Source organism: Dendrobates tinctorius, unplaced genomic scaffold (genome assembly GCF_039654945.1).
Source record: "Dendrobates tinctorius isolate UK_male_01 unplaced genomic scaffold, ASM3965494v1 ptg000254l, whole genome shotgun sequence".
Classification (NCBI taxonomy): domain Eukaryota; kingdom Metazoa; phylum Chordata; class Amphibia; order Anura; family Dendrobatidae; genus Dendrobates; species Dendrobates tinctorius.
The window spans coordinates 21,568,080-21,640,168 of NW_027361921.1; the positions used below are offsets into that span (position 1 = coordinate 21,568,080).

The 72,089-nt window shown below is 47.2% G+C and overlaps 1 pseudogene; it reads right to left on the minus strand.

Moving 5' to 3' along the window:
* Positions 1–48,838: 48,838 nt before the first annotated feature.
* Positions 48,839–49,528, minus strand: LOC141067771 (heat shock cognate 71 kDa protein pseudogene; annotated as a pseudogene).
* Positions 49,529–72,089: the final 22,561 nt, after the last annotated feature.

Genomic DNA, 72,089 nt, shown 5'->3' on the forward strand with positions numbered 1-72,089 from the left:
CCTTTTTGTTAATGCACTTGATTACTTTACCCTTAGCGGCTCCCACTGGCTCAAGGGCACCGGGAGTAGGCATACTGCCCTTTGTGTTAATGTACTTCATGATACCCTTAGCTGCTCACACCAGCTCAAGGGCATCGGGAATAGGCATATCGCCCTTCATGTTAATGCACTTGATTACTTTACCCTTAGTCACTCCCACTGACTCAAGGGCACACAGATCAGGTGCAGTGCTCTTCAGTTTTGTGCACTAGATAACTGCATTGTCCAGATGACAACCTTGTTCTCTTCACCCCTCCAGCCGCCGTCCCTGGCACAGAGGAGCCAATTTCTTCTGTAGGCATGCAAAATATGATTGCCCTGACCCCAGGGACATTACCCTAACAGGGTCCTATAAAATATAAATGCTTCTGGAGACCAGGGGGCCATACCTTGATGGTCACCCCTCCATACCAGGGGGCCATACCCGAGATGGTTACCCCCTCCACACCAGGAGGCCATACACGAGATGGTTACCCTCCACACCAGGGGGCCATACACGAGATGATTACCCCTCAAAACCAGGGTGCCATACCTGAATTGGTTACCCTTCCAAACCCAGGGGGGGGTCCGCGGCCAGTTTATTAACAAATAACAAACATTTACAATAAGTATTAAATACACAATCATATACGACATGAGGGGAGGGTTCTTGGAGCCCCAAAAATTCTGGCTAAATATTTTGGCAAACACACAAGAACTTAAAAAATCCACGTTACCCACAGCCGTAAACCACCAGCTCGAGGGCACCAAACATCCCATTCCGGGAAGTCCAACCACCAAAAGCTCCCGGGTAACACCCCATCCAGAGTTACCCGTCCAGAGCCGTAACCAAAAGCCAGATCCAGAATTTTAACTTCCAATTCCTTTTTGCTGATTCAGCATCAACTCCAAGAACCCCACCCAGAGGTCCATACTTAATATGGTTACCCCTACTGACCAATTGATAAATAGCTTCAAGGACCCACTAAAAGGAAAACAAATGTTTTTTGTTTGTTTTTTTTAAATTCATGTTCTTATTAAAATAAACATAAAATAAACTTTAAAGCATAAATCACATTAATACGCTGGGGGGAGTCCTTGAAGCTCCCAAATCTGGTGATTACCAAACATCAAATGTACCAACAATTACACCCAGCCGTTACCCCCACTAGATCGGGAGCACATAGCCACAAGGGTTCCAACGTTCACTTGAATTTCCTCCACCTTTCACCAGGTCCAGAACCATATTAACTTCCAAAAAGAGGAATCCATATCCCAATGAATCCCCCAGACCAATTTCTAACCAACTTCAAGGACCCCCCTAACCACCAGGCTCCAGGTAATCCACTCAGGCCTGTGCCATCTGCCATCTTAAGTAATATAAAATAAGCACTTGGTGAGTATACACTGATCCCTTTTTTTTTTTCCTTTTTTTTTTTTAAGTTATTATTCACACCTTTATTAAAACAAACATACCATAAAACATCAAAACATAAATAATATTAACACGCTGGTAGGAGTCCTTGAAGCTCCCAAAATCCAGTGATTACCAAACATAAAGTGAACACAAAATGTACCAACAATTACTCCCAGCCGTTACCCCACCAGCTTGGGAGCACCATAACCACAAGGGTTCCGATGTTCACTTGAATTTCCAGGGGATCCGACAAACCCTTGCCGAAACTCCCCTCCACCTTTCACCAGATCCAGAACCATATTGAATTCCAAAAGGAGGAAACCATATCCCAATGGATCCTCCAGACCATATTTAACCAACTTCAAGGACCCCTCCAACCGCACAAAATGTGGGATAAGTGAGGGTGAAAAACTCACAGGTTTACAACCAAGGTATACAACAGGTTAATAATGGAAAATATCCCATCGTAAGGTCCAGAAATAGACAGAGATGGGCAATGCTGTGTTATATGAGAAGCCGCCTGCTCCTCTACAGAAGATACAGACTCTAATCACCAGCTGCGCATAAATGGTAAGAAATATGTAGGTCTAATATAAGCTGCCTGCAGCCATAGGTGTGTGTGCAGAAAACTGCAAGTTCTGTGTCCCAGTCATTCTACTACATACAATTACAATAGACAGGAGACAGGGCTGAAAAACGGGGCCCACGATGTGTCCTCCAGAGCAATGTGCAGCCTCACACTAGGAGTGCCCACTCACTGCCCACCATGTGCTGAGTTATTAGTGCACACTCAAATGTGCCGAATCACTCACCGATTATTTATTTTACACATGATAAAACATAAACCATTCAGGCCTGTTCCATCCACCATCTTAGGCCGGTTTCACATTAGCGCATTTTCAGCGCGCGCACGGCCGGGGGTAGCTCCGCCCCCGAGCCGGCTCTCTGCCCGGCGTGCCCGCCCCTTGCTTGTAGCGCCGCCTACTAGCGGACAGCGGCGCCTGCGATCGGCGCACCCTATCTTTAGCATAGGGTGCGCAGATCGTGCGCAGGCCGTGCGCTAGTTGCGCTTTGACCTGCGCTGCGCACTTTTGACGGTGCGCCGTGCGCGCCAAAATCCGAAAAGTTTGATTTTGGCGCGCACGGCGCACCGTCAAAAGTGCGCAGCGCAGGTCAAAGCGCAACTAGCGCACGGCCTGCGCACGATCTGCGCACCCTATGCTAAAGATAGGGTGCGCCGATCGCAGGCGCCGCTGTCCGCTAGTAGGCGGCGCTACAAGCAAGGGGCGGGCACGCCGGGCAGAGAGCCGGCTCGGGGGCGGAGCTACCCCCGGCCGTGCGCGCGCTGAAAATGCGCTAATGTGAAACCGGCCTTAGGTAATATAAAATAAGCTCTTGGTGGGTATACTCTGAGCATGCAACATACGAGGGGGAGGACTAAAGGCAGCAATCGCTACAGAAATCAAGCACTAAGCTGGAAGTCATGTCCAGATTATATGTACAGCCAGGAAAATGACCTGGAGACACAGGATGTCTATACCCAGCATGATCCGTATACAGCAGAGTGAGGAGTGATATAATGTATACAGACCTGTGGTACAGGTTAAGTATACAGCACAGGAATAGAGCCTATACACATATACTACATATAGTGAGTAACCTGGTTACACTGGGTCTGCACACCCAGCATCACAGTATGTAACAGAGATGAGGTCACATACAGCTCATCAGACTCCATAACTGGGATGGGGGGATAATACGCACACAGCATGATCAGTATATAGCAGAGTGAAGAGTGATATCATGTATACAGAGCTGTGGTACAGGTTAAGTATACAGCACAGGAATAGAGCCTTTACACATACACCACATATAGTGAGTAACCTGGTTACACAGGATCTGCACACCCAACATCACAGTATGTAACAGAGATGAGGCCACATACAGATCATCAGACTCCATAACTGGGAAGGGGGGTAATCAGCACACAGCAGAGTCAGTGTACAGTGCACTAACATGAAGTGCAGCCTCTCACCATCATACATATACCATCCCCCGACTGCTCCTCTCACCAGTGTCTCTAATACATAGGACTGCCCAGCTCCACCATAGTAATGGCAGACACTGTATGTGTCCCTGCTCTGTCCTATCATACATAAACCCAGAACTCATGAAGACTCTGTATAATACAGCAGTAATGTGGTATATCAGAAATGTCTGCAGGGAGGTCACACAAACGCTGCCTCTGCAATAAGTGAGGGAACATGGCAGCTACATGAATTTCTGAGGTAATCTTGATCCCAGATATGATGTAGGAGCTGATACTACACTAGTACACACTACACAATGTCTGAGGTGAATGCAGAGTAGTATATGAAACATGTCTGCAGGGAGGTCACACGGAAGCTCACAGTCTGTGAGGAAAAATGCAGCATGCACATGAGGGACATGGCAGCTGCATGAATTGCTGAGGTAATATTAATCCCATACATAATGTAGGAGCTGATACTACACTGGTACATGATGTCTGAGGTGAATGCAGAGTAGTATATCAAACATGTCTGCAGGGAGGTCACCCAGAAGTTATCTCCCAGTCTGTGAGGAAAATGTAGCATGCACATGAGGGACATGGCAGCTACATGAATCGCTGAGGTAATATTGGTCCCATACATAATGTAGGAGCTGATACTACACTGGTACATGATGTCTGAGGTGAATGTGCTCCTATTATCTGTAATGTGAGGTGATAACCCCAGTATTATACTCCCTGACACTGCAGACATGCTTCCTCCTGTTCATCCTGTCCAAGAAAGAGGGAAGAGACACAGATTTCCTGCTCTATATAAGCCCCACCCTCCTCACAGTAACCCACCAGGCACAGACATACTGTGCTTCTTACTCTGAAAGCAACATCACTCTAGCTTAAAAATCTACACTATACCAAAAAGCTGCAGGAGTAAAGGTCCACCCATCCCCAAGTCATGTCCTCCTCCGCCTATGGCTCCAGTGGTTTCTTTATAGTCCCTCTGAAGCTGGGTGTCTATTTGGGACCCAGAGACTCTGCCACTATTCACACTAGGTAGGTTTTAACCATTAGTGTAGTTACTGTCTCAAATGGGTATACCTTGCCGTGGTGGGACAGCTTTATACTTTTTTGATCAAAATAGTGTTTACCAAGTACCATATGTTATTTAATTCACTTGCTTTTTTACTTATTTATTTTCATTAGGGTATATACACACATTATTTTTTCCTTGGGTTTTGCTAAGTTCCTTAAGGGGTATAGTTTCCAAAATGATGTCACTTATGGGGTTTTTTCACTGTTTTGGCACACAGGGGCTCTCCAAACGCGACCTGGTGTCTGCTAACGATTGGAGCTAATTTTCCATTCAAAAAGTTAAATGGCGCTCCTTCTTTTACGGGCCCTGCCGTGCGCCCAAAGAGTGGTTTATGACCACATATGAGATATCAGTGTGCTCAGGAGAAATTACCCAACAAATTTTAGGATCCATTTTATCCTGTTGCCCATGTGAAAATGAATAAACTGAGGCTAAAAGAAAATTTTTGTGAAAAAAAAGTACTTTTGCTTTTTTACAGATGAATTTGTGAAGCACCGGGGTTCAAATTGCTCACTATGCATCTAGATAAGTTCATTGGGGGGTCTAGTTTCCAAATGGGGTCACTTGTGGGGGAGCTCCAATGTTTAGGCACACAGGGGCTCTCCAAACGTGACATGGCAACCGCTAAAATATTCCAGCATATTTTCCATTCAAAAAGTCAAATGGCACTCCATCCATTCTGAGCTCTGCCGTGCGCCCAAACAGTGGCTTATGACCACATTTGAGATATCGGTGTACTCTGGAGAAGTTGGCCAACAAATTGTAGGAAAAATTAAAATGTCCATTTTTTCCTTCCACGTAGATTTAGTTCCTGTGAAGCACCTGAAGGGTTAATAATCTTCTTGAACGTAGCTTTGAGTAGCTTGAGGGGTGCAGTTTATAGAATGGTGTCACTTTTGGGTATTTTCTGCCGTATAGACCCCTCAAAGTGACTTCAAATGTGAGGTGGTCAGTAAAAAAATGGTTTTGTAAATTTTGTTGCAAAAATGAGAAATCTCTGGTCAACTTTTTACCCTTATAACTTCCTAACAAAAAAATTTTTGCTTCAAAAATTGTGCTGATGTAAAGTAGACATGTGGGAAATGTTATTTATTAACTATTTTGTGTCACATAACTCTGGCTTAACAGAATAAAAATTCAAAATTTGAAAATTGCAAAATTTTCAAAATTTTCACCAAATTTCAGTTTTTTTCACAAATAAATGCAAAAATTATCGACCTAAATATACCACTAACATGAAGACCAATATGTCACAAAAAAACTTTCTCAGAATCGCTAGCATCCGTTGAAGCGTTCCTGAGTTATTACTTCATAAAGGGACACTGGTCAGAATTGCAAAAAATGGCCAGGTCATTAAGGTCAAAATAGGCTGGGTCATGAAGGGGTTAATATTAGAGTTGAGCGACTTTTGGTTTTTTAGGGTCGAGTTTCGTTTTGTGAAACCCAACTTTTCCAAAAGTCGGGTCGAGCAAGATCGGCCGATTATAGGGAAAAGTCGGGGTTGTCCCGAAACACGAAACCCAATGTAAGTCAATGGGGAATAAAAGTCGGCAGTGAGAGGAGGACAGGAAACACACCTACAGTGCCCATTTGAATGCCAAAAGCATCAATTCTTCTTTCTTAAGCTTGTCAACCTTAATTAACTTCATAATACAAGTTACGCACTGAAAAATGGGGGTTATTTGGCTAAAGTTGTGGGGGGGTAGGGCTGGCTCCAGGTTTTCATGTGCCCTGGGCGAAAGAACGCCCCTTTAACACATACCACAACTCATCATGCTCCGATACGGCAGAGAAATAGCGGTATAGTACAATGAAAAATACTTCACTTTTTACATCTCATGACGAGGCCCATCTATTTCTCCATACAGAATCATTGGTCCCATATAATGTTTGAAACAGTATATGATGAGCTCCACATAATGCTACAGTATATGTTGGTCCCCATGGATGAAGCTCCACTGTCTTATGGGCCCAAATAATGCTCCAAACATAATGGGCCCCATTTCTAATGCTCTAGTGTATAATGGGCCCTGTAAATGCTGCTCCAGTGTCTGATGTCCACCTTTGGAATGTTCCAGTGTAGGGTGGGCCCCATCTATCATTCTCCAGAGTATAGTGCTCCCCAAAAATTGCTGTCCCAACATTGAAAACAATCAAATAAGTCTCCTCGCTAGGGAATCCCTGTACTAGTCTGGACTCCTCGTCGTCCCCATCTTCCATCTCACTGCACAGTATTTCAACCTTGCAAGTGCTGTGATCCTGAGCAAGCAGGGGGGGCCCACTCGTTGGCGACGGCACTGGCACAGGGCCCCTGATAGTACGGTGGTGTGTCTGATGGCGGGTGGGCCGAACCTGCACTTTCATCTGCAGCTTCCTCTTTGTCACCGTGTAAGATGGAACTGTATATGGGAAGAGTAACCTGAGTTTCATCAGGGTCAGATTCAGGCCGTGTAGCGTGCGAGGGGAATGTAGTGGTCTGGGTCAATGTACCAGCAGATTCATCGAGCAGTGGCTGGGCATCAGTGCACTTGTGTCGCCCCCAGGAGTACGGTCGCCACAGTGGCATTACCTTCCTCCTAGGGAGTGTGATTTCATGCTTGGGAGCAACGAAGGATCTCTCTAGCAGGTTAACTGATTGGGCGGCGTTATTCCCACGAGTTATGACCCTCCAAACAGCGTTCATGAAGGCAAAGTGTTTGTTTTACGTGGGCAGTATGGTTGCAAAGCTGAACCTTAAAGGAATGTCCAGAAGGGCACCACCAGGAGTGGAGGCTACGGTTAAATTCGACTCCACCTGGGAAACCTCAACCATGCCAGCTACAGAAAAGATGCACACATTGCAAACTTAATTCCATTAACGAACGAGGCTCCGTCATGCCCCGCGGTCCGAGTCCAGCTTACTAGAGGGACACGTGAGGCTCTGGCACATGAGATTGGCCAATAACTGGTGTGTCATGCCCTTACATGTCCGTGGCTGCATGTGCGCTACACTGAAAAGGCCAGCGTTTGTCGCTTACAGGTGCAGATAACCCGCTGAACAACGTTAGTGATGGGGATCACTGATTACAATTATTACCCGCAAACGATGATTTCCCAGTAAGTGCAGGTCAACCGCAGTTCCGGAATTAGGCCTAACCGTCCTTCCTGAAAAAATGAAAAACTTACGTGTGCAAACCATAGGTACTGTAGCTTGCTTAACAGCTCGCCAGCCGTTCTCACGCCCTGTATGGCTTGCACGTGATTGCACAAAGGTGAGAAAGGGTACCGTATCCCCGGATAACATGTATGGATAGCGTACACATTCAAAATATATGTCTATACATCAGAAGGCAGGCTCAGACGGTGTTAGACCCAGTATGGCTTGCACGTGATTGCACAAAGGTGAGAAAGGGTACCGTATCCCCGGATAACATGTATGGATAGCGTACACATTCAAAATATATGTCTATACATCAGGAGGCAGGCTCAGATGGTGTTAGGCCCAGTATGGATTGCACATGATTGCACAAAGGTGAGAAAGGGTACCGTATCCCCGGATAACATGTATGGATAGCGTACACATTCAAAATTAATGTCTATACATCAGGAGGCAGGCTCAGACGGTGTTAGGCCCAGTATGGATTGCACGTGATTGCACAAAGGTGAGAAAGGGTACCGTATCCCCGGATAACATGTATGGATAGCGTACACATTCAAAATATATGTCTATACATCAGGAGGCAGGCTCAGACGGTGTCAGGCACAGTATGGATTTGACGGCCCAGACTACACAGCGGAGGAGCAGGGAGAGGTAAAGATTGCAAATGCTGGGGCCCTGCTCAAGCAAGGGGGGCCCACTCGTGGGCGTCGGTACTGGAACTGGGCCCCTCAAAGTACGGCGGTGTGTCTGACGGCGGGTGTGCACCACCACCGTCAGAGAAACTTGATTGCACTATGAGGGACCCTGTGCCAGTGCCCGCGCCCAAGAGTCGGCCTACCCACCTGTCCAGGGCAACGGCACTCGCACGGTGTCGTGCGCTAGGTGGTGACCCCGGCCATGGGGGGGGGAGGCAGCACAGTTAGGGAGTTTTAGAAAGTGGCATATGTTGATGTTGGACATTCAGCTGATGCAAAAGGCGAAATAGGTCAAGTCCCAGGAAGAGGTGGACCAAAGCAAGCCATTTTTCTGTCACCCTATGTGTCATCAGGGGAAGGTGGGACAAAATTCTTGGAAACCCATGCATGGTTCATTTTAATGAAGGTTAGATCATCCACATTTTGGGTTGACAGACGGGTCCTTTTTTCTGTCAGGATTGATCCAGCTGCACTGAAGACTCTCTGATAGCACACTTGCAGCTGGGCAAGCGAGCTCCTGTAAGGCATATTGTGCCAATTCAGGCCAGGTGTCCAGTTTAGCGGCCCAATAGTCAAAGGGGAATTACCTGTGTGGGAGAACATTGATATGGGAGGAAAAGTAGTTTGTAACCATAGTTGACAACTGCTGTCTCCTGTCACTTTTCATCCATGCAGTATTACCAGTTGTGTGAGCGGTACTTGAAAAATCAGTCCACAACATTGTCATGAAACCCCTGTCTCCAACGCCACTTCTGCTGTGTGCACCATGAACACCTCTGCCAAGCTGCCCCCGGCCCGTACGGCTCGTGTGAGAACCATCACCACTGCTGTGTGCTGGGAATGCCTCAAGCAACTGATTTACCAGAGTTGCTTGTTTATTAGCCAATATTAGGTCAAGGTTCTCCTGTGGCATGATGTTTTGTAATTTGCCTTTATAGCGTGGATCCAGGATGCTGGCCAACCAGTAGTCGTCATCGTTCATCATTTTGGCAATGCGGGGGTCCCTTTTTAGGATCTGCAAGGCATAATCTGACATGTGGGCCAATGTTCCCGGTGTCAATGATGCACTGTGAGTGCTGGTTGGAGGAGCACTTTCTGGCAAATCCACATCCCTCCAGTCACGCACAAACCCTGTACCAGACATTGCCATGCCAACCTTTTCACTTGCCCCACGAGATGCATCCTCCTCCCCTAAGTAATCATCCCCATCATCATCCTCCTCCTCCACTTCGTCCAGGAGAGGTCCCTGAGCAGACAATGGCTGAATGTCATCAAGGATTCCCTCCTCCTCTTCCTCCTCATCAACATTGGCTGCTGATGCCTGCTCCTTAAGGTGCGTCAAAGTTTGCATGAGCAGACGCATAAGTGGGATGCTCATGCTTAGGATGGCGTCGTCTGCGCTTACCAGCCGTGTGCATTCCTCAAAACACTGAAGGACTTTACAGAGGTCTTTCAGCTTCGACCACTGCACACCTGTCAACTCCATGTCTGCTCTCAAAGTGCCTGGCCGTGTATCCTCCCACAAATGCATTATGGCCTGCCTCTGCTCGCACAGCCGCTCCACCATGTGCAGGGTGGAGTTCCACCTTGTTGCAATGTCGATAATGAGGCGGTGGTTGGGAAGGTGGAGCAATCGCTGCAGCTTCTGCATACGAACGGAGCGTACAGGCGACCGGCGGATGTGCGCGCACAGTCTTCGCACCTTCTGGAGCAGGGCTGTTAACTCCGGATAATTTTTGAGGAAGCATTGCACCACCAGGTTCAAGGTGTGAGCCAAGCAAGGTATGTGGCTGAGTTTTGAAAGGGCTATGGCTGCCACAAAATTACGGCCGTTATCACTAACTACCTTGCCTGCCTCAAGATGTACACTGCCCAGCCATGACTCAGTTTGTCGCTTCAAGTACTCGGCCAGCACCTCGGCGGTGTGTCTGTCGCCCAAACACATCATCTGCAACACAGCCTGCTGACGCTTTCCACTAGCTGCTCGATAGGGGGACACTTCGTGTGCAACAGTGGCAGCTGCAGATGGAGTGCTCGTACGACTGCGCTCTGTGGACGAGCTTTCGCTTCTGGAGGAGGAGGAGGAGGGTCGAACGCCTACAGCCAACTGTTTCCTATACCGTGGGCTAGGCAGCACTGTCCCACCACCGCTGTCCCCTGTGGACCCTGCATCCACCACATTAACCCAGTGCGCAGTGATGGACACGTAACGGCCCTGGACAAGCCGACTGGACCATGCATCAGTTGTGAGGTGCACCTTTCCACTCACTGACTGCTTGAGTGCATGGACAATGCGGTCTTTTACATGATGGTGGAGGGCTGGGATGGCATTGCGAGAGAAGAAGTGGCGACTGGGTAGGTCATAGCGTGGTACTGCATAGGCCATGAGTTCGCGGAAAGCTGCGCTTTCCACCAACCGATACGGCATCATCTCAAACGAGATTAGTTTGGCAATGTGGGCGTTCAAACCCAGTGTACGCGGATGAGAGACTGAGTACTTTCTTGACCTACTCATAGTGTCTGGGAGGGTGAGCTGGACTTGAGAGCTGCATATGGTGGAAGTAGCGGTGGACAGGGCGGACTGAGAGAGGGTTGATGATGGTGATGGAGTTAGTGTTCTTTCTGATGGCCTAAATTCAGTCTTTCGCTGATATAACAGTGGGATTCCCTGACTGCTGTGGCCTTGCAATGACACCTCAACATTTGCTGCTGTGCTAACCGGTGGGCTTACAGTGGGGGAAACAATGTAGCGTTGCTGACTACCTTCTTTGTGATCAGTTGCACATGTGGCACTTGAGGTTTGGTGTTGTGTCCACGCTTGCAAGTGCATGCTGGTTAAATGTCTAAGCATGCAACTGGTATTCAAATTTTTCAGATTTTTCCCTCGGCTAAAGGTCTTTGCGCACTTCTTACAGATAACCTTGGCCTGATCATGAGGATTTTGTTCAAAAAAGTGCCACACTGCACTCTTCCTACTTTGGCAGACATTTTGCGGCCTAGCACGCTGTGATCTTTTGACCCTCTGGACAAGCTGTCCAGCAACTCTTTTGATTTTTGGAACCTGTCTTTGGAGTGCTCCGGGCCTGCCGGATAACAGCTGTTGCGATGTCGATGTCTGCTGTGGATGCTCCTCATCTGAGCTATTGGAAGCAGCACCCTCTTCCCCCAATGGATGCCAATCTGGGTCAACAACTGGGTCATCCATCACCTCCTCTTCAATGTCATGTGCACCTTCCTCTGTGTCACCGTGTATGGTGGTATAGTGTGCGGGAAGGGGCACCTGAGTCTCATCAGGGTCAGAATCTGGCTCTGTACACTGTGAGGACAATGTAGTGCTCTGAGTGAATGTACCAGCAGAATCATCTATCAGCGGCTGTGCATCAGTGCACTCCATGTCAGATTCATCTTGGCCTGGGTAATTCACCATTTCACTTGATAATCCAGGCATGGTATGTGAAAACAGCTCCATGTAGTAATCAGTAGTATGGCCTGCGTCATCCTTCAATCTTGGTTGGGGTGAAGGACACAAGGAAAGGTGTGGTTCATGAACATGAGCCTCCAATGATGACTCAGTGCTTTTACTTTTTACAACTTCAGAAGAGGAGGCGATAGAGCTGGAGGCTGTGTCAGCAATGTAAGACAAAACTTTTTCCTGATGCTCTGGCTTTAAAAGCGGTTTGCCAACTCCTAGAAAACTAAGCCTTCGAAGCCTTATGGAGCCGACGATGACGCAGGCTCAACACCTCCTGCATTCGGTCCTATTTTGCTCTTGCCACTACCATCAGATCCACCACCAACACCATCATTACCAGCTGCCAACCCCCACCCAATTCCACAGCCTCTTCCACCAGCCTTCCTCATTTTTTGTAGAAATGTAGACAAAATCCAACAAACTATATAGTAATGTAAAACAAGGTACAAGGTGTCTATAGGACAGGGGAGATTTTGAATTTCTGCACACACTTGTGGACACTGGACACTTTTGGATTGTGTGAGGCCCACTGAATATCAGAGCGCTATGTCACTGGCTCGATGTCGCAGGTGTGAAAAAAGTGACTACAGGATAAGGGAGATTTTGAATTTCTGCACACACTAGTGGACACTGGACACTTTTGGATTGTGTGAGGCCCACTGAATATCAGAGCGCTATGTCACAGGCTCGATGGCACAGGTGTGAAAAAAGTGACTACAGGATAAGGGAGATTTTGAATTTCTGCACACACTAGTGGACACTGGACACTTTTGGATTGTGTGAGGCCCACTGAATAACAGAGCGCTATGTCACAGGCTCGATGGCACAGGTGTGAAAAAAGTGACTACAGGATGACAGAGATTTTGAATTTCTGCACACACTAGTGGACACTGGACACTTATGGATTGTGTGAGGCCCACTGAATATCACAGCGCTGTGTCACAGGCTCGATGGCACAGGTGTGAAAAAAGTGACTACAGGATCACAGAGATTTTGAATTTCTGCACACACTAGTGGACACTGGACACTTTTGGATTGTGTGAGGCCCACTGAATATCACAGCGCTATGTCACAGGCTCGATGGCACAGGTGTGAAAAAAGTGACTACAGGATAAGGGAGATTTTGAATTTCTGCACACACTAGTGGACACTGGACACTTTTGGATTGTGTGAGGCCCACTGAATATCACAGCGCTATGTCACAGGCTCGATGGCACAGGTGTGAAAAAAGTGACTACAGGATAAGGGAGATTTTGAATTTCTGCACACACTAGTGGACACTGGACACTTTTGGATTGTGTGAGGCCCACTGAATATCACAGCGCTATGTCACAGGCTCGATGGCACAGGTGTGAAAAAAGTGACTACAGGGTCACAGAGATTTTGAATTTCTGCACACACTTGTGGACACTGGACACTTTTGGATTGTGTGAGGCCCACTGAATATCAGAGCGCTATGTCACAGGCTCAATGGCACAGGTGTGAAAAAGTGACTACAGGATAAGGGAGATTTTGAATTTCTGCACACACTAGTGGACATTGGACACTTTTGGATTGTGTGAGGCCCACTGAATATCAGAGCGCTATGTCACAGGCTCGATGGCACAGGTGTGAAAAAAGTGACTACAGGATAAGGGAGATTTTGAATTTCTGCACACACTAGTGGAAACTGGACACTTTTGGATTGTGTGAGGCCCTCTGAATATCAGAGCGCTATGTCACAGGCTCGATGGCACAGGTGTGAAAAAAGTGACTACAGGATCACAGAGATTTTGAATTTCTGCACACACTTGTGGACACTGGACACTTTTGGATTGTGTGAGGCCCACTGAATATCAGAGCGCTATGTCACAGGCTCGATGGCACAGATGTGAAAAAAGTGACTACAGGATTAGGGAGATTTTGAATTTCTGCACACACTAGTGGACACTGGACACTTTTGGATTGTGTGAGGCCCACTGAATATCAGAGCGCTATGTCACAGGCTCGATGGCACAGGTGTGAAAAAAGTGACTACAAGATAAGGGAGATTTTGAATTTCTGCACACACTAGTGGACACTGGACACTTTTGGATTGTGTGAGGCCCACTGAATATCAGAGCGCTATGTCACAGGCTCGATGGCACAGGTGTGAAAAAAGTGACTACAGGATGACAGAGATTTTGAATTTCTGCACACACTAGTGGACACTGGACACTTATGGATTGTGTGAGGCCCACTGAATATCACAGCGCTGTGTCACAGGCTCAATGGCACAGGTGTTAAAAAAGTGACTACAGGATCACAGAGATTTTGAATTTCTGCACACACTAGTGGACAATGGACACTTTTGGATTGTGTGAGGCCCACTGAATATCAGAGCGCTATGTCACAGGCTCGATGGCACAGGTGTGAAAAAAGTGACTACAGGATCACAGAGATTTTGAATTTCTGCACACACTAGTGGACACTGGACACTTATGGATTGTGTGAGGCCCACTGAATATCACAGCGCTATGTCACAGGCTCGATGGCACAGGTGTGAAAAAAGTGACTACAGGATAAGGGAGATTTTATATTTCTGCACACACTAGTGGACATTGGATGGACACTTTTGGATTGTGTGAGGCCCACTGAATATCAGAGCGCTATGTCACAGGCTCGATGGCACAGGTGTGAAAAAAGTGACTACAGGGTCACAGAGATTTTGAATTTCTGCACACACTAGTGGACACTGGACACTTATGGATTGTGTGAGGCCCACTGAATATCACAGCGCTGTGTCACAGGCTCGATGGCACAGGTGTGAAAAAAGTGACTACAGGATAAGGGAGATTTTGAATTTCTGCACACACTAGTGGACACTGGACACTTTTGGATTGTGTGAGGCCTACTGAATATCAGAGCGCTATGTCACAGGCAGAAATTGGCTAGTGTATCACAAACTACAAGGTGTATGTAGAATTGGGCAGAATAGGAATCTCCCTAGAGTGTAGGTCTGTAAGAACGGAACAAGTCCTCCACTTATCCTTCCACAGTGACACACAGATAGCTTCACTGTGGCCGTGATAACAGCCGTTACACGGTACTGAGAGGAGCGTGCACGTACACGGCTGTCCGGTGTACGTAAAATTGTCAAGCTCCGTGTTTTTTAAGTATACGGACTGACACACGCTGTCTCTCTATAGTTTTGAATGTGATCAAACAGCAAATATATTTAACTGTTTGAAGGCTAGACAAAACTAGTAGGTGCAGGTCTGTAAGAACGGAACATGTCCTCGACTTATTCTCACAGAGTGACACACAGATAGCTTCACTGTGGCTGTGATAAGAGCCATTACACGGTACTGTGTGAGGAGCGTACACCGCTGTATGGTGTGAAAAAATGCACGCTCAGTACCTCAGCAGGACAAAAAAAAAATTGGGATTGCTTTTAAAAAAGCAGTTTGCAGAGCAGTGGGTAAACAGCAATGCAGCTGTCAGGAAGCCTTAGAAGGCAGCCTAACAACCAACACCGCTGATCCACCACAATATAGCCTCCCCTTGCACTGCACACACAGTGACTGGTGTGTTGTACAGGCAAAATTGCTAGCAGCAGAAGCAGTTTTTTTTTCTTCTTCCCTGCCTAACGCTCTCCCTACAGAATCAGCAGCAGCAACCTCTCCCTATGCTAAGATCGGCAGAAGTAAGATGGCGGTCGGCGTGCACGCCCTTTTATAACCCCTGTGACGCCAACCAAAGCAAGCCAATTACTTGCATGCCCTTCTGAAAGATGGTGGTGACCCCTGCCTATGTCATCACATTGCCCACAGTGTCCGTGGATCCTGATTGGCTGAAAAAGAGTGCAAAACAAACTTTTGAAACGCGACTTTGGCGCGTAAGTCGCCGACCTCGTGGCCGACCGCATCCTAGGGTCAAGTTTCGTTTCATGAAACCCGACTTTGCCAAAAGTCGGCGACTTTTGAAATTTTTCGACCCATTTCGCTCAACTCTAGTTAATATACTAGCTTTTCCCTCGTCATCTACAACCATTCTTTCCTCACAATTTTTTAAGGGGCCTACACTTTCACTTATGATTCTTTTACCATTGATATATTTGAAGAACAGTTTGGGATTAGTTTTACTCTCCTTAGCAATATACTTCTCCGTTTCCTTTTTGGCAGCTTTAATTAGTTTTTTAGATAAAGTATTTTTCTCCCTATAGATTTTTAAAGCTTCAACGGTGCCATCCTGCTTTAGTAGTTTAAATGCTTTCAATGCTTTTAACTGCTAATTTCCCCTCTTAGTTCTTTATTTAGCCACATTGGGTTTTTCCTATTTCTTTTCCTTTTATTCCCACAAGGTATAGACCACTGATAGCGCCTATTTAGGATGTTCTTAAACATTTCCTATTTATTTTCTTTGTTCTTATTTCTGAGGACATTGTCCCAGTTAACCAGATTAAGAACATCTCAGAGCTGATCAAACTTTGCCTTCCTAAAGGTCAATGCTTTCGTGACTCCCTCACAAGTCCCCCTAGCGAAAGACAAGTGAAACTACAATTTTGTGGTCGCTATTTCCTAGATGCCCGACGACTTGCAGATTAGATATTCTGTCAGGTCTACTAGTGCTGCAGCAGGGCATTCAAGTACCAATTCACGGACTGGTGTACGACATCACCATATGCTGGAACTCCACACTGCACATGCTGGAAAGGCTTTGTGAGCAGAAGAGGCCAGTGGTGAGTACCATCTCCAACACGCCCATCAATATTCTGGTCAGCCCCACACGTTACAACTGAAGAGTGGATGCCTGACATTTTTCCGGTTATCCTAGGCTTTGAGGACTCCACAAACATGATGAGTGGCCATAATGCCATGATCAGCGCAACTATCCAATTTCTGTGCCTACTTAAAAAGTCGCTGCTCATAATTAAACATTAAGCTTTCCACGCAGTATAGATGAGGATGGAGGAAGACATAACACAGAGAAATTGTAGCCAGCCCAGCCTCATCTAATTTGGGCATTAATGAGGAGGTAGACGCTGAGTAGGAGGTAAAGGAGGAACAGGATCTAGCGCAACAGAGGCTAAGAGCCACACAACATTCATACTCTCTCTCCTATGTGGATGGGTTGAGGATGAGAATAAGGATGAAGAGAAGGAGATGGAGAGTCGTCTTCATGGTGGAGACAGGGAAGTGTTGGCTGTATAGAGCTTAGGATATATGACCAACTTTAAGTACCGCTGCCTTTCCTGTGACCCTTGCGTTAAATTCATCTTGGCCAAAAGGAGTACTGGCTGCTCACACTGCTAGACTGGTGCTTCAAGGATAACTTTGAGTCTTTTCTTCCTAAGGTGGAGATGTCTTCTAAAATGGTGCCACGCCAGAAGGTCATTGTGGACAATACATTATGTTGAAAAATTCCTCATCAGACAGCGCTAGCTTCAGGGGGAAAGCTTCCTTGCCCAACTAAGGAGGAGCGGCCAAGGAGATACACAACACAGGCAGGGACACAGTCAAACGCATGAGAAAATTTCATGACACTAGCCCTGTGCCCAGGGCTTGATGACCAAGTATTTTTGACAAGGAGGGAAAAGTTTTTAAAGATGGTCAAGCAAAACCTAGCTGACCAAATCAGCATACTTCATAATTCCTTTACAACTTTCAACTTTTGAGTTTCAAAGCTGGACATCTGGCATTAGGTGTCACTCGATGCCTTGGAGGTGTTGTGCTGCCCTGCCTCTAGCATCTTTTCTGAGTGGATTTTTAGTTTCACCAGGTTTTGACTGTCAACTGTCATGAACGGACATGTGTATGTCCGGCAGATGACATAACATATACGTACAATGGGATGATAAAGGGAGAGGAAGGCTCTAATGGTAGGGAGAGAGGGATGGGAATCCTCCTGACACCAATCTGTGCCTGTCCCTAAGCTCACCTAATGCCGTATGTGGATCCTTCCCATCACGTGCCTAGTCCCTCACTGCCACCTCTACTAACCCTGGTTATTGAACTGGCTGGTAAGGACGCTAGCCTTGCCACTATAAGACTAGCTTCAGACTAGCGTTTTGGGCCGCAGCGCACGGCGCCGCTAAGCCCTGCCCTCTGCCGCGCTCCCTCCGCTCATCTCCTCCTAGTACTGCACGTCGTTGCATGCGATCTAAAACACCCTATCTTTAGCATAGGGTGCACAGATCATGCGCTGGAATGCACTAGTAGGATTTTGCATGCGCTGCGCCCTTTTAACGGTGCACCGACGTGCGCCAAACGCACCATGTTGCATTTTGGTGTGCTCGGCGCACCGGCAAAAGGGCGCACCGCACGCAAAACCCTACTAGCGCACGGCCAGCGCACGGTCTGCACACCCTATGCTAAAGATAGGGTGTGCAGATTGCATGAAGAGATGTGCGATAGTAGGAGGAGATGACCGGAGGGGGCACGGCAGGGGGTGGGGCTTAGTGGCGTCGTGCGCTGCGGCCCAAAACGCTAGTGTGAAGCTAGCCTCAGTAATATTACACAGGGAAAGAGACAAGCTAGGAACAGAATACAACTTAGCTAAGAATCTGCTGCTAAGCTCCTCAACAGTAAAGTAAACAGCACCAGGTAAACATGACTCCAACAGCGGCAATACCACAGCCAAAGGAGAACTCAACACACCTAGCTGGTCTGCATAGAAGTACTGTAACTCTATAACCGACAATCAGCTGATGGGTCATGTGACTATTTAAAGGGTAGTGGGAGTGGTTACCAATCAATATCAGCTGACCAGCCTAAAAAGCTGCCAGCAAGAGACTGACATTAACTCTTGCTGGACCAAAGGCAAAAACTACGTATAAATTACAGCAGACCAAGAGCTGCCACAAATCTCTTAATGATTTGTGGCATCAACAGAGAATGCAGACAGGCTTACTCTCATAAAATGAACAAAGCCTAGATTAGCCCACACTTTTTACACCACGACATGACAGCAGCACATAAAGTGTTTTTAATATTCAATATTTTAATGAGACCCACCAATTGTTGCCTTTCAGGGGTCTATGGATGACGCTCTTCATAATTTCTGTCGGGCTTTGCACTTTCTGAAAAGCCTTTATGACTTTATAAGTACATCAACAACACTTTCAAAATATTTTAGTTCAAATTTTTTTATGGATTAAATTACAGTTTAACATGGCTATTTGTTGTGAATTCTCTTACTTCTGAGTCGGGGCTCGCTCTGTTGGTTACTGTGGGTAGTGGAGCTGGCTGGATTGACAGAAGTCTGCCACCTGATGATGATGATTGGAAATCTGGGGCTACTGATTGGGAGTATTTAAGTGAGCAGGTTTCCCTTTGTTGCTGCTGGTGATTGTTTCTTCCTGTGCATTTTGAGGTCTGCTGTCTCCTGCCTGATACTGCATTTTTCAGTTAAGTGGTTCTTTTGCTAATCCTTTGCATCTGATCTGGTTTTGCCTTTTTCTGCTTTCTGCTTTGCTGTGAGGGTTCAGCGTGCTCCCTGCTGGGGCAGTGCTGGACCCCGCTCCATATGTTACAGCTTGTGTCAGTTTGTTCAGTCCCCTGACCAAACTGACCAAAATTAGTCGCTTTTACTTTGCTGCCAGTTTATGCCAGAATGCTGATATAGTGGGGGAGAGGTCATGAGACCTCAGTGTTTTTGTACATCTGTCGTTTTGGATTTTTTATGGTTTTTGCGAGATTGCAGACAGTGTCTTTCCTGTCCTATCCTGTCTAGACAGTTTGGTCCCCAGCATTAACTCAGTCTATTTTCTAGCTGTGTTTTGCCTCATCTTGTCTCACCAGCAATATACGTTTGGGGGCTATCTTTTCCTATGGGGCTCTACTCCGGGGCAGTTTAGATTTCACCTTTCTTACTTTAGGCTTAGTTAGCTCTCCGGCTGTGCCGAGGCATCTAGGGCATCGTAGGTACACCCCACAGCTACTGCTAGTTGTGTTGTTAGGATTAGCGGTCTGCAATCCACTAAGTTACCAACCTTTCTGGTTTCCTGGTGGCCTGGCCTATTCCTGCCATCTTCCTTGGTGACCAGTTCATAACAGTTATTGTTGCATTATGGTGGTATGTAAAACAAAAAGCATAGAAAAATATTTCTGAATTAGATTACTCATACATACAGTATTACATGCTTTCTGTCACACTTTCATGGTATATAATAGTACAAAAAAGCATTTGAAAATTTTGCTTGTTTGTTCACATTTCTTACACTCTCGTGTTCTGGTGTATATTTTCATGATATATAAGGCTTAAAAAACATTTAAAAATTTAGTTGGGTTACATTTCTCAGCCATACAGTATTATATGTTCTTGGGTCCATTTCGTTGGTATATAATCTACAAAAACTTGTTCAACATTTATTGGTATTATTTTGATCACCCATAGGGTATTACATCTTCTTGTAGTCATAGGTGATGGGGAAACATGGTGAGAGATGGCCTGGCAATTCAGGGGTGGAGGAGGCAGAATTTTTTCCTATTTTTATCCTTTCTTTATAGACAAGTCTGTTATGAATGAGTCACCGAAGGAGGAAAAAACAAAAATACAAGCTAAGTCCAGAAAACCGGAGAGGTTGGTAGCTATCGGATTGCAGACCCCTGATCCTATTCACCACAACTAACAGTAGCCGTGGGGAGTTCCTACGGTGCCCTAGACCCCTCGTTCACAGCCGGAGAACTAAATAAGCCTAAAGAAAGAAAGGGGAAATCTAAACTGCCCCAGAGCAGACCCCAAAGCAATAGACAGCCCCCAACATGTATTGTCGGTGAAAAGCAGATGAAAACACAAACACAGACAGAAAGACAGGCTGAGCAAATGATGGGGCCCAACTAACTAAATAGGAAAGGACAGAAAAGATGCTGGCTGCAATCTGCAAAAAACCCTACCAAAAATGTCCCAACCGTCTGATAGGGAAAAAGGCCCTGAAGTCGCTAGACTTCAAAATCACTATATCCGCACTCAGGTATATTCTGAAAACAGAGCAAAGAGATAAACTGATCAGAGACAAAAATGGAGCTCAGCCCGTCCCAACAAAGGCAGGCTGAACACAAAACACGAAGCAAACAGACAAAATCTCATGGAAAAATAAGAGAGCAAAAACTTAGCTTTCAGTAGACAGGAATAACTGGTTGCAAGAGCTCAGAGCAGAAAGGATCACCAGCACCCCTGTAGGGCGTCGGCTGCCTTATATCCACTCAGTGATTCCGGGTGTCCAATCAGGCTCCACCTGTTCAGATGACAGGTTCTTCTCAACCCAATCAATTTCACTACCTCTCTTCACCATCAGAGGGAGTTCATCAGACATCAACGGTGAAGGGGAAAATGAACTCACTACACAAGTCATTGTACAGTAAAAAATGTTTCCTAACATTTTTTCCTGTGAATTCAATGCTATCTTCGGTTTTGTATGTTTTATTGTCAGTCCATAAAAGTGGAGTAATAATTTGACAACATTGTTCCCAGTATCGATGTGGGAGTCATAGATGCATCCTGGCTCCTTCCTCATGCTTTTCCCATTCCATTTAAGCACTGATTACATACATTTCAGTGATATTCAAGACCCCAAGCCTCCTATTAGGTTCCTCTGGAAAAATGCTCAAGTTTTCCATTGACTTCCATTATACTCGTTACTTGAGTGTAGCCCATCTGAACATCCGACCTTCTCAATTTGTTTATCGAACACACAAGAATTTTAGTTCTTGCTCATTACTAAATCAAATTAATTAACTTTAGTTAAGTCCAAGTGGATGGTTTCACTGGGGATGTGTAATTGTTTTCCTTGTATGAGTCGCTATCAGATAAAACTTACATACACTTATCATGGTGATTCCAGTTCAACATGAAAAATTTGGTGAAGGTCGGGGGTGCAGCAGCTCTGGTGGTGATGTGGCAGCAGCTCCGGCAGTGGTGAGGCAGCAGAATGGTTATTGCAGGCTGTAAGCTTTCCTGAAAAGATGGGTTTTCATTTTCCGTTTGAAGGATCCGAGGGTGATGGATAATCGGACGTGTTGAGGCATGGAATTCCAGAGGATGGGGGATATTCGGGAGAAGTCTTGGAGGCGGTTGTGTGAGGAACGAATAAGTGTGGAGGAGAGTAGGAGGTCTTGGGAGGATCAAAGATTACGTGAGGAAAGATATTGGGAGATTAGTTCAAAGATATAGGAAGGGGACAGGTTGTGGATGGCTTTGTAGGTCAGTGTTAGTAGTTTGAACTTGATTCGCTGGAGATTTGGGAGCCTGTGGAGGGATTTGCAGAGGGGAGAGACAGGGGAGTAGCGAGGAGAGAGGTGGATTAGTCAGGCAGCAGATTTGAGGACAGACTGGAGTGGTGCAAGAGAGTCAGCAGGGAGGCCACAGAGGAGAGTGTTGCAGTAGTCAAGTCGGGAGATGATGAGGGCATGTACAAGAGTTTTAGTAGATTGAGGGCTGAGGAAGGGATGGATTCTGGAATTATTTTTGAGTTGGAGACCACAGGAGGTGGCAAGAGTTTGGACATGTAGTTTGGAGGACAGGGCAGAGTCGAGAGTTATTCCGAGGCAGCAGATTTCACGTGCGAGAGAGGGTGTGATGCCATTTGTTTAAAATAGTTTTAATCTGCAAATATTTAATGAACCATTAGTGTCTGGAAACTAAAAGTGTCTGTCACGGCAGTGACTTATAGGCCTCCAAGTCTGCTCGCCATGCGGTTTCTCCTCATGTATAGCCATCCTTCTGAGTCTGTTTCAGGGGAGCTTCACATCCTCCGAACTGTCCATGTCACCTCTCTCTGGTAAGCCTGGCAATTTTTTTCACTCCACACCGAGCCCTCTAGCCATTTCGGCACACCTTTTTGGCGCTGTGTGCTTTTGTGCCATTGTGGCCGTTACTTTACTTGACTCCTCTGGCTTACCATGATTTGGATAATTGTGTGACACTTTCTCAACCTGCCTAAGAGGTTACTGGGCATTTGGGGGTAGTCTCCTTTTCTGCATTTTTCACTGGTATTTGTGTATGTATATTTATATGCATGTTACTACTATTAATTATTTAAAAATAAAAATTGCCTTTTATTCACATATTTAAGGACACCAGTGGCTCTTTCTTTCTCCATTGGCATCAATTGTGTTTTTGAGCCGGTGCTTTTCTTTCTCTTGACTTGTGATGTGATTCCAGGTCTCTTCTTCCAGCTGTCCAAATTATGTATTGGGAATTTTGTGCTCTAATGAGTCTGTTTCATGCAGCACTGTTACTCCTGCATGTGGTTTCGATCTAGCCTTAGGGGTTGTGGCTGGTCTCTGCAGGAATTTAACCTTCCTGTGTCCTGCAGAGATTAGGTTCCTCCTATTCCTTTCCCAAACATTGGTTACTTTTTCAATAGCACCTGTTCATGCATTCTTCTTTAGATTGTATCTTGTTAATTACCCAGCCTGTTTAACTATTCTGTCTGACCTCTCTGCTCCTAACCTTAGCTACATTTATTGAACCTATGCTACCTGCCCTGATCTTGGTCCATCTGATTACGCTTCTGTATCTCCTTTCTGTACCTTGTACTCATGCCCTCTGGTCAGCTGCTGTAAACCCAGGACCTGCCTAGCAGTGGTACCTGGTGACTACCAAGGCAAAGCCTACCCTCACAATCAGAGGCTCTAGCGAATACCCTGTAATCACTTAGTTAAGTTAGTTCAAGTTAAGCTTGGCCAGTGGCACATTGGGTCCACACTCACCACCGTTACGAGTCCATAAGCAAATTTGCCAGCAATTTAGAATAAATTTTAACTCAGTATTTAACAAAGATATAAACTTGTAATTTGTTACCTAAGCTAAGTCCTTCCCAGGTTTAGGATTAGCATTAATACTAGCCTGTTGCCTTTAACTTGGGGAATGAATCTACTGAAGCAGATGTTTGATTAAACAGATTAGTTAACCCCTTAACCCCTGAGGGTGGTTTGCATGTTAATCACTGGGCCAGATTTTACAATTCTGACCACTGTTCCTTTATAAGGTCATAACACTGGAACACTTCCATGGATCCTGGTGATACTGACAGTGTTTTTCATGACATATTGTACTTCATGATGGTGGTAAAATTTCTTTGATATGACTTGCGTTTATTTGTGAAAAAAATGGAAATTTGGTGAAAATTTTGCAATTTTCCAAATTTCAAGTTTCATGCTCTTAAATAACAGAGATATGTCACACATAGTGTTGAGCATTCCGATACCGCAAGTATCGGATATCGGCCAATATTAGCTGTATCGGAATTCCGATACTTAGTTCTGATACTTTTTTCATATCGAATACCGGAATCGGAAGTTCCCATAATGCTAGAAGCTCGCTCGATTTGATTCAGCCAATGGGGATCCTCAGAAGTGTGGGCATATCCTGTTAGGCATGTAGGCATGTTAACTACTGGCATGGCTGTGATTGGCTGCTGAAATGATGTCATGATGCACTATAAAAAGCGCTGCAGCCGCCATTTCTGGTCACTCTGCTGTGAATTCAGTTAGGGACAGGCTGCTGTTGAAGACTGTGAGGGACAGTTAGAAATAGCGATTCCACAAAACATATAGTGCTTAACCCAGGCTACATAAACCACCACTGTAGCTTGCTTTTCCCTAGCAGCGCTGTTTTCACAGCTGTCTGCAAGGGCTGTGTGAGTGCAGACCCACGCTGTGTAGTGTGTCCTGCAGGCACGTCTGCTTGTAGGCTGGCCAGCGTGTGTCTCTGCCTCATACACATTTTTCTTTTATTGCTGCTTTTTTTTTCTCCTGTATAGTGTGCTTCCATACGTATCCATATACGTTGGTTGCAAACACTAAAGGAGTGGACAGCGGAGCCTTTCAGCAGCCTTTCAGTGCTATAGCCCATTTCTCTGCACTGTTTTTGGCTGTCTGATAGGTCTCTCTGTGTGTGAGTGCAGCTCACGTTGCAGTGTGTTCTACAGCCACCGCTAGCTGTAGTCCGCTCAGCGTGCGTCACTGCCTCATACATAGTCTTTTTTTGCAGCTAACAGTTGTCTAGGCCACATTAGATCATATTAAAGTGTAGTACACACACTCTCAGCCAAATTAGTGTTTCTTATACTGGTTAGCAGGTGTTCAGGAATAAGAACACTAAGCCACCCCTTTTTTACTTTTCTGCCTATCTTTATCAGTCTACCAAGATGAAGAAGGCAGGGAGTAAGGCACGTGGTCGTGGCCGTGGAGTTTCAGCAGGGAGAGGACAGGGGGATTCAGCAGGGAGAGGACGTGGGGATTCGTTGTCTGCTGCGGCCACCAGTGACCCGGCATCCCCCACTTTTACCAGGCAACAGTCCTTCATGCGCAGCTTTGTAGGACCTCACCGTACCCCACTGCTGCGTGACGAACAAATTGAAGCCGTTGTCGGATGGATGGCAGCTAACGCATCCACTTCAATGACTTCCGCATCCTCCCAAGGCCAGAGCACTGAAGAGCAACCATCTGTCTCTTCACCACCTGCCAAACTGCCCAGGCAGTCTGAGAGCCCTGGACAGGAGCCATCTCAATCTTTACTTCTGTTCTCAGAATCTGTTGGCTTGGAAAGAGGTGGCCAGCCAAGCAGCATTCTAGAGCGTGAAGAAGAGGGAGTATGCAGTGATGTGCAACTGCTTTGTCCCTCTGAATCTGAAGAGGCGGGTGGGCCAGTGCCTATGGTCAGCACACCTCAGTATGCATCAGATGATGATGAGACTCAGTTGCCAATTTCTGGTGTGTACGGTGCTGGCGAGACAACCCAGGACCAGCCGGTGCTTGAAGAGGGGAGTGGAGATGATGAGGTCCTTGACCCATCATGGCGTCAGCCACAGGAAGGTGGTGGGAGCAGCTCTGAGGAAGAGATTCCCCGAACGGCCAAAAGAGGAGGGAGAGGGCGGGGGCAGACTTGGTTGCCTGTAGCCTCCACTTTGGCACCCGTGAGGAGCAATCCTCTTCCAAAACACAAAACGGGCGCTCCCAGGACTTGCAGTGCGTGGTCTTTTTTTGACACAGTTGCAGATGACATTTGCTTTGTCAAATGCAAGCTGTGTCATCAGAAAGTGAAACGAGGGAAAAATGTGAGCAACCTCAATACCACAAATATGTGGAAACATGTGCGTACCAAGCACGAGGTGGAGTTACACGGACACACTGAAGATGTAGGCCAACCTTCAGCAGCACCTACCACCTCTTCAGCTCGTGTTGGGGCCTCTTCCTCCAGCTCACACACAGCTGGTTCGGCTTCCTCACTGGAACGCCATGGAAGAACCACTGCCACTGTTGTCCAGAGACCCAGTGAAATTCCACCCACTGAACCACGTTCGCAGTCATCAGCACACTCCCAGGCCACTCACCAGCAATCGGTAGCACAGGCATGGGAGAAAAAGCGGCCATACTCGGCAAACCATCCCCGAGCACTGGCTCTGAATGCCGGCATTGCCAAACTAATGGCCCTTGAGATGCTGTCATTGAGGCTGGTGGAGAATGACACCTTCCAGAACTTTATGTCATTGGCAGTTCCACAATACAATGTGCCCAGCCGCTTTTATTTCAGCAGGCAAGCCGTCCCTGCCCTGCAAAAGCATGTGGAGGGAAAAATTAAAAATGCGCTACTAAATGCCGTCAGTAGCAAGGTCCACCTGACCACCGATGCGTGGACCAGTAGCCATGGACAGGGACGATACCTTTCCCTCACTGCCCATTGGGTCAATGTTGTGGAGCTGGGTACAGATCTGGAGAGTGGCTCTGTACGTATTCTGCCAACTCCAAGGATTGCAGGAATGCAGTCTGTACATATTGAGTCCTCCTCCTACTCTAGTTCCTCGGAATCAGCACTGCGTGAGCCTGTTAGGCCAAATATGAGCACAGGTGTGGCCAAACGTCAACAGGCCGTCCTTAAATTAATTTCTTTGGGGAATCGGAGCCACACAGCACAGGAGCTCTGGAATGCCATCAAGCAGGAGAGCGATGTGCGGTTTGTGCCAGCGAATCTCAAGCCAGGTTTGGTAGTGAGTGACAATGGCCGAAATCTAGTGGCAGCTCTGGGCCTAGGCAACCTCACTCACATACCATGTCTGGCACACGTGCTCAATTTGGTCGTGCAGAGCTTTCTGAGGGACTATCCGGATCTTGATGCACTGCTGCACAAGGTTCGCCTAGAGTGTGCTCACTTGCGGCGTTCCAGCATGGCAAGATCGCGCATTGCATCTCTGCAACGCCGATTCCGCCTGCCAGAACATCGCATCATATGTGACCTCCCCACCAGGTGGAATTCAACGTTACATATGTTGGAGCGGTTGTGTGAGCAGCAGGCAGCAGTAATGGAGTACCAGCTGCATCAGGCGCAAACAAGTCGCACAGTGCGCCGGACACACTTCACCACCACTGAGTGGGCCACTATGAGGGACATCTGCCAAGTTTTGCGTGCCTTCGATGACTCCACGTGGATTGCCAGTGCAGATGATGCACTAATCAGCATGACTGTCCCCCTCATCTGTCTGCTTCAAAAAACCTTACAAGCACTAAGTGAGGAGGTTTTTGAAGAGGTCGAGGATGAGGAGTCAGAAATGCCATCTGCTTCTGGCAAGTCTGCGCAACGTGCTTCCACACAAAGGCCCAGGCAGGGGACACTTAGTGAGGAGGATGTCGAGGAGTCAATGGAGGAGGAGGAACACATCTCTCCAGAGGAGGGAGGTACACAAGGCTCTAGTAGTCAGTGTGTACAGTGAGGGTGGGGTGATGCTGAGCAGGCAGAGATGCTGCCTCAAGCTGGGGACAGCGTTTCCGGTCCAGTTGGCAGTCTGCAGCACATGGTTGATTTCATGCTGCAGTGCTTGTTAAATGACCGCCGCATCGCCAACATTCTCCACACGGCTGATTATTGGGTGTACACCCTCCTAGATCCTCGCTACCGGGACAACTTACAAAGCCTCATACCACAGTTGAACCGGGAGCGAAAAATGCGGGAGTACCAAGAAACACTTGTGCAGGCCATCATGTTCTCCATTCCCCCCACAAGTGTTGCTGGTAGTGCTTTTCAAAGCAGCCATGTGGGTAGAGGCAGTGGAGGAAGCTCTGCACAAAGAGGTAGCAGAGGCAGTGCCACAGGACAAGGCAAGGCCAGTATGGCCCAAATGTGGAAAAGTTTTGTGGGACCGCCACAAACGGCTACACCATCACAGACGGCTCCAGTCAGCAGGAGGCAACGTTTCCGTCAGATGGTGACAGACTACTTGTCGTGCCCTGTTAGTGTTCTCCCAGATGGCTCTTCCCCGTTCAAGTATTGGGTCTCTAAGCTGGATACATGGCCAGAGCTTAGCCAGTATGCATTGGAGGTGCTGGCTTGCCCTGCTGCCAGTGTATTATCGGAACGTGTCTTTAGTGCTGCAGGTGGTGTGGTAATAGACCGTCGCACGCGACTATCCGCCGATAATGTTGACCGGCTTACTTTTGTGAAAATGAACAAGGCCTGGATCTCACCTGAATTTGCCAGTCCTCTTCCAGAATAAATAACTGGCTGGCAACAGGATCCAGGTCTCCTGTTGTGTTCATATTTCTATGACCTGAACTTTATTTCCTGGGCTACAGCAACGCCCGTTGTTGCTCAGAAGTGCTGTCCGCACAGACAAAACACTCGCTCATGTGTAAGTGGGGTTCGGTAACGTCAGCTGATCCCCTGCTGTGTGTACGGCAAACTCTCCTGCTGCCTACAACTTCTGACTACCTCTGATTTAATATGTTCTCTGATTTGCCATCTGTCTCCACTCTGTTTTGAGTATTTCCTCCGGCCTATAACACCGCCTGTTTCTGCTCTCAAGTGCCGTCTGCACAATCCACACTTGTTCCTGTGGTACCTGAGTCCTGTAACATCTGCTCATCTCCAGAGTTGAGCACGGCAATGTCTCCTGCTTTGTCTACATTCCCACTACTTGTAGTGGAAATGTGGACAGAGCAGGAGACATTGCCTGACTCACCTCTAGGGAGAAGCTGCTGTTACAGAACCCCAGTAACACAGGAACAAGTGTGGGTTGTGCAGACGGCATTTCAGAGCAGCAACTGGCGTGGTTGGAAGCCAGAGGAAATACTCGAAACAGAGTGAAGACAGAGGCCTAATTGGAGTACGTTGACAGTTAGTAGTAGTCTAGAAACAATCGCAAACTGCCACCAAGTAGGCCTCGGCCTACTACCTGATTTTCCCTGGGCTCCGACAACGCCAGTTGGTGCTCAGAAGTGCTGTCCGCACAGACAAAACACTCGCTCATGTGTAAGTGGGGTTCGATAACGTCAGCTGATCCCCTGCTGTGTGTATGGCAAAGTGTCCTGCTCCCTCCACAGTCAAACAACCTCAGATTTACACCTGGCTCCAAGTAGGCCTCGGCCTACTACCTCATTTTCCCTGGGCTCCGACAACACCAGTTGGTGCTCGGAAGTGCTGTCCACACAGAAAAACACACTTGTTCATGTGAAAGTGGGGGTCAGTAATGTCAGCTGATCCCCTGCTGTGTGGAGGGCAAACTGCTGCTGCCTCCAAATTTTAGCTACTTCAGATTTAAACATTCTCTGATTTGGCCTCTGTCTCCACTCTGTCTCTAGTATTTCCCCTGACCTCCAACACCGCCAGTTCCTGCTCACAGTTGCCGTCCACGCATTCCACACGTGTTCCTGTGTGTTCTGTTACGTCAGCAGATCCCCCAATGTGTGTCCGCCACTGTCTCCTGCGCTGTCCACCTTCCCACTGCAAGCGGTGGGAATGTGGACAGAGCAGGAGACAGTGGCAGACACACATCAGGGGATCTGCTGACATTACAGAATCCCAGTAACACAGGAACACGTGTGGATTGGGCAGACGGCTACTGTACGCATAAACTGGCGGTGTTGGTAGTCACGTGAAATCCTGGAAACAGAGTGGAGACAGATGCCTAATTGGAGCACGTTGACAGTCTGTTGTAGCCTACAAACAATCTAAAACTGCCACCAAGTAGGCCTCGGCCTGCACCCTGGTTCTCCCTGGGCTCCAACAACGCTAGTTGGTGCTCAGAAGTGCTGTCCACACAGAAAAACACACTCGTTCATGTGAAAGTGGGGGTCAGTAACGTCAGCTGATCCCCTGCTGTGTGGAGGGCAAAGTGTCCTGCTCCCTCCAAAGTCAAAATACCTCAGCTTTACACCTGGCTCCTAGTAGGCCTCAGCCTGCACCATGATTGTCCCTGGGCTCCAGCACCGCCAGTTGGTGCTCGGAAGTGCTGTCCACACAGAAAAACACACTCGTTCACGTGAAAGTGGGGTTCAGTAACGTCAGCTGATCCCCAGCTGTGTGGAGGGCAAACTGCTGCTGCCTCCAAATTGTAACTACTTCAGATTTAAACATTCTCTGATTTGGCCTCTGTCTCCACTCTGTCTCTAGTATTTCCCCTGACCTCCAACACCGCCAGTTCCTGCTCACAGTTGCCGTCCACGCATTCCACACGTGTTCCTGTGTGTTCTGTTACGTCAGCAGATCCCCCAATGTGTGTCCGCCACTGTCTCCTGCGCTGTCCACCTTCCCACTGCAAGCGGTGGGAATGTGGACAGAGCAGGAGACAGTGGCAGACACACATCAGGGGATCTGCTGACATTACAGAATCCCAGTAACACAGGAACACGTGTGGATTGGGCAGACGGCTACTGTACGCATAAACTGGCGGTGTTGGTAGTCACGTGAAATCCTGGAAACAGAGTGGAGACAGATGCCTAATTGGAGCACGTTGACAGTCTGTTGTAGCCTACAAACAATCTAAAACTGCCACCAAGTAGGCCTCGGCCTGCACCCTGGTTCTCCCTGGGCTCCAACAACGCTAGTTGGTGCTCAGAAGTGCTGTCCACACAGAAAAACACACTCGTTCATGTGAAAGTGGGGGTCAGTAACGTCAGCTGATCCCCTGCTGTGTGGAGGGCAAAGTGTCCTGCTCCCTCCAAAGTCAAAATACCTCAGCTTTACACCTGGCTCCTAGTAGGCCTCAGCCTGCACCATGATTGTCCCTGGGCTCCAGCACCGCCAGTTGGTGCTCGGAAGTGCTGTCCACACAGAAAAACACACTCGTTCATGTGAAAGTGGGGTTCAGTAACGTCAGCTGATCCCCAGCTGTGTGGAGGGCAAACTGCTGCTGCCTTCAAATTGTAACTACTTCAGATTTAAACATTCTCTGATTTGGCCTCTGTCTCCACTCTGTCTCTAGTATTTCCCCTGACCTCCAACACCGCCAGTTCCTGCTCACAGTTGCCGTCCACGCATTCCACACTTGTTCCTGTGTTCCTGGTGTTCTGTAACGTCAGCAGATCCCCCAATATGTGTCCGCCACTGTCTCCTGCGCTGTCCACCTTCCCACTGCAAGCGGTGGGAATGTGGACAGAGCAGGAGACAGTGGCAGACACACACCAGGGGATCTGCTGACATTACAGAATCCCAGTAACACAGCAACACGTGTGGATTGGGCAGACGGCTGCTGTACGCATAAACTGGCGGTGTTGGTGGTCACGTGAAATCCTGGAAACAGAGTGGAGACAGATGCCTAATTGGAGCATGTTGACAGTCTGTTGTAGCCTACAAACAAAAAAACTACCACCAAGTAGGCCTCGGCCTACACCATGATTGTCCCTGGGCTCCAACAACGCTAGTTGGTGCTCGGCAGTGTCTTTGTCACTGGGACTCCCTGTTGCCCAGCCTGGTTCCAGCACGCCTGCTGTTTCCGGGTAGTGTCAAGGTCACTATGCCACCAATCCGTTGTCCTGTCGTCTTGCGGCCGGGTTAGCCGACTCTACGGTGCCTGCAGTTTAGGTGACTCCTATGTGGGCTGCGGGAACTGGCACTGAAGGCTGGATCTGTAGTGCCAATGGGACATGGACCCCCTGTAGGACTGTGGGTTTCGGTAACTGCGGCCGGCTTGCGGCCTGGCTACTTTGCTTTCAATGGGTACCTTCATGCTACCCACCCGGGTTCCAGCACTGTCTGCTGGTTCTCACCAGAGCCTTTGGCCTAGGTGCCTCCATCTCGGTATCCGAGGTCCAGCACCGTCAGCTGGTCCTTGGTAGTGCTTTCTAGCACAGGTACCTTCTGCTTAGTAACCGTGGTCCAGCACCGTCAGTTGGTCCTCAGTAGTGCCATTGGCTCTTGTTCCTTCTGCTACCCATCCGGGTGCCAGCACTGTCTGCTGGTTCTCGCCACAGCCTTTGGCCTAGGTGCCTCCATCTCGGTATCCGAGGTCCAGCATCGTCAGCTGGTCCTTGGTAGTGCTTTTTAGCACAGGTACCTTCTGCTTAGTAACCATGGTCCAGCACCGTCAGTTGGTCCTCGGTAGTGCCATTGGCTCTTGTTCCATCTGCTACCCATCCGGGTGCCAGCACTGTCTGCTGGTTCTCGCCACAGCCTTTGGCCTAGGTGCCTCCATCTCGGTATCCGAGGTCCAGCACCGTCAGCTGGTCCTTGGTAGTGCTTTTTAGCACAGGTACCTTCTGCTTAGTAACCGTGGTCCAGCACCGTCAGTTGGTCCTCGGTAGTGCCATTGGCTCTTGTTCCTTCTGCTACCCATCCGGGTGCCAGCACTGTCTGCTGGTTCTCGCCACAGCCTTTGGCCTACGTGCCTCCATCTCGGTATCCGAGGTCCAGCACCGTCAGCTGGTCCTTGGTAGTGCTTTTTAGCACAGGTACCTTCTGCTTAGTAACCGTGGTACAGCACCGTCAGTTGGTCCTCGGTAGTGCCATTGGCTCTTGTTCCTTCTGCTACCCATCCGGGTGCCAGCACTGTCTGCTGGTTCTCGCCACAGCCTTTGGCCTAGGTGCCTCCATCTCGGTATCCGAGGTCCAGCACCGTCAGCTGGTCCTTGGTAGTGCTTTTTAGCACAGGTACCTTCTGCTTAGTAACAGTGGTCCAGCACCGTCAGTTGGTCCTCGGTAGTGCCATTGGCTCTTGTCCTTCTGCTACCCATCCGGGTGCCAGCACTGTCTGCTGGTTCTCGCCACAGCCTTTGGCCTAGGTGCCTCCATCTCGGTATCCGAGGTCCAGCACCGTCAGCTGGTCCTTGGTAGTGCTTTTTAGCACAGGTACCTTCTGCTTAGTAACCGTGGTCCAGCACCGTCAGTTGGTCCTCGGTAGTGCCATTGGCTCTTGTTCCTTCTGCTACCCATCCGGGTGCCAGCACTGTCTGCTGGTTCTCGCCACAGCCTTTGGCCTAGGTGCTTCCATCTCGGTATCCGAGGTCCAGCACCGTCAGCTGGTCCTTGGTAGTGCTTTTTAGCACAGGTACCTTCTGCTTAGTAACCGTGGTCCAGCACCGTCAGTTGGTCCTCGGTAGTGCCATTGGCTCTTGTTCCTTCTGCTACCCATCCGGGTGCCAGCACTGTCTGCTGGTTCTCGCCAGTTTCTCAGCCTTCTTGTACCTTCTGCTACATTTCCAAGATCAAGCTTTTTGAAATTGTCTTTGGTAATCCTTATTGATCTCCATGACGATGACCTTGATGATGACGACCCTAAAGACCACACCAAAGAAGACCAGAAATATGACCCTAAATAATAAGACCAAGAGGACAAAGAACATGAAGACAACCACCAAGATACAGATCAAAAGACAGAAGAACAAGAAGCAAAAGAAGGAAAAGCAGAAGAACAGAAAGCAGAAGAACATTAAGCATAAGACAAAAAATCAGCATAGAAGAAATCAAAATTATAAGCAGAAGAAGACTAAGCAGTAAATGGGGGTGAGTCCGTTCCTCCTCGTGGTGCCCCTGGAAAATGCCTCCTGCTGCAGGCCAAACTGAACGCGGACAAATCCTGTTGTAAATCTTTTGTGACAGGCAGAACGTAAGGTGGAATCTTATAACTTTTATAGATAAGTACTACAGGAATGCCTGTCACCATAAGAAAATGAAGAAAAAGAAGAATAGGAAGAAGATGAAGAAATAGCATATGGAAATTAATAATAGCTGAATAAGAAGAATATGAAAAATGGAAAAAAAAAATTAATGGGAAGAAGGTGAAGAAGAAGAAGATGAATAAGGTGAAGAAAAAGTTGATGAAAAAAATGCTACTGCTGCGGATCATGAAGGAGAAAGTGTGAGAGAAGTACAAAAGAAGGTGAAGAGCATGGAAGTTGCGAAACCTACATATCTGACAAAATATAAAAAAGTTAACATAGTCAATATCTTTTTAACTCCGGACGTCTTGAAAAAAAAAATTGGAATTAATGCTATGCCATCTGATTTGAATAAACCACTATGCTTTTAATGTCTCCTCCACCTCCCACAATACATTCTACATGATTCTTATTTGTTTTCAGTTATGTAGAATTAGCCAACAAGGAAATAAAGGCCTTTTTTTAATTCTGATACCGGAAGTCCCATTGACTTGAATGGGACTTCCGGTATCGGAATCGGCGATACCCGATATTTTTTTCGTATCGGGCGATACCATCCGATACGATATTTTTGGGTATCGAACGGTATCGCTCAACACTAGTCACACAACATACTTAATAAATAACATTTCTCCCATGTATACTTTACATCAGCACAATTTTGGAACCAAACTATTTTTTTTGTTAGGAAGTTATAAGGGTTAAAAGTTAACCAGCGATTTCTCATTTTTACAACACCATTTTTTTAGGGGGACCACATCACATTTAAAGTCACTTTGAGGGGTCTATATGATAGAAAATTACCAAAAGTGACACCATTCTAAAAACTACACCCCTGACGGTGCTTAAAACCACAACAAGAATTTTATTAACCCTTCAGGTGCTTCACAGGAATTTTTGGAATGTTTTAAAAAAAGGAACATTTAACTTTTCTTCACAAAAAAATGTACTTCAGATCCAATTTTTTTTTATTTTACCACGGGTTACAGGAGAAATTGGACCCAAAAAGTTGTTGTGAAATTTTTACTGAGTGCACTGATAACCCATATATGCAGGTAAACCACTGTTTGGGCTCATGGCAGAGCGCGGAAGGGAAGGAGCGCCATTTGACTTTTCAATGCAAAATTGTCTTGAACTGAGATTGGATGCCATGTTGCGTTTGGAGAGCCCCTGATGTGCCTAAACAGTGGAAATCCCCCACAAGTGACACCATTTTGGAAACTAGACCCCCTAAGGAACTTATCTAGATGTGTGGTGAGCACTTTGAACCCCCAAGTGCTTCACAGAAGTTTATAACGTACATCGGTAAAAATAAAAAAAAATCGGTAAAAAACACACCCCTAACCGTAACCCTAATCCCAACCCTAACCCTAATCCTAACCCAAATCCAAACCCGAACCCTAATCCAAACCCTAACCCTAACTTTAGCCCCAACCCTAACTTTAGCCCCAACCATAGCCCTAACTTTAGCCCCAACCTTAACCGTAACCCTACCCTAAACCTAACCCTAATGGGAAAATGGAAATTAATACTTTTTTTATTTCATTATTTTTCCATAACTAAGGAGGTGATAAAGGGGGGTTTGATCTACTATTTCTAGTGAGTTTTTATGTTTGGTAGCTGTCACATACTAAAAGACGATTTTTATTATATAAAGCACTTTTATTCTTCGGGTCAGTATGATCACAGCGATACCTCATTTTATCAGTTTTTATGCTTTGGCGCTTTTATACAATAAAATAAAAAATATTTTTTCACATGTTATTATTTTTTTTACTTTATTACATTGTCCCAGAGTGGAACATCATTATATCATATCAGATCGCTGATCTGACACTTTGCACAGCACTGTGTCAGATCAGTGATCTGATAGGCAGTGAAGAAGGTTTGCCAGTGCCTGCTCTCAGCAGGCACTGATAAGCCACCTCACTGCAGGACCCAAAAGTACCCCGTGGCCATCTTGGAGCCAGGGGTGTTGTGAGTTCATTTTCCCCTTCATTACTGAGGCCCGAGGAACTCCCTCTTCTGGTAAAGAAAGGTTGTGAGCCTGATTGTCAAACACCTGAGGCTGATGATGAGGACTGGCTGAGTGGAGTTACGGACTGGAAATAAGGCTGCCGACGCCCTTCTGCCCTGCGGGTGATTTCTCTGTGGGATCCTTGGAGACCAGTCTGAATTCCTGCTCCTCCAAAGCTAAGTTTGCTGCTCGGACTTTTGCTTTTGTTCTTTGACTTTGTTTTTGCTTTGTTTTTCTGGATTTCTGCCATTCCCTGCTGGGGTGTGCTGAATTCATTTAGCTCTGTCTTCTGAAAATACCTGAGTGCTGATTCAGTTTTTGAAGCCTAGCTGCTTCAGGGCCTTTTTCATATCAGCTGGTTGGCTTATGTTTTGATAGGGTTTTGGCAGATTGCAGACAGCAGCCTTCCTGTCCTTTCCTATCTAGGTAGTTTTGGGGCTCCGAATTTGCTCAGTCTATCTTTCTGTCTGTGTTAGTATTCATCTTGCTTCACCGTCATTATATGTTGGGGGCTGCCTATTGCTTTGAGGTCTGCTCTGGGGCAGTTTAGATTTCCCCTTTCTTTCTTTAGGCCTATGTATTTCTCCGGCTGTGATCGAGGGGTCTAGGGCATCGTAGGAACCCCCCACGGCTACTGCTAGTTGTGTTGATAGGTTCAGGGGTCTGCAATCTGATAGTTGCCAACTTCTCTGGTTTTCTGGACTTAGCTTGTATTTCTGCTTTTGCCTCCTACGGTGACTCATTCATAACAGAGGGGTCTCCATTGAGATCCTCAGAACAGCGCTGTCACGTGGACCCGTCCTGTGTGAAGTGTCCAGCAGGCTGGAACTGAAACAACAAGACACGGCACGTGAAACTGTCCTGTGTGACACGGCCCGCAGGCCGGTAACTAAATCAACAAGACACGGGGAAGGGGAAACAGTTACAACAGTGGGCCCTGCGATAGAGAACGGGGACGTGGAGACCTCATGCACTCCCCTGAGCCAGTGTCCCACACAATCCTAACGTTCCTTAGGCCGATTCCACACCGGGCGCCGATCAGGAAACCTGTCACCCTAGCACACCCTACACCTATCCCTTGCTAGGGAGCTGGGTGATGCAGGCACTGGCCCCACCGCTGTACTAATACACACCAGGGAAAAATACAAACAGGGAAACACCACTTAGCTTTGCTCTATTGCTCTTGCTCCCAGCAACAGAGTCCACCACCAGAATGCAGCTTTCCTCCTGAAAAGCTGCCACCAAGCTCTATCAGAGCTGCAAGGAAATCCCTTCTGACTCCTTCCACACCAGGGCTCTGACTGAGCTGCCAGGACCTCTCTCTAGATCCTTCCTCCACCAAGGATGGTTGAAATGAACACTATCACCAACCGTGATTGCAACACCTGACACTCTTTTATAGCAGAGCCAGAGTAATCACCTGCTTTATAATCATGCACTAAACTAAATAAATCAGAGTGCAATGATGTTCACCATCACCAGGGGCAAACTAGAACAAAAGACACCACTGTGTAATAATCCTAATGGCCACCGGGGGCAAAAACAAAACTTAAGCACAAGCTTAAGGAAACAAAAAGGTTACATGTGCTTTTATCTGTCATGATCCAGCATTGATCATGACAGTACCCTCCCCTTAATGAGGGGCCTCTGGACCCTCAAGACCACTCCTCATCAAGGAACCACCTACAGCGGGGACGCCCCGGTCCCGAGTTCACCCCAGTAACTACCTGCACGTCAGGTAGGTGACAAACGAGCACCGCTGGTATTGGCAATGTATGTTCTGGAGGCACCACACTTCTCCAAACCGCCGACCTGGGGAATGATTTGTGAATGTGCATGTTTGTGGGTAACTCCAGCTGGTAATTCTCCGGGCCCTGGATCGCCGACACCAGATACGGCCCGATCACCTGAGAATTCCAGACTCCCCGCAACACACTTCCACTGGATGCTTTTGGTGGCCACCCATACATGCTCATTCACACACAGGTCCGTACCTGAACGTTTATTTCCACACATTCGTTTGTCAAAATGCGGTGAACTCTTTCTGGCACTGACAGCAGAGGTGTCCCCCTGGGTCACCACACTCACACCCCCACAATTCACCAAGGGAAACACCACCCTTCAACCCCTCCTACTACGAGGTCTGCGCCTCTCAGGGTTGGCTAATGGCGAGGGTTGTGCCTTGCCCCTACTCTCCTGCAGCACCTCTGCTGCTATCACTGGAGAGGAAGGGGACGTTTGTAGAGAGATGGCAGAGACAGTAGCCCCTAGGCAGCAGCCCTCACACGACTGCTCCCAGCTGACTACTTCCCTAGTCCGCCAATCTAAGACCGGGTTGTGTTTTTTAGACCAAGGGGGGTGCACAACTATAGGTGCTGGATTTCCCTCCAAGACGTAGTATGACTGGGACTCGTCATGATGTTCCCTATACAGCACAATGTCTTCTACGACTTGGTTTAACCCCCCTGGCTCAGTGGGACAGAGTCAATGGCCTGGATGCTTATGGGTCTGTCTGGCGTCTCACATCTCAGACTATGAGTCTGGACAACCTGAGCATCCACCAGACTGACTTCTGCTCCAGTGTCCACAAGCACCGGTATGCCATCAGGTACCTCGTCAACCTTCACCTCTGTTGTCATAGTACCTTCTGAGGGTGAGGAGGAAATATACACTCCCAGGTCGTCTTCCTCCACACAACCAGGGGGGCACGACTTCTCTGACAGTACAGAATTTTTGGCGTCAGTGCCCAGGACTAAATCATTAGTCTGCTCACTACAGGGACGTACCCCTTCACCTTGGGGAACACCAGGCAGCACCATGGGGACACCGACTCCACCCACATGCCTGGATACAAGTCCTGCTCCCCAGCAGGGACTCCACGGCACATCCTCGCCAAAGCCGTATATGGACCCTCTAGTTGAGGCAGAGGATAGGCCTCAGACCCATAATTCTGCTGCAGGTGCTGCTGAACCACATCATTCAACTCCTCACTAATCTCAGTGAGGGCCAGCAGCAACTGCTCACTGGTATGAACTTGGCCCATGGCTCACCAGAGGAAAAAAAATGTTACGGTTGGTGATAATGACACGTGGACCTGTCCTGTGTGACGCGACCAGCAGGCCGGTAACTGAAACAACAAGACACGGCACATGAAACTGTCCTGTGTGACATGGCCCGCAGGCCAGTAACTAAAACAACAAGGCACGGGGGAAGGGGACACAGTTACAACGGTGGGCCCTGCGATAGTGAATGGGGATGTGGAGATCTCCTGCACTCCCCTGAGTCAGTGTCCCACACACTACTAACGTTCCCTAGGCCGATTCCGCACCAGTTGCCAATCAGGATACCTGTCACCCTAGCACACCCTACACCTATCCCTTGCTAGGGAGCTGGGTAATGCAGGCACTGGCCTCACCGCTGTACTAATACACACCAGGAAAAAATATAAACAGGGAAACACCACTTAGCTTTGCTCTGTTGCTCTTGCTCCCAGCAACAGAGTCCACCACCAGAATGCAGCTTTCCTCCTGAAAAGCTGCCACCAAGCTCTGTCAGAGCTGCAAGGAAATCCCTTCTGACTCCTTCCACACCAGGGCTCTGACTGAGCTGCCAGGACTTCTCTCTATATCTTTCCTCCACCAAGGATGGTTGAAATGAACACTAACATCAACCGTGATTGCAACACCAGACACTCTTTTATAGCAGAGTCAGAGTAATCACCTGCTTTATAATCATGCACTAAAGAAACCAGAGTGCAATGATGCTCACCACCACTGGGGGCAAATAGTTTAAAATAGTTTAAAATAGTTTTTATTGTATAAAAGCACCATAACATAAGAAAAGATATAAATGAAGTATCGCTGTGATCGTACTGACCCGAACAATAAAACTGTTTTATCAATTTTACCATATGTGGAACGTATAAATGCCTCCCCTCCAAAAGAAATTCATAAAGTGCTGGTTTTTGTTCATTCTGCCTCACAAAAATTGGAATAAAAAGCGATTAGAAAATGTCATGTGCCCGAAAATGGTACCAATAAAAACGTCAACTCGTCCCACAAAAAGCAAGACCTCATATGTCTCTGTGGGCAAAATATAGAAAAATTATAGCTCTAAAAATTTGGTGATGCATAAACCAATTTTTGCAATAAATAGCATCTTTTAGTGTGTGACAGCTGCCAATCATAAAAACCCACTATAAAAAACCGCTATAAATAGTAAATCAAACCCCCCTTTAACACCCCCTTAGTAAAGGAAAAATAATAAAATAAAAAAATGTTTTTATTTCCATTTTCCCATTAGGGTTAGAGCTAAGGTTAGGGTTGGGGCTAAAGTTAGGGTTATGGTTGGGGCTAAAGTTTGGGTTAGGGTTGGGGTTAGGGTTTGGATTTGGGTTAGGGTTGGGATTAGAGTTATGGTTGGTATTAGGGTTAGGGGTATGTTAGGGTTAAGTTTGTGGTTAGGGTTAGGGTTTGGATTAGGGTTAGCAGTTTGTTGGGGTTAGGGTTGGAGTTAGAATTGGGGGTTTCCACTGCTTAGGCACATCAGGAGCTCTCCAAACGCGACATGACGTCTGATCTATATTCCAGCGAATTCTGCGTTGAAAAAGTCAAACTGTGCTCCATTCCTTCCGAGCTCTGCCATGCGCCCAGACAGTGGTTTACCGCCACATATAGGGTAACATTATGGTCAGGACAAATTGCACAACAACTTTTGGGGTTCAATTTCTCCCATTACCCTTGGGAAAATAAAAAATAGGGGTGAAAAGATAATTTTTGTGAAAAAAATATGACTTTTTATTTTTATGGCTCTACATTATAAACTTCTGTGAAGCACTTGGGGGTTCAAAGTGCTCAGCGCACATCTAGATAAGTTCCTCAGGGGGTCTACTTTCAAAATTGGTGTCACTTGTGGGGGTTTTCCACTGTTTAGACACATCAGGGGCTCTCCAAACGCAACATGGCATCCGATCTCAATTCCAGCTAATTTTGCATTGAAAAGTCAAATGGTGCTCCTACCCTTTCGAGCTCTGCCATGTGCCCAAACAGTGGTTTACCTGAATATATGGTGTATAAGCATACTCAGGACAAATTGTACAACTTTTGGGGTCCAATTTCTCCTGTTGCCCTTGGTAAAACAAAAAAAATTGGATCTGAAGTAAATTTTTTGTGAAAATGTTCATTTTTTTAAACATTCCTAAAATTCCTGTGGAGCACTTGAGGTGTTAATAAACTTTTTCAATGTGGATTTGAGCACCTGGAGGGGTGCAGTTTTTAGAATGCTGTCACTTTTGGGTATTTTCTATCATATACACCCCTCAAAGTGACTTCAAATGTGATGTGGTCCCTAAAAAAATGGTGTTGTAAAAATGAGAAATCGCTCATTTGTTTCCAAAATTGTGCTGATGTAAAGTAAATGTGGTGCCCCTGATGGTCCAGTCACCACAGAGGTACTTCACCTCAACCAGAGGTGTGGTATCCCACCCTCAGGTAAGGAGGGGGCACCACCCAGGACTCCTAACACTCGCACCCAACACACACTAGTTTAGTCAGGGCATCTGGGTGTACCCTTTAGGAGGATGGCCTTACCCAGGCTGGCTAGAAAAGGGTGTTGGGGAGATAGTGGGGAAGGTAGGTAGAAGGGGAGGAGCTTAGGAAGTGGAGTGATTTAGGACATCCAATCAGTGACAGTGAGGTGACAGTTAGTGGGAGGAGTTAGTGTGAGGTAAACGGAAGATTGTTCTGGAAAGATCCAGTCAGTGAGTTGGTAGCAGGACAGCGGAAGAGCAGGACTGGCGTGAGGGTCAGAGAAGCAAGAAAAATCTTCAGTACGCTCCTAGACAGGAAAGAAGGGGTCCTTGGGGCATGGGTAGTGCGATAAGCCACCTGTTGGGCCCGCATCCCGGAAGGGAAGGACCAGGCAACAGTGGGGTAGAACTACAAGGCTCAGCTAGAAAGCTGGAGGCTGAGGTAACTTTAAGTGCCTCAGCCACAACCACAAATATTCCTCAAAAAGGTAGCTATAAAGGATCCCGGGGCCTGACCCACATCGCCCGGTGTGATCCGTGGCTGCCGGCTTGGCACACTGCTTGTGAAGGCGCCGGGCAGGAAAGAAGGGAGAGTTCAGCGCAGAGACACAGCCTAAAGAGGAGACATAAAGAGAAGTCCTGAAACGGTGTCACCAATTTACCTGAGAGTTGGCTGGACCCCCTCCCCCGAAGGAAACAGTGCCAAGTGGGTCATTGTGTGCACAAGAATTGTGAGTAAAAACCCAGAAACTGCACCCAAACGTGTCCTTCGTGTTATTAACATCTCACCTGCTTTACACCGCATTCACCATCACCGTCACCGGATCAACTGCCCTGGGACACAACTCTACCCATGCAGAGCTTCACCATTTCTGCTGCCCTAACACCGTCCCAGAGGATCTGCATTGCTGCGTCGGCTACCCTTGCCGAATACCACGGGTGGCGTCACGATCGCCCTTTCCCTATATTCCGCCTACCATCTTCCCCCTCATTGAACTTCCATCTACATTGGACACCCAGAGCCACGGACCGGGTCACTACTACCACCATGACACTTCCCCTTTAAAAGAGCCTGACCGACCCGGTACCAAGTAACCCCCGGCCCTGTGGGGTGCTCCATAAACATGTGGGAAATGTTACTTCTTAAGTGTTTTGTGTGACATATCTCTGTGATTTAAGGGCATGAAAATTCAAAGTTGGAAAAACTGTGAAATTTTCGCCAAATTTCCATTTTTTTCACAAATAAACGCAAGTCATATCAAAGAAATTCTATCACTATCATGAAGTACAATATGTCATGAGAAAACAATGTCAGAATCACCGAGATCCATGGTAGAGTTCCAAAGTTATTATTTCATAAAGGAACAGTGGTCAGAAGTGTAAAAATTGGCCTGGTCGTTAACATGCAAACCACCCTTGGGGATAAAGAGGTTAAACAGGTTAAGAACTAATTAATATTGGAAACATTTGGAGTCGACACATTACTTTTCAAATTATATAGGGAGCAATAATAGGAACTAAATGAGTTCATTATTTCTTTAGGATTAAATACATTCAGATTTGTAAATATGAGAAATGGCAGTTTTAAAGGGAACCTGTCACCTCGTTTTGTCGCTATAAGATGCGGCCACTGCCTTTCGGGGCTTATGTACAGCATTCTGTAAGGCTATGTGCACACATAGTTTTGAGAGCTGAGGATTATTCCCCACAGATTTGTAAAAATCCACAGGTAAATCTGCAGGTCAAAAGACCTGCGGTTTACCTGCAGATTAGCCTGCGGTTTAGCCCTGCGGTTTCACTCCTCACAATGGATAAGGTGTGAAACCGCAGCGGAATCCGCACAAAGAATTGACATGCTGCGGATTTGTAACTCGCAGCAAATCCGCATGGAAAAATCTGCAGCATGTGCACAACGTTTTTGGTTTGACCATTGAAAACAATGGTACTGTACAACGCAGCAGAAACTGCTGCCGACCCACAGGGCCAGAAACGCTGCGGATCCGCAGCAGAATCCGCAGCGTGTGCACATAGCCTAATGCTGTAGATAAGCCCCGGTCTGACCTGAAAGAGAAGAAAAACAAGTTTTATTATACTCACCCGGGGGCGTTCCGGGCCGATGGGTGTCGCAGGTCCCAGATCCGGCGCCTCCCATCTTCATGAGATGTTGTCATCTTCCTTGCTTGCACAGGCTTACTGATCTGCCCTGTTGAGGGCAGAGCAAAGTACTGCAGTGTGCAGATGCCGGGAAAGATCAGAGAGGCCCAGCGCCTGAGCACTGCAGTACTTTGCTCTGCCCTCAACAAAGCAGATTAGTACGCCTGCACAGTAGCGCTGCACGAAGCAAGGAAGATGGCGACATTGCATGAAGATGGGAGGCACCGGACCCAGGACCTGTGACATTATAGAATGCTGTAGATAAGCCCTGAAAGGTAGTGGCCACATCTTAGCAGAAAAACGAGATGACAGGTTCCTTTTAGTCTCTTTTGTATAATCCTGTTGGCCATCAGCTTTAAGGGTAAGTTCACACAGAGCATTTTTGCTGCATTCTTTTCTGCAGCAAAACCTGATTTCTTGGCAGGAAAGAAGCTGTGGCAAAAATGTAGGTTTAGGTACGTTTTTTGGTGCAGATTTGGCGTGTTTTTTGTGCATTTTTTGTGTCTCTTTGTCCATGCTAATGTTCATGACTTTTCTGCAGAAAAATGCTGCAAATAATGATACCTGCATTTTTGGTGCATTTTTGCAGCGGTTTTTCAACATCCATTCAAGCCAATGGGTGAAAAACGCAGCACAAACGCTGAAAGAAGTGACATACTTTATGTCCAAAAAAAGCAGCAAAGCACAAAATGCTGATGACACAAAAAACCAATGTGTGTGCATGAGATTTCTGAAATCTCATAGGGTTTGCTGGTTCTATAAAAAGCAGCTGAAAATTAGCATAAAAAGTGCAGCAAAAACGCCCAGTGTGAGCATACCATAAAGGCTTATTGAGGGTAAAAATTTAAGACATTATTACACTTCATCTCATTACTTCAGCATGTCACATCTAAAGTGGAATTTTGTTGTATTTATTAGTTTTTCTGAAAAAGATGCGACATTTTGCAACTTACTTACCATATACAGTATACTCGTGTATAAGCCGATTTTTGGGGGCTGAAAGTCCCCCTCTCGGCTTATACACGAGTCATATACGGGGTCGGCAGGGGATTGGGGAGTGTCAGAGATCATACTCCCCCTCCTGGCACGGTCTCTGCAGCCCCCCTGCTTCCCCCATGATCTCAGTGTCCCAGCTGTTCCTGCAATCATTGGTCACGTGGTACCGCTCATAAAACTCATGAATATGCGCATATTTAATGAGCGATACCACGTGACCGCTGAATGCAGGAACAGCCTGAGACACCGACATCATGCTGAAAGCATGGGCTAAAGAGATTGTGCGCCAGGAGGGGGGTGGTGAGTATGACGGGGGAGCAGAGCAATACTTACCGCTCCCCATTCCATCGCTGTCTCCGGGTCTTCTGGCTGTGACATTTAGCGGAGGGCACGATAACGTACTCATTGCGCGCCCTCTGCTAACGTCACTGCACAGGACACGGGAAATAGCAATGGAACCGGGAATGGTAAATATAGCCAGTGCCAGGGGCCTGAGCCAGCGGCGACACCGTCACCTGGCCCCCAGCGACGGAGAGGTGAGTATGTCTTTTTTTTTTATAGCAGCAGCATATGGGGGGGTATTTTATGCATGGAGCATCTACTTGGGCCACCATTAACCCTTGTGCAGCATATGGGGAGGTATTTATGTATGGAGCATCTACTTGGGCCACCATTAACCCCTGTGCATCATATGGGGGTATTTATGCATGGAGCTTCTACTTGGGCCACCATTAACCCTTGTGCAGCATATGGGGGGTATTTATGTATGGAGCATCTACTTGGGCCACCATTGACCCCTGTGCATCATATGGGGGGTATTTATGTATGGAGCATCTACTTGGGCCACCATTAACCCTTGTGTAGCATATGGGGGTATTTATGTATGGAGCATCTACTTGGGCCACCATTAACCCCTGTGCATCATATGGGGGTATTTATGTATGGAGCTTCTACTTGGGCCACCATTAACCCTTGTGCAGCATATGGGGGGTATTTATGTATGGAGCATCTACTTGGGCCACCATTAACCCCTGTGCATCATATGGGGGGTATTTATGTATGGAGATTCTACTTGGGCCACCATTAACCCTTGTGCAGCATATGGGGGGTATTTATGTAAGGAGCTTCTACTTGGGCCACCATTAACCCTTGTGCAGCATATGGGGGGTATTTATGTATGGAGCTTCTACTTGGGCCACCATTAACCCCTGTGCATCATATGGGGGTATTTATGTATGGAGCTTCTACTTGGGCCACCATTAACCCTTGTGCAGCATATGGGAGGTATTTATGTATGGAGCATCTACTTGGGCCACCATTAATCCCTGTGCATCATATGGGGGGTATTTATGTAAGGAGCTTCTACTTGGGCCACCATTAACTCTTGTGCAGCATATGGGGGGTATTTATGTATGGAGCATCTACTTGGGCCACCATTAACCCTTGTGCAGCATATGAGGGGTATTTATGTATGGAGCATCTACTTGGGACACCATTAACCCTTGTGCAGCAATATATGGGGGTATTTATCCTTGGAGCATCTTGTTGGGCCACCATTAACCCTTGTGCAGCATATGGGGGGTATTTATGTAAGGAGCTTCTACTTGGGCCACCATTAACCCATGTGCAGCATATGAGGGGTATTTATGTATGGAGCATCTACTTGGGACACCATTAAAGCTTGTGCAGCAATATATGGGGGTATTTATCCTTGGAGCATCTTGTTGGGCCACCATTAACCCTTTTGCAGCATTTTATGGGGGTATTTATCTATGGAGCATCTATTTGGACCACCGTTAAGCCTTGTGCAGCACCACCCTCGGCTTATACACAAGTCAATATGTTTTCCCAGTTTTTTGTGGCAAAATTAGGGGGGTCGGCTTATACGCGGGTCGGCTTATACATGAGTATATATAGTATTTTATTTTTTAAAATAGTTAGTGGCTTGCTGAATTAAAACCCACCGCTTCTATGTGCACCACTGATAGAATAAACGGACGAATTTCAAGTGATCTATTCTACGGATATTAATTTGATTTATATGTAGATATGGCAAGTTTAATCTAATTTGGAAAAGAAACAAATCATTTCCCAAAAGTGTAACAGAACTATGTTGATAGACAAATTGGGGTCGGCGGGGGAGTGGGGAGTGTCAGAGATCATACTCCCCCTCCTGGCACGGTCTCTGCAGCCCCCTTGCTTCCCCCATGATCTCAGTGTCCCAGCTGTTCCTGCATTCAGCGGTCACGTGGTACCGTTCATTAAACTCATGAATATGCGCATATTTAATGAGCGGTACCACGTGACGGCTGAATGCAGGAACAGCCTGAGACACCGACATCATGCTGAAAGCATGGGCTAAAGAGACCGTGCGCCTGGAGGGGGGTGGTGAGTATGACGGGGGAGCAGAGCAATACTTACCACTCCCCATTCCATCGCTGTCTCCGGGTCTTCTGGCTGTGACATTTAGAGGAGGGCACGATAACGTACTCATTGCGCGCCCTCTGCTAACGTCACTGCACAGGACACGGGAAACAGCAATGGAACCGGGAATGGTAAATATAGCCCCATTAACCCCTGTGCATCATATGGGGGGTATTTATGTATGGAGCTCTACTTGGGCCACCATTAACCCTTGTGCAGCATATGGGGGGTATTTATGTGAGGAGCTTCTACTTGGGCCACCATTAACCCTTGTGCAGCATATGGGGGATATTTATGTATGGAGCATCTACTTGGGCCACCATTAACCCTTGTGCAGCATATGAGGGGTATTTATGTATGGAGCATCTACTTGGGACACCATTAACCCTTGTGCAGCAATATATGGGGGTATTTATCCTTGGAGCATCTTGTTGGGCCACCATTAACCCTTTTGCAGCATTTTATGGGGGTATTTATCTATGGAGCATCTATTTGGACCACTGTTAACCCTTGTGCAGCACCACCCTCGGCTTATACACGAGTCAATATGTTTTCCCAGTTTTTTGTGGCAAAATTAGGGGGGTCGGCTTATAGGCGGGTCAGCTTATACATGAGTATATGGTATTTTATTTTTTTAAATAGTTAGTGGCTTGCTGAATTAAAACCCACCGATGCTTTGTGCACCACTGATAGAATAAACGGACGAATTTCAAGTGATCTATTCTACAGATATTAATTTTATTTATATGTAGATATGGCAAGGTTAATCTAATTTGGAAAAGAAACAAATCATTTCCCAAAAGTGTAACAGAACTATGTTGATAGACAAATTGATAAGGTGATTAGGGAGTTATCCAACAATGTGCAAAAAACAGTTTTCACAAGTTTGACCTTAATTGAGGAGTACATAGCTGCTAAGGCAAGATCAATCCTAGGATAGGATTCAGGTATTTGAGATTAAAAGGTATTTCTCCTGCATTGAAAGAGAAGAAAGAATCATATAGGCCATTCATTAGTTAGCCAGGGAGCGAGGGAATACTAGTAACTGCACACAATGGAAGAAGAATCCAGGCAAGGGTCAGGAAGCATAATGAAATCTCCTGAGAAATAGATCACCCTGTTGGATTTTTCTGACTCAACCTTGTTTACAATATTTCATAATGATTCGGTGCATAGATGTCTAAAATGGTTAGTAAATTAAGAAGTAAATGATTGTTTATGGAGAACACAAGAGTGTGATATCCGCCCTCTTCCTCCTTGTACTCTGTAATTAGTTTAAAAGCTAATGTATTTTTAATTATAGTGATTATTCCAGAGTTCTTTTTAGCTGTTGTAGTTTCAAAATTATGAGGATGACAGGGATGGTCAAATCTATGGTGGATATAGTTACATTTTATTTCCTAGAAAATAATAATACCTTTTGAACCACAGGCTTCATTTTGTGTTATATGTCTTTTTAAAGTCCTATTCCAACTCCTCATACTTAAAGAAAACACTTTATCTGCCTTCTAAAATTAACTTACATGATAATTGATAAAAAAAGATGTCACAGACATGTAAGGGGGTGAGATAGAATTACCCCCTTGCTTCCCTTTCTCTACTATTATTATTATACATTTATATAGCGCCATTTATTCCATGGCTCTTTACATATAAAAAGGGGAAATATAGACAAGTACAATAAACATGTGTAAGACAAGAGACACACAAGTACATAAGGAGAGGGGACCCTGCCCGCGAGGGCTAACAGTCTACAGGGATGGGTGAGGATACACTAGGAGAGGGTAGAGCTGGTTGTGCGGTGGTTCAGTAGACTGAGGATCATTGCAGGCTGTAGGCTTGTCGCAACAGGTGGGTCTTCAGGTTTTTCTTCATGGTTTCCGTTGTTGGTGAGAGTCTGATGGGTTATCTATTTGTCTTTGATTGGTTAATTTTTACATATTGATAATGTCTATGATGAATGCTTGCTGTACTCCTACATAGGAACATGTATTACCGCGCACATTCTTGGTACTGCCACATTTATAAATGTGTTACCACCATGCTTTGGAGATTGACACATCGAAAGTGCCACCACCCAAATCGAAGATCAGCACATTCCTTTCTGCACCAACCTTTTTGTCCAATCCATAGGCGATTGCAGCAGCAGTTGACTCGTTAATGATACGCAGGACGTTGAGGCCAGAAATAGTGCCAGCATCCTTTGTCGCCTGACGCTGGGAATCATTGAAGTAGGCAGGGACAGTGATCACAGCATTGGTCACAGTCTTGCCAAGGTAAGCTTCTGCAATCTCCTTCATCTTTGTTAACACCATGGAGGAGATTTCTTCTGGGTAGAAGGACTTTGTCTCGCCTTTGTACTCCACTTGGACTTTAGGTCTGCTGCTGTCACTTACAACAGTGAACGGCCAGTGCTTCATGTCAGACTGCACCACAGCGTCCTCAAACCTGCGGCCAATCAGACGCTTGGCATCAAAGACTGTGTTAGTTGGGTTCATGGCAACCTGATTCTTGGCGGCATCACCAATCAGCCTCTCTGTGTCAGTGAAGGCCACATAGCTGGGAGTGGTCCTGTTGCCCTGGTCATTGGCAATGATTTCCACCTTACCATGCTGGAAGACGCCCACACAGGAGTAGGTGGTGCCAAGATCAATACCAACTGCTGGTCCCTTAGACATGGTTTCTGCACTGCAGTTATCCTTCCTCAGTCACTGTGGAGCTGCTCGCCAGAATTCAGTATAAACTTATTACCCTCACTCACAAAGCCCTCCATGGCTCAGCACCACCCTACATCTCCTCCCTTGTTTCAGTATACCACCCTACCCGGGCCCTTCGTTCTGCTGATGACCTGAGATTAGCATCCTCAATAGTCAGAACCTCCCACTCCCGTCTCCAAGACTTTACACGTGCCGCGCCAATTCTTTGGAATGCACTTCCTAGGTCAATACGATTAGTCCCCAATCCCCACAATTTTAAGCGTGTCCTGAAAACGCATTTATTCAGACTGGCCTACCACCCCAACACATTAACCTAATCTATCCCTGTGTGGCAGAGCCAAAAGTTTTACCATAACCAGGTTCCCCGCATCATGTTCCCACATGCTTTATGCCTCCATTAGCCCTCTGTGTCTGTACTGTTACACACTTAACATTATGACTGGTCCATACAATCAGGGTAACTGTTACCACCCACCTTTCGTGTCTCCCTCTTTCCTCATAGACTGTAAGCTTGCGAGCAGGGCCCTCTTTCCTCTTGGTATTTGTTATAATCTACTGTATGTGATTATTGTTATGCTGTAATGTCTATTGTCTGTACAAATCCCCTCTGAAATGTAAAGTGCTGCGCAATATGTCGGCGCTATAAAAATAAAATTTATTATTATTATTAACTGCGTTTCTTAGTGTTATACTGTATATAATGTAAAGTGATGTATATTGATATTCATGCAGAGTTTAGGGTAAGTGTAGTTAAGTTGTGGGCCAATAGATGGGGGCATACTAGTGGGCCTTGTAGGTATAGTTTATTGGAGGCAATCCAAAAAATAAGAAAAAAAGCAGCACACTCAGTTTACCATATCATAGAAAACCTAAGTCCTTTTTTTTTGGAAATGTATACATTGGACAAGGTTTGTGAGGGCAGGACAGGTGCAGGCATGCAGACAAGAGACAGGACTATGGCTATTTCGCGTTTAACACGCTTCCACGGGTCCAGATGTAACAATTACTATGTCATTTCCTTTTATGTATCTCATTGTGAATAAATTTGCATATAATCAATATACAAACAAAATTAAAAAATTAAAAAATAAACAAAGAAACAGTGCAATTAAAAAATGACAAACATTCTTACATATAACAAAATCCTTTGATTGCAATTCAGATAGAAATTATAATAAAGCACATTATTACAAGAAGCAGGAGTAATCTATTCTTTCATTCAGTCCTAAGAGACCTTGCGCATTTGCGTTGATGATCCATTTTGCATGCCGTCTTAGCCGGATTTTGTTGTGATCACCTCCGCATGGTGGAAATTTAACTACTTCCAATCCTGCAAAAGGCAGGCATTGAGGAGTAGACTAATGTTTCTCTTGGATGTGCTTTATAAATCTTAGTGATCCCTTTCCTGTAGAAATAGAATGAAAATGTTCACGAATAGTGTTGAGCATTCCGATACCGCAAGTATCGGGCATCAGTTCCGATACTTTTAGCATATGGAATACCGGAATCAGAAGTTCCCATAATGCTATGAGCCAGTTTGATTTGATTCAGCCAATGACAATCCTCAGAAGTGTGGGCACATCCTGTTAGGCATGTAGGCATGTTAAGTAATGGCATGGCTGTGATTGGCTGCTGAAATGATGTCATGATGCACTATAAAAGCCGCCGTTGCCATTTCGGGTTCACTCTGCTGTGAATTCAGTTAGGGACAGGCTGCTGTTCAAGACTCTGAGGGACAGTTAGAGATAGCGATTTTCAAAATCATATTGTGCTTTACCCAGGCTTCATAATAAACCACTGTAGCTTTCCTTTGCCTTGCAGCAGTGTTCACAGCTGTCTGCAAGGTCTGAGTGAGTGCAGCTCACGCTGTGTAGAGTGTCCTGCAGCCAAGTCTGGTTGTAGGCCGTTCAGCGTGTGCCACTGCCTCATACATATTTTTTCTTTTTTTGCTGCTCATTTTTCATTCTCCTATTAGTGTGTGTGTATCCATCCATATCCACCTACATTGGTTGGTTGCAAACACTATAGGAGTAGACAGCAGAACCTCTCTGCAGCCTTTCAGTGCTAGTGCCCAGTTTTCTGCACTGTTCACAGCTGTCTGAGAGGTCTCTGTGTGTGAGTGCAGCTCACGCTGTAGTGTGTCCTGCAACTACCTCTGGTTGTAGGCCGCTCAGCGTGCGTCACTGCCTCACATATTTTTCTTTTATTGCAGCTCATTTTTCATTCTCCTATTAGTGTGCATCCATCCGTATCCATCTACATTGCTTGGTTGCAAACACTATATAGGAGTAGATAGAGGAGCCTTTTTTCTGGCTTGTGCCCTTCAGCTGCAGCCAGATTAGCATTACCCTATTTTTTGGAGCCTCAGCTTTTGCATTGTAGGTTACCTTCCTGCATTGTAATAGCTTCAAAAAGTTTGTGATACTATCGCTTTCAAATCTTTGGTCACATCTTTTTTGTTTTTTTGAAAAAACAAACAAAATAAAGTTCACCAAACACTCCGTTTGACAGTTGTGTAGGCCACATTAGCTCATATTAAAGTGTAGTCCACACACACACTTTATAAAATTAGTGTTTCTTATACCTGTTAGCAGCTGTTCAGGAATAAGCACACTAAGCCCCCCTTTGTACTTTTCTGCCTATCTTTATCAGTCTACCAAGATGAAGAAGGCAGGGAGTAATGCACGAGGACGTGGGTGTGGAGTTTCAGCAGGGAGAGGACGTGGGGATTCTGGGCCTGCTGCGGGCACCAGTGAGTCAGCATCCCTCAGTTTTACCAGGCAACAGTCCTTTATGCGCAGCTATGTAGGACCTCGCCGTACCCCACTGCTGCGGGAGGAACAAATTGAAGCCGTTGTCGGATGGATGGCAGATAACGCATCGACTTCAATGACTTCCACATCTTCTCAGGGCCAGAGCACTAAAGAGCAACCATCTGTCTCTTCACCACCTGCCAAATTGCCCAGGCAGTCAGAGAGACCTGGACAGGAGCCATCACAGTCTCTACTTCTGTTCTCTGAATCTGTTGGCTTGGAAAGAGGGGGCCAGCCAAGCAGCACTCAAGAATGTGAAGACGAGGGAGTGTGCAGTGATGCGCAACTGCTTTGTCCCTCTGAATCTGAAGAGGCGGGTGGGCCATTGCCTATGGTCAGCACGCCTCAGTACGCATCAGATGATGATGAGACTCAGGTGCCACTTTCTGGTGCGTAAGGTGCTGGCGAGACTACCCAGGAGAAGCAGGTGTTTGAAGAGGGGAGTGTAGATGATGAGGTCCTTGACCCATCAAGGCGTGAGGAACAGGAAGGTGGTGGGAGCAGCTCTGACCAAGAGATTCCCTGAACGGCCAAAACAGGAGGGAGAGGGATGGGGCAGACTTGGTTGCCTGTAGCCTCCACTTCGGCACCCGTTAGGAGCATTCCTCTTCCAAAAGCCAAAACGGGCGCTCCCAAGACTTGCAGTGGGTGGTCCTTTTTTGACACTGTTGCAGATGACATTTGCTTTGTCAAATGCAAGCTGTGTCATCAGAAAGTCAAAAGAGGGAAAAGTGTCAGCAACCCCAATACCACAAATATGTGGAAACATGAGCGGACCAAGCACGTGGTGGAGTTACAAAGACACACTGAAGACGTAGGCCAACCTACAGCACCACCTACCACCTCTTCAGCTCGTGTTGTAGCTTCTTCCTCCAGCTCACACACAGCTGGTTCGGCATCCTCACATGATCGCCATGGAAGAACCTCTGGCACTGTTGTCCAGACACCCAGTGACATTCCACCCACAGCACCACGTTCCCGTTCATCCTCACACTCCCAGGCCACTCTACAGCCATCGGTAGCACAGGCATGGGAGAAAAGGTGGCCATACTCGGCAAACCATCCCCGAGCACAGGCTCTGAATGCTGGTATTGCCAAATTACTGGCCCTGGAAATGCTCTCATTCAGGCTGGTGGAGACTGACACCTTCCGGAACTTCATGGCATTGGCAGTCCCACAATACACCGTGCCCAGCCGCTTTTATTTCAGCAGGCAAGCCGTCCCTGCCCTGCAAAAGCATGTGGAGGGAAAAATTAAACATGCGCTACTAAACGCTGTCAGTAGCAAGGTCCACCTGACCACCGATGCGTGGACCAGTACCCATAGACAGGGACGATACCTTTCACTCACTGCCCATTGGGTCAATGTTGTGGAGCCGGGTACAGATCTTGAGAGTGGCGCTGTACGTGTTCTGCCAACTCCAAGGATTGCAGGAATCCAGTCTCTACACATTGACTCCTCCTCATACTCCAGTTCCTCAGAATCAGCGCTGCAGGAGCCAGTTACCACCGATATGAGCACAGCCGTGGCCAAACGTCAACAGGCCGTACTGAAATTAATTTCTTTGGGGAATCGAAGCCACACAGCGCAGGAGCTCTGGAATGCTATCAAGCAGGAGAGTGACGTGTGGTTTCTGCCAGCGAATCTCCAGCCAGTCTTGGTAGTGTGTGACAATGGCCAAAATCTGGTGGCAGCTCTGGGCCTAGGCAACCTAACTCACATCCCATGTCTGGCACATGTGCTCAACTTGGTCGTGCAGAGTTTTCTGAGGGACTATGCACTGCTGCACAAGGTCCGCATAGAGTGCGCTCACTTGCGGCGTTCCAGCATGGCAAGATCACGCATTGCAGCTCTGCAGCGCCGATTACGCCTTCCGGAACATCGCATCATATGTAACCTACCCACCAGGTGGAATTCAACACTACTTTTGTTGGAGCGGTTGTGTGAGCAGCAGGCAGCAGTAATGGAGTACCAGCTGCATCAGGCGCAAACAAGTCAAACTGTGCGCCGGTCACACTCAAGCCCCACTGAGTGGGTCTCTATGAAGGACATCTGCCTCGTTTTGTGTGCCTTCGATGATTCCACGCAGATGGCGAGTGCAGATGATGCACTAGTCAGCATGACAGTCCCCCTTATCTGCCTGCTGCAAAAAACACTGCAAGTAGTAAGGTAGGAGGTTTTGGAAGAGGCGGAGGATGAGGAGTCACAAATGCCTTCTGCTTCTGGACAGTCTGCGCTACATGGTTCCTCACAAAGGCCTCCTTGTGAGGAGGATGAGGAGGAGTCAATGGAGGAAGAATACATCTCTCCAGAGGAGGGAGGTACACAATGCTCTAGTCAGTATGTAGAGCGAGGGTGGGGTGATGCAGAGCAGGCAGAGATGACGCCTCAAGCAGGGGACAGCGTTTCTTGGGCAGTTGGGAGTCTGCAGCACATGGTTGATTTCATGCTGTAGTGCCTGAGAAACGACCGCCGCATCACCCACATTCTTAACACGGCTGATTATTGGGTGTACACCCTCCTAGATCCTCGCTACTGGGACAACTTACAAAGCCTCATAACACCGTTGAATCGGGAGCGTAAAATGCGGGAGTACCAAGACACACTGGTGCAGTCCATCATGTTCTCCATTGCACCCAAGAGCAGTGCTGCTAGTGCTTTACAAAGCAGCTCTGTGCATCGAGGCAGTGGAGGAAGCTCTGCACAAAGAGGGAGGAGAGGCAGCGCCTCAGCACAAGGCAAGACCAGTATGACCCAAATGTGGCAAAGTTTTGTGTGCCCGCCACAAATGTCTACACCATCACAGACGGCTCCAGTCAGCAGGAGGCAACGTTTCTGTCAGATGGTGACAGACTACATGTCTTGCCCTGTCAGTGTACTCCCAGACGGCTCTTTCCCCTTCAAGTTTTGGGTCTCTAAGCTGGATGTATGGCCAGAGCTTAGCCAGTATGCATTGGAGGTGCTGGCTTGCCCTGCTGCCAGTGTATTATTGGAACGCGTCTTTAGTGCCGCAAGTGGTGTACTAACAGACAGTCGCACGCGACTATCCTCCGATAACGTTGACCGGCTTACTTTTCTGAAAATGAACAAGGCCTGGATCTCACTAGAATTTGGCAGTCCTCTTCCAGAATAAATAATTAGTTGGCAACAGTATCCAGGTCTCCTGTTGTGTTCATGTTTCTACCACCTGAACTGTAATCCCTGGGCTTCAACACAGCCAGTTGTTGCTCAGAAGTGCCATCTGCACAGAGAAAACCACTAGCTCCTGTGTTAGTGGGGTTCAGTATGCCAGCTGCTCCCCTGCTGTGTGGACGGTAATGTCTTCTGCTGCCTCCACATTCACACTACTACTGATTTCAAACTTGCTCCAACTAGGCCTCTGGCTCCACTCTGTCTCTAGTATTTCCCCTTGCCTACAAACCCCGCCAGTTGCTGCTCAGAAGTGGCGTCTGCACAATCAACACTTGTTCCTGTGTTACTGGGGTTCAGTAACATCAGCTGAATCCCTGATGTGTCTGGCAATGTCTCCTGCTCTGTCCACATTCCCACTAATAGTAGTGGGAATGTGGACAGAGCAGGAGACATTGCCATTCACACATCAGGGGATCAGCTGACGTTACCGAACCCCAGTAACACAGGAACAAGTGTTGATTGTGCAGATGCCACTTCTGAGCAGCAACTGGCGGGGTTTGAAGGCCAGGGGAAATACTAGAGACAGAGTGGAGCCAGAGGCCTAGTTGGAGCACGTTTAAAATCAGTAGTAGTCTACAACAGATATTAAACTTGATGAAATTAGGCCTCAGCCTACACACTGATTTACCCTGGGCTCCAACATCGCCAGTTGTTGCTCGGAAGTGCAGTCCGCACACAAAAAAAACACTAGCTCCTGTGTTACTGGGGTTCAGTAACGTCAGCTGCTCCCCTGCTGTGTGGACGGCAAAGTCACCTGCTGCCTCCACATTCAAACTACATCCGGTTTTCTACTTGCTCCAAGTAGGCCTCAGCCTGCTGCATGATTGATCCTGGGCTTCAACACAGTCAGTTGTCGCTTGGAAGTGCCATCTACACAGAGAAAAACACTAGCTCCTGTGTTAGTGGGGTTCAGTAACGTCAGCTGTTCCCCTGCTGTGTGGACGGCAATATCTCCTGCTCCCTCCACATTCAAACTAGATCATATTTTCAACTTGCTCCAAGTAGGCCTCAGTCTGCTGCATGATTGATCCTGGGCTTCAACACAGCCAGTTGTCGCTTGGAAGTGACGTCTGCATAGAGAAAAACACTAGCTCCTGTGTTAGTGGGGTTCAGTAACGTCAGCTGCTCTCCTGCTGTGTGGACGGCAAAGTCTCCTGCTGCCTCCACATTCACACTACTACTGATTTTTAACCGTGCTCCACTTAGGCCTCTGGCTCCACTCTCTCTAGTATTTCCAACACCACCAGTTGCTGCTCAGAAGTGGTGTCTGCACAATCCATACTTGTTCCTGTGTTACTGGGGCTCAGTCACGTCAGTTGATCCCCTGATGTGTGTCCGGCAATGTCTCCTGCTCTGTCCACATTCCCATTACTAGTAGTGGAAATGTGGACAGAGCAGGAGACATTGCCGGAGACTGAGCCCCAGTAACACAGGAACAAGTGTGGATTGTGCAGACGCCACTTCTGAGCAGCAACTGGTGGTGTTGGAGGCCAGAGGAAATACTAGAGACAGTGGAGCCAGAGGCCTAAGTGGAGCACGGTTACAGTTAGTAGTAGTCTACAACTGATATAAAACTTGCTGCAATTAGGCCTCAGCCTGCTCCATGACTGATCCTGGGCTTCAACACAGCCAGTTGCTGCTCGGAAGTGCCGTCTGCACAGAGAGAAACACATGCTCCAGTGTTAGTGGGGTTCAGTAATGCCTGCTGCTCCCCTGCTGTGTGGACAGCAATATCTCCTGCTGCCTCCACATTCAAACTACATCACATATAAAACTTGCTGCAATTAGGCCTCAGCCTACTCCATGATTCACCCTGGGCTTCAACACAGCCAGTTGTTGCTCGGAAGTGCCGTCTGCAGAGAGAGAAACACATGCTCCAGTGTTAGTGGGGTACAGTAATGCCTGCTGCTCCCCTGCTGTGTGGACGGCAATATCTCCTGCTGCCTCCACATTCAAACTACATCACATATAAAACTTGCTGCAATTAGGCCTCAGCCTGCTCCATGACTGATCCTGGGCTTCAACACAGCCAGATGTTGCTCGGAAGTGCTGTCTGCACAGAGAGAAACACATGCTCCAGTGTTAGTGGGGTTCAGTGATGCCTGCTGCTCCCCTGCTGTGTGGACGGCAATATCTCCTGCTGCCTCCACATTAAAACTACATCACATATAAAACTTGCTGCAATTAGGCCTCAGCCTACTCCATGATTCACCCTGGGCTTCAACACAGCCAGTTGTTGCTCGGAAGTGCCGTCTGCACAGAGAGAAACACATGCTCCAGTGTTAGTGGGGTTCAGTAATGCCTGCTGCTCCCCTGCTGTGTGGATGGCAAAGTCTCCTGCTGCCTCCACATTCACACTACTACAGATTTCAAACTTCCTCCAACTAGGCCTTTGGCTCCATTCTGTTTCTAGTATTTCCCCTGGCCTCCAACCCCGCCAGTTGCTGCTCAGAATTGGCGTCTGCACAATCAACACTTGTTGCTGTGTTACTGGGGTTCAGTAACGTCAGCTGAACCCCTGCTGTGTGTCCGGCAATGTCTCCTGCTCTGTCCACATTCCCATTACTAGTAGTGGGAATGTGGACAGAGCAGGAGACATTGCCGGACACACATCAGGGCAACAGCAGACGTTACTGAACCCCAGTAACACAGGAACAAGTGTTGATTGTGCAGACGCCACTTCTGAGCAGCAACTGGTGGGGTTGGAGGCCAGGGGAAATACTAGAGACAGAGTGGAGCCAGGGGCCTAGTTGGAGCACGTTTAAAATCAGTAGTAGTCTACAACAGATATTAAACTTGCTGCAATTAGGTCTCAGTCTACACCCTGATTGACCCTGGGCTCCAACATCGCCAGTTGCTGCTCAGAAGTCTCTTTGGCACGGGTACTCCCTCCTGCCCAGCCTGGGTCCAGCACGCCTGCCGTTTCTGGGTAGTGTCAACGTCACTTTGCCACCAATACGTTGTCCTGTCGTGTTGCGGTCGGGTTAGCCAAGTCTATGGTGCCTGCAATTTAGGTGCTTCCTATGTGGGCTGCAGGTTGTGGTAAAAAAGGCTGGTTCCGAGGTGCCAATAGGACAAGCACCCCCTGAAGGACTGTAGGTTTTGGTAACTGCGGCCGGCTGGTGGCCTTGCAACTTCGTTTATCAAGGGTACCTTCTGCTAACCATCCGGGTTCCAGCACCGTCAGCTGGTTCTCGGCAATGCCTTTGCCCGAGGTGCCTCCTTCTCGGTATCCGAGTTCCAGCAACGTCTGCTGGTCCTTGGTAGTGCTTTGTAGCACAGGTACCTCCTGCTTAGTAACCGTGTACCAGCACCGTCAGCTGGTCCACAGTTGTGCCATTGGCTCTAGTTCCTTCAGCTGCCACTCTGGGTTCCAGCACCGTCAGCTGGTTCTCGTTAGTTCCATTAACTCTTGTAGCTTCTGCTAGCCATCCGGGTTCCAGCACCGTCAGCTGGTTTTCGGCAGTTTCTTTGGCACGGGTACTCCCTCCTGCCCAGCCTGGGTCCAGCATGCCTGCTGTTTCCGGGTAGTGGCAACGTCACTTTGCCACCAATACGCTCTCCTGTCATATTGCGGTTGGGTTAGCCGAGTCTATGGTGCCTGCAGTTTAGGTGCTTCCTATGTGGGCTGCGGGTTCTGGTAACAAAGGCTGGTTCCGTAGTGCCAATAGGACAAGCACCCCCTGTAGGACTGTGGGTTTCGGTAACTGCGGCCTGCTCGCGGCCTTGCAATTTTGTTTATCATGGGTACCTTCTGCTACCCATCCGGGTTCCAGCACTGTCAGCTGGTTCTCGGCAGTGCCTTTGGCTTAGGTGCCTCCTTCTCGGTATCCGAGTTCCAGCAACGTCTGCTGGTCCTTGGTAGTGCTTTGTAGCACAGGTACCTCCTGCTTAGTAACCGTGTACCAGCACCATCAGCTGGTCCACAGTTGTGCCATTGGCTCTTGTTCCTTCAGCTGCCACTCTGGGTTCCAGCACCGTCAGCTGGTCCTCGCTAGTTCCATTGGCTCTTGCAGCTTCTGTTACCCATCCGGGTTCCAGCACCGTCAGCTGGTTCTCGGCAGTACCTTTGGCTTAGGTGCCTCCTTCTCGGTATCCGAGTTCCAGCAACGTCTGCTGGTCCTTGGTAGCGCTTTGTAGCACAGGTACCTCCTGCTTAGTAACCGGGTTCCAGCACCGTCAGCTGGTCCACGGTTGTGCCTTTGGCTCTTGTTCCTTATGCTGCCCCTCTGGGTTCCAGCACCGTCAGCTGGTCCTCGCTAGTTCCATTTGCTCTTGCAGCTTCTGCTACCCAACCTGGTTCCAGCACCGTCAGCTGGTTCTCGGCAGTGCCTTTGGCCGAGGTGCCTCCTTCTCGGTATCCGAGTTCCAGCAACGTCTGCTGGTCCTTGGTAGTGCTTTCTAACACAGGTACCTCCTGCTTAGTAACCGTGTTCCAGCACCGTCAGCTGTTCCACGGTTGTGCCATTGGCTCTTGTTCCTTCTGCTGCCCCTCCGGGTTCCAGCACCGTCAGCTGGTCCTTGCTAGTTCTATTGGCTCTTGCAGCTTCTGCTAACCATCCGGGTTCCAGTACCGTCAGCTGGTTCTCAGCAGTTCCTCGGCCTTCTTGTACCTTCTGCTACTTTTCCAAGTTCAAGCTTGTGGAAATGGTTTTTGGCTCTCACTCTGGATCTCCCTGACGACGACCCTGAAGATGATGACCTTGAAGACCACACCGAAGAAGACCAAAAAGATGACCCTTAAGAAGATGACCAAGAGGACAAAGAACATGAAGACAACTCCCAAGATGCATAACAAGAAGAGACAGAAGACCAAGAAGCAGAAGAACAAAAAGCTGAAGAACCAAACTCAGATGAACATTAAGCATAAGACTAAGGCCTCTTTCACACATCAGGTTTTCGCCGTCAGGCGCGATCCGGCGCTTTTGACAGAAACCGGATCCGGCGAAATGCAATGCCGGATCCGTTTTCCCCCCCATTGACTTGCATTTGCGCCGGATCGCGCCGGATGGCCATGCGTTTCATCCGGTTTTCGCCGGATCCGGCAATGTGTCGCGATCCGGCGTCTGGAAAAAACGGCTACTGTAACGTTTTTTGTCTCCGGCGAAAAAGCCGGACACGCCGGATCCGGCGCGTCCGGCTTTTTCACACAATGAAAGCCTATGAGCGCCGCAATGCGCCTGATCCGGCGAAAGCCGGATCCAGTGGCCGGATCCGGTTTTTTTGGTCTGAGCATGCTCAGTAGCTCTGCCCACAAGACATATATAAAAGCAAGACAGTGGGACCCACAGCCACACCCAACATGCCACCCAAGAAAGCAACCAAGCGCAGCAGGAGAAGGCAGGAGACCACTGCAGCACCATCAGCACCACCACCACCCCAAATGGAGCAGCAAATGGAACATGCTGAGGAGGGGAGGCCAGCAGCAGATGAGAGATGGTAATTATCAAATCCCCCATTCCTCCAAACTAGGGCTATTGAATATCAAGATATTCATTGGCCCTTTGTTTCTCTTTATTCAACAGCCGCCCAATAGATGCAGCAGCAGCAGCAGCAGCAATGGCAGCAGCTGGAACACCACCCACAGGCATGGAGTGTGGCCACCAGGAAGACAGCACATCATCTTCTGGGAGCCCTCCCTCGCATCGTCAGCGTTTGACGGTAAGTTTTTATTTCCAAAATCCATCATCTCTGTAATATATGTCTATTCATTGCCTTTTATTTCAAAACAGGATTCACAAGATGAAGAGGAGCTCCCAGAAGAAGAAGGAAGGGGTGGACAGACACCTGGAGTGGGCTCACAATTGGTAAGTTTTTTGCATCAAACGCAGAAACACAACATCACACTACACACAACACATAGAAAACAATGTTCTGCAGACCACACACAGCAAACAAATGCCTACATCCAAAGACATAACATTTTTTGTTTTCTTCTCTAGTCTTCCCAATCTGGTGCTCGGCCAAGAGGTCCTCGCAGTGCCTCCCAGGGTCGTCGGCGACAGCAACGCGGCGGTCACCAGCGTGTAGGTATAAATATTTTTGCTTTGTTTTTTTGCACTTTTTATTTCATTTCTTTTGTGGAGGCTAGTTATGTTATTTTTGTCTTTTTCTTTAACAGCCTTCACAGCGTGCTCCCGACTCTGACGGTGAGGATGGAGGACTCGATGTGGACCACCTCATCGATCTCGTCAGAGAAAGGGAGCCGCTCTGGAATATGGCTGACCGCCGCCACGCTGACCTTATCGTTACCCGACGACTCTGGGAGGAAATCTGTTCGCTCCTTGTGGGCCGCTGGGAGGACCTCGATGTTCGGGCCCAGATTAAAGAGCATAAGTATATACAGTACCGGTTGCTTGATGTAAACCAGTGTTTCCCGAACTCCAGTCCTCGTGGTCCCCACGGATCATGTGTTCAGGATTTCTATTTACTATGGAAATCCTGAAAACATGACCCCTGGGGACCATGAGGACTGGAGTTTGGGAAACACTGATGTTGTATACTAACCACTTTGTCCTTTCTCGTTTCAGGGAACAGAATTGTGAATCGGTGGCGGTCTGTGAGGGATCGTTTCAAGAAGGAGTTCAATAAAGAGATGCGGGCCCCGAGTGGATCTGGAGGACGCAGGAGCAAGTACAAGTACGCACAAGCCCTGTCGTTCCTCCGGGAAACAATGGTCACTAGAAGGTAAATATTACACACATGTGAAAAAAAATGTTAGATGTAAAATTTTTTTTTCAGCCAGGGCCATACCATGTCAGTATTTTAATTGTTTTTTTTTCTCTTTATTCCACAGCACGGTGAGCAGCACTCGGGAGCCTGCACGATTGGACCCTTCTGAGGCGATCCCTGAGGAGACCGGCACCGAGGGACACTTCGACCGCCCCGGTACATCTGCACCTTCCCAGCCTTCCCACACATTCGACCCATCTGTCCCATCCACCAGCACAGGAGCATCGTGGCCGCCTACATTACATGAAGCTGCTGGTGAGGAGATCGCTTTCCCTTTACCCAACCCTTCTGCCCCTGCCACCTATAGTACACCTGCGGGTACTGGGCGGCAGTGGCAGAGGGGTCAGGAAAAGACTTATGCGCCAGAGTTCTTGCATCTGAATGCATCTTTCCAGAACTGTCTAAAAGTCTTGTCAGAGCAAATCTCCTTAGGCTTTCAGCAGATCAACTCCAGCATTCTGGAGGTGAAGACACTTCTGCAAACCATGCATTCAGAAGCAAGATCTTCGCCAAACCACACCTTTTTCAGGTCTGTTGTGGAGCGCATGGAAACGCTCTCTCCTGCCCAGCAGATGCATGTAATGCATTCATGCCACGCTGCTCTCCAGCAAGTTACCTCCCAACCTCCTCCTCCCACCACAGTAGTTCCTCCACCTACACCCCCTCCAGCCACTTTCCATCCTCCCCCTCCTATTACATCTACACCCCCTCCAGCCACTTTCCATCCTCCCCTCCTATTACATACCATCCACCTCCCCAGCACCATCCACCTCCCCAGCACCATCCACCTCCCCAGCACCAGCAACCTCCCCAGCACCAGCAACCTCCCCAGCACCAGCAACCTCCCCAGCACCAGCAACCTCCCCAGCACCAGCAACCTCCCCAGTACCAGCAACCTCCCCAGTACCAGCAACCTCCCCAGTACCAGCAACCTCCCCAGTACCAGCAACCTCCCCAGTACCAGCAACCTCCCCAGTACCAGCAACCTCCCCAGTACCAGCAACCTCCCCAGTACCTGCAACCTCCCCAGTACCAGCAACCTCCCCAGTACCAGACATCTCCCCACTTCCAGCAACCTGCCCCGTACCAGACATCTCCCCACTTCCAGCAACCTGCCCCATACCAGACATCTCCCCACTTCCAGCAACCTGCCCCATACCAGACATCTCCCCACTTCCAGCAACCTGCCCCGTACCAGACATCTCCCCACTTCCAGCAACCTGCCCCGTACCAAACTCCTTCCCCATACAACTTGCCATCAACATCATCTGCTCCTACAGTCCCTGCCCAACCCTCCACTCCACCACCCACCACCTCTTCTGCTTCCCACATGTCCACCCATTCTGTAGTTTTTTCCACACCTTCACCTCTAACTGTTCCTTCCCCACCACTATCCCAGTCCTCTCTCCACACTCCCAGTGTCGAAGTGTCCCGCAGCCCCTCCAGCAGTATTTCCACCACACACTACACAGATTTATAATGTGTGTATTTAAATAAAAATGACCAGTTTTATGGTTTCAAAGCTTTATTAAACAAGTTTATTAAAATTTTAAAAAAGTTTACTACAAAAAACATTTTTCAATAAAAGTTAAATTATTTTACACTGGTTGTCTGTCATTTCTTTCTGCGGCGAAAAAGGTTAAATACAGGGTATTTAAAAGGTGAAATGGTATTCAAAACTAGGTATATAACTGTGGGTAAATTTTAGCTTTTTGCCACAGTTGTGTTCCTGGTTGTGTTTGAAGCAAAGTGTTTCACCTAAAAAGTTGTGTTTATTGTTGGTGATTTCCTAACAATGTACACAACTTTTGTTAAAAGGTGAAATACTTTGCATAAAACACAACCAGGTACACACCTGTGGCCTAAAGCTAAAAATAGTAAGACCATGACAAGATAGCCAACTTTGGTTGGCAAAGGTATATACTGTTGGTCCAGAAGGTACACAAGTTTGGTTAGGGCACAAATCTTTCACACTCTGTCATCCTGCCAGTGTACTCTGCCTTGAGGTGACATAAAGTATAGTGAAAAATTGTCCCTCATTACTGAAACCATCACAGAACTTCTAGTGGTAATGTCATGGTAATCTTGCAAGGTGGTTTCTTCAGAGGTGTCCTCAATGGAAATGGGTTCCTTGCAGATAACAAAATTGTGGAGTACCACGCACGCTTTGATCACCTCGTCCACAGTTTCTGTCTTGAGGTTGATCGCAGTCAATAGGACCCGCCATTTGGCTGTCAGAATACCAAAGGTACATTCAACCATTCTTCTTGCTCTTGTGAGGCGGTAATTAAAAATGCGTTTTGGTCTTGTCAATCCTCTGCTAGAGTACGGTTTCAAAAGGTGTTCTGACAGCTGGAAGGCTTCATCTCCTACACAGACAAATGGCATAGGTGGACCAGATGTTTGCAGCAGCGGTCTAGGTGGTGGGAACTGGAAGGTGTTTCCATACAGTTTACGCCCCATGGCAGACAGTTTGAAAACTTGAGAGTCATTGGAGCGGCCATAGGCCCCAATATCAACCGCAATAAATTTGTATTCCGCATCAGCGATGGCTATGAGGACAATTGAAAAATATTTCTTGTAATTGAAATATTCCGATCCCGATCCAGCTGGCTTTACAATGCGGATATGTTTCCCGTCCACAGCGCCCAAGCAGTTTGGAAACTGACATATCTGTTGAAACTTGTCAGCAATTTCAATCCACCTCTCTGTTGTGGGCTCTGGTAAAAACTCTTCAGCTAAGGAGTCCCACAGTGCACGGCATGTGTACTTCACAATTCCAGATATGGTGGAAATCCCGAGTCTGTACTGGAAATGCAGTGACGAAAGGGATTCTCCAGTTGCAAGAAATCTGTGGGGAATTAAAAAAACAATAAATTAGTTTTAAATCACAGCATTACATACCAAAACTGTCCTATAACACTTGGAGATACAAACTACCACCAACAAGATTGCAGTGAAAGTGTGCTCTGATGCGAGCATATCCAATAAATGTGGCTTACCTTAAAGTCACCATCAGACGCTCTGCGGGTGAAACAGAGAAGCGGCAATAGGTGTCCGCTTTTCTTATGAGGTGTGCAATGCGCTCCACCAAGTAATCAAAATTCTCCATTTTCATCCTAACATATCCAAAAAATGTATCCGGGTTTCGTCGAAGGTCCATGCAGAGTGTAGAATAGACCCCACGCGTCATTCTCTTGGCTGTGATGGGGTGGATCCACAAACGTCGTCTACGATGCCTGATGCGCTGCTGTCTCGCTCTCTCCTTCTCCAGAACAATCACCCTCAAACGATTCGCCTCCGCTATAAAATCTGCCAAATTCTTCAAAATATTTCCAATGACAACATCCATCTTCGCCAGTAACTTGCTCTTCTCTCCAACCTGCACTTTCTCCTCTACAACCTGTCAAAGAAGGGCTGTAGGAACATGCTATATATAGTTTTCCAGTAGCCAATCCCGTTCGGAAGGCCACAAGGGTCAATTTTAAAAACCGGATCCGGCGTAATCCGTCGAAAAACGGATAGAAAAACGGATGAACCGGATGAGACGGATCCGGTTTTGTCTGTCAAGAAAAAGACGGATCCGGCAGAAAACCGGATCCGTCACATCCGGTTTTACGAAACATTTGCTGGATCCGGCGTTCCGGCACGACGCCGGATCGCGCCTGACGCCGAAAACCTGATGTGTGAAAGTAGCCTAAAAATCAGAGCAAAAGATATTATCTAAATTATAAGCAGAAGAAGACTAAGGCTAGTTTCACACTTGCTTTTTTTTGCAGCGCGTTTTTCCCGCAAAAAAACGCATTGAAAAAACGCATACAAAAGCATACAACTGCTGCGTTTTTTTCAAGCATTTTTATGAGCATGCATGAAAAAAATGCAGCGTTTTTATGCGTTTGTATGCGTTTTTAGTGCGTTTTTACCGCGTTTGCGTTTTTTTCCAACATTTTTAGGTGGCCCCTCACACTACCCAAACCATGACTTTACTAACCCTAACCCTGACCCTAACCCTAACCCTAACCCTGACCCTAACCCTAACCCTGACCCTAACCCTTAACCAAATCATACTTAACCCTAACCCAAACCCTAAACCCTAACTAACCCTAACCCTGACCCTAACCCTAACCCTAACCCTGACCCTAACCCTAACCCTGACCCTAACCCTAACCCTAACCCTGACCCTAACCCTTAACAAAACCATACTTAACCCTGACCCTAACCCTAACCCTAACCCTGACCCTAACCCTTAACAAAACCATACTTAACCCTAATCCTGACCCTAACCCTGACCCTAACCCTTAACAAAACCATACTTAACCCTAATCCTGACCCTAACCCTGACCCTAACCCTTAACAAAACCATACTTAACCCTAACCCTGACCCTAACCCTAACCCTAACCCTGACCCTAACCCTAACCCTAACCCTGACCCTAACCCTTAACCAAACCATACTTAACCCTAATCCTGACCCTAACCCTGACCCTAATCCTTAACAAAACCATACTTAACCCTAACCCTGACCCTAACCCTAACCCTGACCCTAACCCTAACCCTAACCCTGACCCAAACCCCAACCCTAACCCTGACCCTGACCCTAACCCTAACCCTAAACCCCCTTAACTAACCCTAACTCTAACCCAAACCCCTAAATTCCATGGTTAAAAAAAAAAAACGCATATGCAAAAAAACGCATACATGAGCATGCCAGTGCGCACATATGCGCATCCATAGGCTATAATGGCCATTTTTAGCGCAAAACGTGCGCATATGTGCGCATGCGCTTTTTTGCAGGGCCAAAAAATGCAACATGCTGCGTCTGGAAAATACAAACGCACACCCCAAAAAAACGCAGCGCATGAAAATCGCATACATGCGCTTACAAGCGCGCAGGTATGCGCACCCATGTTAAATATAGGGGAAAAAACGCATGCGCACATATGCGTTTTTTTCCAGCGCTAAAAAACGCAAATGTGAAACCAGCCTAAGCAGTGTATGGGGGTGAGTCCGTTCCTCCTCGTGGTGCCCCTGGAAAATGCCTGCTGCTGCAAGCCAAACTGAACGTGGACAAATCCTGTTGTAAATCTTTTGTGACAGGCAGAACGGAAGGTGTAATCTTCAAACTTTTATAGATAACAACTACAGGAATGCCTGTCACAAATAAGAATATGATGAAGAAGAAGAATAGGAAGAAGATGAAGAAGTAGAATAAGAAGAAGAATAATCGTTGAATAAGAAGAATATGAATAATGTACAAAAAAAGAATAATAGGAAGAAGGTGAAGAAGAAGAACATGAATAAGGTGAAGTAGAAGTTGATGAAAAAGATGCTGCTGCTGCTGCTGAGGATCATGAAGGAGAAAGTGTGGGAGAAGTAAAAAAGAAGGTGAAGAGCATGGAAGTAGTGAAACATACATATCTGACAAAATATAAAAGAGGTTAACATAGTCAATATCTTTGTAACTACGAACGTCTTAAAAAAAAAAAAATTAATTCCTGCTATTCCATTTGATTGGGCTAAACCTCTATGCCTTTAATGTCTCCTCCACCTTCCCCAATACATTCTACATTATTCTTAGTTGTTTTTCTTCCTATAGAATTAACCTACAAGGAAAGAAAGGGTTTTTTTTAATTCCGATATTTTGGTCCCATTGACTTGAATGGGTCTTCCGAGATCGGAATTGGCGATACCCGATACTTTTTGGAGATCGGCCGATCCAATCCGATCCGATATTTCTCAATATCAGATGGTATCGCTCAACACTATTCACGAAATCTTACAAACATTGATCTTATTGTTTTTCCTATATAATAAAAAAACATGGACAGAAAATGATATAAACAACATATTTGATTTTGCAAGTGATTAGATTATTAACCCTATGCTGGATATGGCCAATCTGCAGTAAGTTCCCTGTTAAATGAAACTGACAGAAATTGCAATCCCCACATTTAAAATTCCCTTTTGGGGTATTGCTGGTTAACCAATTATCATGTGGTTGTGAAACACGGTTGTGGACCAATAAATCTCTCAAGTTATTAGTTCTTTTATAAGCAAACCGAGGTTTAATTTTACCACATTTGTTCAGATTATTGTCAGACTCCAAAATGTGCCAATTCTTACGAACAGGAGGTAAAACGCATGTTCTCATCAATTGCACCATTTAAAAATTCAACAAAATTGTCAAATTCCAACTGTCCACCGTCCCAAATGATGAAGACATCGTCCACAAATCTTAAATAGCATTTTATTTGTTTCAAACAGGGATTTTTTATGCTGGTGATGTATTTCTCCTTAAAGGACGCTAAAAATAAATTTGCAAAAACACACGCTACGGGCGTACCCATAGCGGTTACGACTAGAGTTGAGCGAAACGGGTCGAAAAATTTCAAAAGTCGCCGACTTTTGGCAAAGTCGGGTTTCATGAAACGAAACCCGACCCTAGGATGAGGTCGGCCACGAGGTCGGCGACTTACGCGCCAAAGTCGCGTTTCAAAAGTTTGTTTTGCGCTCTTTTTCAGCCAATCAGGATCCACAGACACTGTGGGCAACGTGATGACATAGGCAGGGGTCACCACCATCTTTCAGAAGGGCATGCAAGTGATTGGCTTGCTTTGGTGGGCGTCACAGGGGGTATAAAAGGGCGTGCACGCCGACCGCCATCTTACTTCTGCCGATCTCAGTATAGGGAGAGGTTGCTGCTGATTCTGTAGGGAGAGCGTTAGGCAGGGAAGAAGACAAAAAAACTGCTTCTGCTGCTAGCGATTTGGCCTGCACAACACACCAGTCACTGTGTGTGCAGTGCAAGGGAAGGCTATATAGTGGTGTATCAGTGGTGTTGGTTGTTGGGCTGCCTTCTAAGGCTTCCTGACATTCCTGCATTGCTGTTTACCCACTGCTCCGCAAACTGCTTTTTTAAAAGCAATCCCAATTTTTTTTTTTTGTCCTGCTGAAAAGAAAAAAAAACTGCTTCTGCTGCTAGCAATTTGGCCTGCACAACACACCAGTCACTGTGTGTGCAGTACAAGGGGAGGCTATATTGTGGTGTATCAGTGGTGTTGGTTGTTGGGCTGCCTTTTAAGGCTTCCTGACAGGCTGGCATTGCTGTTTACCCACTGCTCTGCAAACTGCTTTTTTAAAAGCAATCCAATCTCCCTTATCCTCTAGTCACTTTTGTCACAGCTGTGCCATCGAGCCTGTCACATAGCGCTCAGATATCAGTGGGCCTCACACAATCCAAAAGTGTCCAGCGTCCAAAAGTGTGTGCAGAGATTCAAAATCTCCCTTATCCTCTAGTCACTTTGGTCACAGCTGTGCCATCGAGCCTGTCACATAGCGCTCAGATATTCATTGGGCCTCACACAATCCAAAAGTGTCCAGTGTCCAAAAGTGTGTGCAGAGATTCAAAATCTCCATTATCCTCTAGTCACTTTGGTCACAGCTGTGCCATCGAGCCTGTCACATAGCGCTCAGATATTCATTGGGCCTCACACAATCCAAAAGTGTCCAGTGTCCAAAAGTGTGTGCAGAGATTCAAAATCTCCCTTATCCTCTAGTCACTTTGGTCACAGCTGTGCCATCGAGCCTGTCACATAGCGCTCAGATATTCATTGGGCCTCACACAATCCAAAAGTGTCCAGTGTCCAAAAGTGTGTGCAGAGATTCAAAATCTCCCTTATCCTCTAGTCACTTTGGTCACAGCTGTGCCATCGAGCCTGTCACATAGCGCTCAGATATTCATTGGGCCTAACACAATCCAAAAGTGTCCAGTGTCCAAAAGTGTGTGCAGAGATTCAAAATCTCCCTTATCCTCTAGTCACTTTGGTCACAGCTGTGCCATCGAGCCTGTCACATAGCGCTCAGATATTCATTGGGCCTCACACAATCCAAAAGTGTCCAGTGTCCAAAAGTGTGTGCAGAGATTCAAAATCTCCCTTATCCTCTAGTCACTTTGGTCACAGCTGTGCCATCGAGCCTGTCACATAGCGCTCAGATATTCATTGGGCCTCACACAATCCAAAAGTGTCCAGTGTCCAAAAGTGTGTGCAGAGATTCAAAATCTCCCTTATCCTCTAGTCACTTTGGTCACAGCTGTGCCATCGAGCCTGTCACATAGCGCTCAGATATTCATTGGGCCTCACACAATCCAAAAGTGTCCAGTGTCCAAAAGTGTGTGCAGAGATTCAAAATCTCCCTTATCCTCTAGTCACTTTGGTCACAGCTGTGCCATCGAGCCTGTCACATAGCGCTCAGATATTCATTGGGCCTCACACAATCCAAAAGTGTCCAGTGTCCAAAAGTGTGTGCAGAGATTCAAAATCTCCCTTATCCTCTAGTCACTTTGGTCACAGCTGTGCCATCGAGCCTGTCACATAGCGCTCAGATATTCATTGGGCCTCACACAATCCAAAAGTGTCCAGTGTCCAAAAGTGTGTGCAGAGATTCAAAATCTCCCTTATCCTCTAGTCATTTTGGGCACAGCTGTGCCATCGAGCCTGTCACATAGCGCTCAGAAATTCATTGGGCCTCACACAATCCAAAAGTGTCCAGTGTCCACAAGTGTCTGCAGAGATTCAAAATCTCCCTTATCCTCTAGTCACTTTGGTCACAGCTGTGCCATCGAGCCTGTCACATAGCGCTCAGATATTCATTGGGCCTCACACAATCCAAAAGTGTCCAGTGTCCAAAAGTGTGTGCAGAGATTCAAAATCTCCCTTATCCTCTAGTCACTTTGGTCACAGCTGTGCCATCGAGCCTGTCACATAGCGCTCAGATATTCATTGGGCCTCACACAATCCAAAAGTGTCCAGTGTCGAAAAATGTGTGCAGAGATTCAAAATCTCCCTTATCCTCTAGTCACTTTGGTCACAGCTGTGCCATCGAGCCTGTCACATAGCGCTCAGATATTCATTGGGCCTCACAAAATCCAAAAGTGTCCAGTGTCCACAAGTGTATGCAGAAATTCAAAATCTCACTTATCCTCTAGTCACTTTGGTCACAGCTGTGCCATCGAGCCTGTCACATAGCGCTCAGATATTCATTGGGCCTCACACAATCCAAAAGTGTCCAGTGTCCACAAGTGTCTGCAGAAATTCAAAATCTCCCTTATCCTCTAGTCACTTTGGTCACAGCTGTGCCATCGAGCCTGTCACATAGCGCTCAGATATCAGTGGGCCTCACACAATCCAAAAGTGTCCAGTGTCCACAAGTGTCTGCAGAAATTCAAAATCTCCCCTGTCCTATAGACACCTTGTACCTTGTTTTACATTACTATATAGTTTGTTGGATTTTGTCTACATTTCTACCAAAAATGAGGAAGGCTGGTGGAAGAGGCCGTGGAATTGGGCGGGGTTTGGCAGCTGGTAATGATGGTGTTGGTGGTGGATCTGATGGTAGTGGCAAGAGCAAAATAGGACCGAATGCAGGAGGTGTTGAGCCTGCGTCATCGTCTGGCTACATAAGGCCTCCAACGCTTAGCTTTCTAGGAGTTGGCAAACCGCTTTTAAAGCCAGAGCATCAGGAAAAAGTTTTGTCTTACATTGCTGACTCAGCCTCCAGCTCTATCGCCTCCTCTTCTTCAGTTGTAAAAAGTAAAAGCACTGAGTCGTCATTGGAGGCTCATGTTCATGAACCACAACTTTCCTTGTGTCCTTCACCCCAACCAAGATTGAAGGATGACGCAGGCCATACTACTGATTACTCCATGGAGCTGTTTTCACATACCATGCCTGGATTATCAAGTGAAATGGTGAATTACCCAGGCCAAGATGAATCTGACATGGAGTGCACTGATACACAGCCGCTGATGGATGATTCTGCTGGTACATTCACT